This window comes from Mirounga angustirostris, unplaced genomic scaffold (genome assembly GCF_029215605.1).
Source record: "Mirounga angustirostris isolate CCGP_5_RB_7025 unplaced genomic scaffold, mMirAng1.0.hap1 SCAF_4, whole genome shotgun sequence".
NCBI classification, from domain to species: Eukaryota; Metazoa; Chordata; class Mammalia; order Carnivora; family Phocidae; genus Mirounga; species Mirounga angustirostris.
In genome coordinates, this window is record NW_026991712.1 from 2,624,435 (window position 1) to 2,678,645 (window position 54,211).

The window sequence follows — 54,211 nt, forward strand, 5'->3', positions numbered from 1 at the left end:
CTCCTAAGACAGGCACTGTGTCCCAGGGACGGGGAGGAATGCCAGGGTGGTGTCCACCGCTGGGTCACAGTGCCTGGGGGCAGGGGCTCTGGCACAGACCACCCTCAGCCTTTCCACATGCCAGCCAGGCCAGCCCTGGGAGACTGCGGCCCACAGGGAAGAGCCGGCCCCCACCCTGGGAGACCTGCATGCGGAGGCATGTGAGCACGGCCGTGCATGCCCCCAGGCAGGGCTGGCGGCCCTCTTGCACCCTCAGACTCACTCACCCCATAGGCCCTGGGGTCACCCTCTGGCCTCCCCTCCCTTCCCTGGGCCAGCGGGATGGTGTGTCCCTCCATCGGAGCCGAGCCGGCCACCACCATCTGCACCCTCCTCTAGGCCTCTAAGGCTGAAATGAGGACATCTGGTGGTGGCAGGACTGAGCGGCCACCCCACTAGACACAAGGCCCTAAAGAATTCCCAAGGGAGCCCCAGCCTGTCCTGCAGAGGGGCAACACTGGTGACCCGGCCTTGCCTTCTGATGCCCCAGTCCCCCCCCCCCAAAAAAATAGCAAGTCACCTGGGCCTGCGCAGGTCACATGGGAGTGGTGCCAGCTCTGCCACATCAGGGATGTCCCCTGCCCCTAATCCAGGGAGTGTGGGGACCCAGCATGGACGCCAGGGGGAGCCCCAGCGCAGCCGGCCAGACGGCCTCCCTGGTCTCCACCCAGTCTCCCAAGCCAGGGGCCCCCCCGCCCCCCGTCCACCCCACCCGGCCCTGCACCCCGCTCTCCAGACACACACAGCCACGGGGTCCTGTTTTATTGCCTTCGAGTGTCCAGGACATCTGACGGTCTCCAGACCCAATAATTGAAAGTGCCAAGAACAGGTCAGGGTGAGAGGCCGTGGAGGAAGGGTCAGGCCCAGTGGCTAAAAAATACACCTGCTCCCTGACAAATGAGCCTGAGAGGAAAGCTGCCCGGGGGACCCTGTGGGTGGGCAGGGGCAAGAGGGCCCCAACTAAGCCTCAGAGAGACAGGGCTGTGGGGACGAAGGGAAGCGCGGGTCCCCAGAGCGGCGGACTCGGGCACACGGAGACACACGGGGAGAAACAGAGGAAGGAGCCAGCACAGGGCACACAGGGCGAGCTGGACCCGGTGGACAGGGGTGCCGAGGGTCCGGGAGAGAAGGCGAGCCGGCGGCAGCGGGGCACGGGGTCCCTTCTCGGAGCCCCTGGGCTACATGACGCAGCACTTGGTCTTGTGCGCGTGCGGCTCCTTGAACCGCAGTCTCTGCTTGGGCCGGTACTTCTCCAGGTAGGTGAGCTGCTTGCTGTTGATGGCTCCACGCCGCTTCCTGGGGAGACGGGACAGGGGTGGGGTCAGGCAGGATGGTGCAGCACCCGCCCAGCCTATTCCCCTGTGGGCATCACCCTTCCCCTACCTGCTGTCACGGCCGCTGGTCCTCAATTCCCCTTGCTATCACCTCCTCCAGGTACCCCCCACAGCACTCACCCTCCCAAGGCCCCCTGGTTTACCCGGGTGCCACCCCACCCCCAGGCCACGGGCTCCTACGGGGCCACAGGGTAGAGCCTGGGCATCTCTGCAGCCCAGGAGGGAGGGAGGAAGGGAGGTCCTCAGGTGACAGGTGACAGGATGCCCTTCAGGAGGTCATCCGTCCCCACCCACCCAGGACCTCAGGCATAGCCTGGACTTGCTCTGGCCAATGAAGTCAGAGTAGAAGGGACACGTGTCTGCCAGGCAAGGCTTCCAGAGGGCCTCCAGCCCCGAGACTGGCAACACTGGAGGAGGGCTGCCCACCAAGGGCCCCGGGGTCCCCGAGCGGAGCCCCCACTTCACCGCGTCCAAGGGTCATCCAAGTGAGGGGCCAGCCTGAGCTGTGCTCGCTGCTGGGGTCTGGACCTGCCCGGCCCTGCAGCCTGTGCTCACCCCAGCCACGGAGCTGGGAGCCCCTCCTCACCCACACCTCCCGACACCAGGAGCCACACACAGGCACCAGTCCTCACCCGGGCAGACGGCCTGGCTACGGGGCCCGCATGAGTGTGTCGGTACCCCAGCGTGAGGCTGCACGGGACTGGGGACATCTCTGAGGTCACCCTGTGGCCAGGGGTCAGGAGTGCCCACTGGCAAGACGCTGGGCCCGATGGGGGAGGTGCAGAATAAGGGCCCCCTAAACCCAGACCCTCAAGCGCGCACCAACTGCCCTCCGCCCCCACCCTCGCCGGCCACTCACTGTCGGATGAACTGGATGGCATCTTCATACTTCATCCCGCTCTCGATGAGAGCCAGTGCCACGAGGACCGGGGCCCTGGGAGCAGACGCAGGGCTGGGTCACCAAGCCTCGGCACCCCTGCCCCTTCCCCTGATGGGCCGTCACTGAAGGCACAGGGTGACGCCTTCACCCTCACACCCACCAAAAAGCTGCCCAGGCTCCCCCAGTGCAGCCCCCTCCCCCACGGAGGGCACAGGTGGCAGCTGAACCCGACCACCTGCTGCGTGGCCCCAGGTGGGCCAGGCACCCTCTCTGTGCCTCAGGCTCCCCGGCTACAAGCACGCTGGAGAGTCAGAGGGAGGGCAGCTGCTGGGGGTGTGTCTGGCCATCAACCTCGCTTGCCAGTGTCTGGCCTGAAACTGGGGGTGCACTGCCCGGGTCACTCGGTCACACCTGGCTGCAGGGAGTCTTTGTGTCTGGGGGGCGGGCTGGCAGCTCCTCCCAGCTTGAGTACAGGGGCCACGTTGCATCCCAGCAACAGGGAGTGGGGTCACCCTTGGGGAAGGACTGCTTCCCTGTGGTCACGTGACGGGGGCCCAGCACCCACGTACAAGAGCGTGGCGGACCACAGGATCCTGAGGTCCGGCCAGCCCCGGCCCCCCAGCTCACCGTCCCAGGCCGGCCACACAGTGAACGGCCACACAGCTGCCAGGGTCATCACAGAACTTGGCCTTCAGCAGGCTCAGCCAGTCCTCCACCACTTTCCCAGGTGGGGGCGCCCCGTCGTCGAACGGCCAGTCCTGTGGAGGGCAGAAGCCCGTGAGACTGGGGGGCCCGGGCCGGTCAGCCCCCGGCCGGGACAAGGTCGGCATTCTGAGAAGCACACAGAGGGATCCCACGAGGGTGAGGGACAGCAGGCCCCGGAGGGCAGAGAGCTGGCCAGGCATGCGGTCCCCACTTCGAGGCTCCTCATCCTCTTCTGCTTACATCCGCTGTCCCCTTCTCCAGGAAGCCCTCCAGAACACCCCGCCCTCTTCTTTCCTGAGCACAGTGAGCCCTACGTCCCCTCCCGGCCAGCCCGCGCTGTGACTCCAGGGTCACAGCCTGACCCTTACCAACCTGAGTGTTTCTGGGTCAGCAGGCCCAAGGAGTCTGGGCTGCAAGCATGGCCGACATGTGCCTCTTCCTGTCCCCAGACCCCAGCCCAGCCGCACAAAGCAGGCCCAGCCCGGTTACTGACCGGGAAGGAGTGAAGGAAGGCACTAGGGTGAGCCCCATTGTTCTGAGCAGTGGATTCCAGACAGTTACAGCTGGGACCTCTCCAGACACTCGGGGATTCATTCGGTTTTGAAAACTTGGCTGTGCCGCCCACCTCCCCAAGCACTCTGGAAGAGGCGAGGCGAGCCTGCAGGGTAAGCCCAGCCCCGGTCACTGCCCCGAGGACCGAGATGCTAAGTCCCGGTGAAGGAGACTCAGGCAGGGCAGAGGGGAACTGCTCCCAGCCAGAGTCCACACGGGCCCAGCAAGACTGACAGGGAGGCGGGTCCCCGAGTGAAAGCTAGTAACTAAGGGATCTTCTGGGTGGGGCCACTGGACTCCCACTGCCCCCACCCCCACTCCGAGCCTTGGGCAGCCCCCTGCTAGGGGAGGTGCCACAGCCATGTGGCCCGTCCCACAGGCAGGTGGCAGCAGGGCCACCCCCTCCTTTGCCTGCTCTCGGGTCCCCAGGGCCAGGGGACCAAGGAAACAGCTCCCAGGCTCCCTTCCCCACAGCCTCGCAGAGAGCTTCCCGGGGGGACAGCCCAGGTGCGCCTGCCCTCCCCACCCCCCAGAGCACTGCCCACTGACACGCCCCAAACAGCAGGCAGCAAGACACACAGGAGCCCCCCGACAGCCCCGGCCCCGAGGAGCTGGCCAGGAGTCACTGGGCGCTGTTCTTCCACACTGCCCAGGACGCTTGCGCAGCGAGGGCCGTGGAGGTCACAGCTGCAGCCACCAGGTTGGGGGGCGGGGGGCTGCTACCATGAAAGTCCGCTCCCCAGGCTCTGCGGCTCTGGCACCGTCCGGCCGTGGCCTCAGACAGCGACTGACCTGAGCCTCAGGTTCGCCCTGGCAGAGCCCCGCTGGGGCTGTCGTGCGGTGAGCGGCGGTGGCCCCGGCACTGGGGGGACCTGGCTTCGGGAGCCGAGGCTGCGCATCAGCACGTGCGCCCGCCTCCCGGGCCCCACTGGCAGGGACGAGCTCAAAGCTCAGCCACTCTAGACACGGGCCCCGGCATCACGTGGCCCGGGCACCAACACGCAGGGGTGGGGGGAGGGGTGTGCAGGTGGCTCCCAGCAAGGGGCTGCACACTCCCAGTCCAGGCCCACCCACACCACCCACCTCCCTCCCCCGCAGCAGTGCTACCGGTGCCCGAGGCCCTCACCACGACTGTGATGCCATCCTTCTCCAGAGGGGCCTTGTCGTAGGTCACCTCGCACACTCGCACCACAGTGGTGGCCCCGTACTTCTTCAGGTCCTGGCGGGGAGGGAGGACGAAGGCAGGCTGGGCTGGGGCTGAGGGCGCAGGGCCGCGCCCCCTCAGCGGAACCGAAAGGCTGACGCCAAGCAGAACCACCAGGGGCGGGCTTTCGGGCCCAACGACTCACTATGGGGGGAAGGAGCCTTCCTGATGCTTCCGGGCAGGCTGTCCCCACCTGCTCTCACTGCAGTGTGGCCAGCCCGCCAGGAGCCCGGCTTCCAGCACATTCCTACCCTCATCCTGGGTGCTCAGGACCCCCCCCATGGCACCAGCATCTTCCAGACAAAGCAGGGGCCAGCCCGCCAGGAGCCCGGCTTCCAGCACATTCCTACCCTCATCCTGGGTGCTCAGGACCCCCCCCCCATGGCACCAGCATCTTCCAGACAAAGCAGGGGCAGGACACGGTGGCCTGAGCTGCCCTCCTGGCCAGGGTCTCATGGACGGGTCCCACTGAGGGCACAGCTGGACCCCACACGAGGGCCTGCAGAAGCTCGAGGGACAGGCACCTGCTCAGATGGTGACGGGAGGGAGCCAGGCCCTGCACACCGGCGGAGAAGCCCCGGGCTACCAGAGAAAAGGTCCAGGCAGTTCACAGCCAGGCTGTTTATATTTATCCTCTAAGCAGGGGGTCCACTCCACAGGAGCCCGTGCTGGGGCTGCTCCCACCCCACCTGCTCCAGCAGCTATTCTGGGAGTGTGAGCTGGACCCTGCTCGTCATGCGATGGGGACACCGGACACAATGAGGGCGGGACGCCGCTATGCTGAGAATGCAGTGCACAGGAAAGTGGGCGGGGTTCTGAGGCTGCGGGGTCACCTCAGAAGTCCTCTGTGCACGCAGCGAAAGGGGAAGCCACCCAGCCCAGGGCTGAGCCCTGACCCTCAACACAGACTCACCTTGACCCTGGTCACACCCTGAGTCCTGACCCCAGTCACACTCTGAGCCCTGACCCCGGTCATATGTTAAGCCCTGATCCCCATCACACTCTGAGCCCTGAGTCCGGTGAAACGCTGAGCCCTGAACCTGGTCACACTCCGAGCCCTGACCTGGTCACACTCTGAGCCCTGACCCTGGTCACACTCTGAGCCCTGACCCTGGTCACACTCTGAACCCTGACCCCGGTCACACTCTGAGCCCTGACCCTGGTCACACTCTGAGACCTGACCCCTGACCCCGGCAACACACAGACCCTGAGCCCAGTCACAGGCTGACTGCTGAGCTGAGTCTTTCCCCAGGTCCTGCTATTACCTCAAGGATCCCCGTTGTGAAGAGGGGCCGCCCTCCTCTGCAGGGCTCTTGACACAGTGTCCAGGGCCCCGGCCTCTGATGGCAGGGTGCCCCCTGCCTCCCTCTAGAGTGTTCGAGGTCCTCTCGTGCCCAAGTCCCTGTTTAATCACGACGAGCACCCATGGGGCTGCTCTCACGTTGCAGAGGGAAGGGCTGAGGGTCTGAGACCACAAATGACTTACATGCAGCCGCAGGCTCTGCAAACAGCAAGGAGCTCGGCAGAGCCCAGGCTCCTACAGGAGGGCATATGGAGAGCTGCAGGCTCTGCAAACACATCTGGTCACACCAACGGTGGCCACTCCTCCTTGTGGCCAGCACAGACTCTAACCCAGCCTCTCTTCCCAGACACCTGCTCCCTCAAGCCTCCAGCCCCGTCTGTTCTCATCCAAGGCCTCCCGGAGAGCCGGCGGGCTTCCTGCAACCTGGGCTGGCCATGGAGCTGAACTTCTGCCTGCCCCCACTGCTGCAGCGGCCACGTCTCACCGTGGGACCCCCCTTCCTGCTCAGCCTCTGCACAGAGGCCGGCAGCCAGCCCAGGCCGCTCCGGCCGCAGGCCATGTCCGAGGAGGCAATCCCCGCTGCTCCTACCTCTGAGCCTGCCTCTGTCTACTTAGTGTGGAGCCCCTGGCCCGGCCGTCCTACCCTGCAGGGCCCCGGGGGCTGCTGACCCTCACACGGAGCTCCGCAGGACAGCCTGCGCTCCCCCCGCCGGCGTCCGGCGACGGTTTGCTCCGAAGCGCAGTACTTGGTTTGACAGCCCAAACCCAGCCCCGCCCCAGCTCTCGGGAGGCAGGCCGGACACCGGGCCCCACTCACCTCGATGAAGGTGCTGAGAGTGGCATTGGTGGGGTTGTGCGTGATCAGGAAGCGCATGCTCTTGTAGCTCACCTCCACGGGGGCGGGCCGGTTCATCCGCGCCATGCTCCTCCGAAGACGGGGCGAGGCCCAGGCAGGGGCTGCACCCAGGGAGGGCCCCCAGCAGCCCCCCACGCCCCGAGGCAACCGAGATCCCTGTGCTTGTCCGACAGACAGAAAACGCTTTGGCAACCCGCCCCGCCCGCTCCGATACTGCGCAAATACCTGGGAGGTGGGGGAGCTGAGCAGCGGGGTCCAGCTCTTTACAAAGAGAAGGAAAGACAAGGCCCCCAGGCGAGAGCGGCGGCCCACACCCCCGCCTCGGGGAGCTGGGTAACGATGAGGGGCAAAAGTAAAAATAAGGACAACCAAAGCCAGGCCAAGAAAACCTCACACAGCCCAGAGTGAGTCTGCCGCCGGGGCTCTGCCCAGCGCTGTCTGCATCGGTGGATGGGCGAGCGACCCCCTGCGCTCGAAGGCGGGCCCCAAACCCTCAAGGACCAGACGAAACCCGAACTTGAACCGAACGCACAGGGCAGCCTCGGGGTGGGGGGGGGGTGGAAGGCGGCGGCCGTGGTGGCGGGCGGCTCTGACACTCAGGGTCTCTGTCACGTTACCCCATCGGGGTACTGCGAGTCCTGGAGAGGGCCCGGGGGCTCAGGCGGCAGAGCCGGCCCGGGGCCGGACAGCAGGGGCCATCGGCGGGCGAGGGCAATGGTGAGGGCCAGAGGCACGGGGGCCTCCTCAGCAGCAGGCGTGGCAGTGATGTTGGGCCCGGCAGTATTCAGAGCTGCCCCCCGAGGCCCTCCCCATAAATCCCGGTCTGGTCAGCAGCAGGCCACGTCTGTGGGAGGACCGGAAAGAAAATGAGCAGACAAGGGGTCACTGGGAGCCCCTGCCTCCGGGGAGGGGTGCGAGTCTGCCCACCCCACGCCGCAGAAGATGCTTCCCTAGGGCCCTGCCACAGGACCGTGCTGAGTGAATGACCCTCGTCAGGCCTCAGTTTCCCCAGCTGGGAGCACAGGAAGAAGAGCTCCCACCAGGGCGGTCTCAGAGAGCCCTGACGGCCAGCAATGTGGAGGGAAAAAGGACGAGGGAGGGATTCCAGGGACACACACCCCAGGAGCGCGCTGCACCCCAATGAGCAGACTTCACAGCAGTCTGTAGCAACAGGGGTCTGCCCCCGCCCGCCTGAGCCTGGTCCCCCCTCTGCAGCCTGTGACCAGCGGACACCCACCCCCAGCCAAGGACAGTCACACTGCTCTGTGGAATTCCAGGCCTCTGCGGAATTCCGGAGCCCAGATTGTTGTGGGGCGGCCAGTCCTCCGGGAGAGGGGCTCAGGCACGGCTGCCAAAGTGCTGGGGTGCAGCGGGGACAGGGGGCTGCAGCCCCGCTCACGGCCGTAAGCCACCTTAAACATGTCTCACGGGTGCCCCGTGAGACTCTCTGGCTCCTGCCCGCCTCCACCCCTCTGCTGTCTCCACCACTCACCCACAGGGCTGGCCAGGCACGGGAGTAAACAAGCCTCTGCCCTTGGGGAGCTCGGAGAAGCAGAGGCCGACCACAGCGGCCAGAGGACCAGCCGGCCCCCAGGCGCATGCCAGGGCATGACAGTGCAGGGGGCCAGGAGTGGGTCACACTGTGATGGCCCCAGGGAGGGACGCTGCGGGGCCACTGAGACAGCCATCAAGCATCTCCACACCTGTCTCTCCCTCTCTGGGCCCCAAAGTTCCTGGGCCAGGGACCCCAGCAGGCGCACCCAGCCCCACCCCCACCCCCGTCCCCACAGATGGGCTGGGAGACCTTGGGCAATCAATGGCCTCAGTTTCCCCACCTGCACAATGAGAAGTTATAGAAGATGTCCCCGTGGTCCCTCCAGCTGTGACCCAGTGGTCAGCAGACCCCTCCAGCCACTGAATGTGGTCCCAACGCCACCCACGGCACTCTTATCTGCTCACCCGGCCAGGCCCTCCGTCCCCCAACCCACCACCTCTTACCTTTGTCCCCGCCCCAGCACCCCCTTCTCCAGCTGTCCACCAGGCAAGCAGAGCCCGCAGAGTCTCAGCCGAGGTGCAGGAAGCACCCAAGGCCTGGGACCCCGGGCAAGAAGGGACCAGCGGCCCCGGGGTTCCTGGGCTCAGGGCACAGGAGACACACCTCGCCCTCTGTCCTGTGCCAGGGTCCTGGGAGGGCTGAATGGGGAGTGTCCCAGGAGGGGGGAAAGGCAGAGGGCAGGAAGCCTGTCCTGGTTCAGCCAGCCCTAAACCTGAGCCATCCCAGAGCAAGCTTCAGCTCAGAGGGCAGGTGAGGAAAGAGACAGCCACAGGCACCCTGCACACCACACAAACACCTGTCCCTCCTGGGGCAGCAGGGTGCTCCCGAGCGTGTGTGTGCATGCGTGTGTTTACCAGAAAGTAAGAGGGAAAAAGGCTCAAGGAAGCCACAGGACTACAGACCTCTCCCTGCAGGACTGACCGGTCACCTCGCCGCCCACAGAGGCCGGGCACCTGGGGGAGACCCCATGGGCAAGAGCAGAGGGCCTAGCTCTGCTACGCAGTATCCCTGAACAGGTCCTCAGTGCTGAAGGCTCTGGGCAGGAAGGACCACACTACTGTCACCTTGAACCTGAAGCTGACCCCTATCGGCAGGGGTGAGGGGTTAGACTGGCTGGGGGACAGGGAGCACGATCTAGACTAGAATGGGGTCAGGGGTCTGCGCCAAGGTGGGTTGGGGTCTTGCCACACATCCCACTTGTCTGTGCAGAGTCTGGGCCACCACACCTAGGTGGGAACAGGCAGTGATGCCTCAGCCCGCAGAGAGGGGCCCTTCCTCCCAACCACACCCCGCCAGCGAGGCTCCAGGGCCCCTAAGCAGGGGTGACCCAAGTTGGCCACAGCAACCACCCCCCAGGCCCACCACCATGAGGCAAGAGCCCTACTGTACGCGATGCGTCCCCTCTGGCCTTCCTGCCCAGGGCCCCATAACCCCGCTCCTGGGACCCCAGCCAGCCTCCTCCCACCTGCAGGCACTGAACCCTCTGCTGTGTCCAGATCAGCCATCCTTTGGAGGCCCCGTTAGGGGACCATAGTCCTCCCTGTCTACAGATCAGTAAACAGGCAGGGACAGACAGCAGGACCTTCTCTGGGCCCTGACCAGGCAGACTGTCTGGGTTTCCTCAATCTCAAGTCTAGGAGGCAAGGACAACACTCAGCCCCAGTTTGTAAGGGGGGAAATCCAGATACAGGGAGGCTGTAGCCCGCATTCCTGGTCATAGCCTGTTTGAACCCACAGGGCTCAGAGAGGGCCAGCCCCTCCTGACCCAGACCCCTGCATGATCTGGGGAGCTGCCGAGGATTACAGCTCCCTGAGGTCCCAGGAGAGGTAAAGCAGGTGTGGGAGCACCGTGGGCAGGGCTGGGACCCGGCAGCTGGTGTGCGGTCTTGGGTGGGGGCCACCACGTCCCTCGCTGCGTGAGCCCCGAGGCGCCTGGGGGCTGGTTCCAGGGGTGCAGTCCCCTCCCCGGGCTGAGGCTGAGGTCCTCCCCGCACGCCCGGCCCACACCCGCCCCAGCTCACCCCGGCTCGCTCACGCACACGCACACAGGCGTCCCGCCGCCTCCATCGGTGAGGGGCCAGGCGGGGGGCCGGGGCGGAGACCCAGAGCGTGGGGCGCACCGGCCTCCCTGGGATGCTCGGCAGCCCCGCAGCCCGGGAGCTATTTATAGCGCCCGGGCATCACGTGGGCAGGATGGCCGGTGCCCGGCTGGCCACCGGGCTTGTGGCTCCCACACCTGCCGCCTAAATATAACCGCAGGCCGGCCAGCGCGCCCAGGCAAACAAAGGGGCTGCGGAGGGCCGGGCAGGAGAGAGGAAGCAGCAGGAGGAAGGGGAAATGCAAGAGGGGAGGGCGACAGACCATGGCGAGGCGGGGCCCTGCCGCCCAGGCGCCTGCCTTCTGCCTTCTGCCTGTTGGAGCAGGAGCCCATCAGCCCTGTGCATGCCCTCCCCAGCACCCTCTGGGGCTCCCCAGGGCCCCCTCTTGCAGGAGGGGGCCTACCCAGGGCTGGGTGCTGGGGGGGACCTCAGCACAGGCAAAGGCCTGCAGGAAGAACTCTCCAGGCTGCCAATGAGAAGGGGGTGTCCCTGTGCAGGTGGGTTGGGGAGGCCGACGCCCACCAGGTGAGTGCCCAGCACCTCACCTGGACTGCTAGACCCCTGCCCAGCTCTCCAGCCTCACGCCCGAGGACTCCGGAGCACCTTCTCGTGTGTTATTGTGTGCCAGACACCACTGGCCCTCACTGAATCCTCACCACAGCTGGGGGAGGCTGCCGTCATCCCACCCACCCCTTGCTGTGTGCAGATGGGGAGACTGAGTCACTGAGACCAGGAGCCCGCAGAGGGTCACCCAGAGAGCTGTCTCCACATCCCTCTCACCCTCACCAAGAGGCCCTCTGGGATGCTCCCAGGTAGAACCGTCCCCAGGGTCTGGGCCTAACCCCACCAGCAGGGTCCTGGCTTTGCCTCCTGGGAGCACCATGGAAAGGATGCAAGCGCCCCCCAGATGATGAGCCTCAGGAGTGGAGCCTGGCATCACAGTCAACGCTGTACCTGCCCTGGCCAGCCCAGAGGCCCTCGGAAGAGAGGTGGAGCAGGGTGGATAGAGCCCCCAGCACACAGGGTCCCAGGAGGCCTCGCCTTCCTGGGAACCAGGCTCCAAGCCCAGCTCCCAGCCAGCCAGCCTGGCCCCTGCAATCAGCAGTCAGAGCCGCAGGGCCGGGGGGAGCCGGGGTATGCTGGCAGGGGCCCAGCCCAGAACACGGCCCCCTCCCAGGCTCTCCCCACACATACACCTGAAGAGCATCAGCCCTGCCTGTGACCCTCGCTTCCGCACACCGGCGAGCTGGGTGAGCATGCAGGAAGGAGGCCCCGCAGGAGCCCCACCCACAGGTCCACCCTCACCAAGCCAGGTGGCCTGCCCATCTCCTCGTGCCTCCATCCAGCAACAACGTGGGCTTCGGGCCAGGACTCCCGCTCCAGTGCTCTTAGCTCCCCACTTCCAGCAGCATCTCCCTGGAGTCCATCTCTGGGCACTCAGTGACCCCACCCCCACCAACCTCCCACCTTGACCACTTTCAGAAGGTCTGTCCCCTCTGATGCTGCATCCCATGAACAAGACACATTGGCCACATTGTATTGACAAAACACAGCAGGTCAGAGAGGTTGAGTGACTTGCCCAAGTTGCCCATCCAGGAAGTAGAAGAACCACGGCTGGGACTGAGCTTTGCTGAGCCGCAAAGACCCTGCTCTTGCCAACCCCGGCCCTCTGGAAGGAAGGACCTCGGGCAAGCTGCTTCTACCACCCCCGTCTGTTCCCTCATCCAAACACGGTAAAGGTTTCCCATCGAGCTCTTTGATACTGCCCCCAAGACAGAGAGAGCACCGTGCTGCTCAGGCTGCAGACCTGGGCCCCAGCAACACTGTCCCCCCCTTGCCTGGGGCACCCGCTCTCGCCAGGCCTGGGGGGCACCTGCTGCAGCTGGCAAGACCCCAAGCCCTTCGGAGAAGTCTATTTTTATCCGAGCAGGAGCCGTTCCTGGAATCCTCCCAGAGCGAGCCCAAGTCTACACACGGCTGGGGGGGCAGGAGGGGAGTCTTGAGCCAGCCCAGCCCACCCTGATCCTCCAGGAAGCCCTCCCAGAGTCCTCCCGCCCTCCCGCCCTACACCCAGCAGCACTGAGGGTCCGGCCCCCCTCACTGGCCAAGTCCTGTGACCTCCCTTCCCCCCATCCCTGTCCTGTCCCCTCTCCCTCCAGCCACATGCCCTTCAGAGCAGAGTGTCCCAGCCCCAGGGAAGGCATGTCCCAAAGGAGGGACGCAGAGGCTGACGATTCCACCCTGCCTCCACACAGGGTCTGGCACCAGGAGGGCTCCCCACTTGTTTATGGAAGGAACAAATGACCCAGCGTTCTGGGCAGAGGTCCAGATCTGGGAAATGTCCGGAACCCATCACAGGATCTCAGCCCCTGAGGTCCAGAGGGAACTTGAAGGTCACCTCCGCCACCCAATCCCCCAGCTCGCACACCTCCAGTGACAGGGAGCTTACTACTCCTTGGCAGCACCTCTCTGCCTCCAGGCAGCTCCCTGAGTCATCAGGGCCTCCCTCCAGCACCCGCTGAGTGCCCACAGCTGGGATGGGGACCAGCAGGAGGGAGGGTTCCGAGCAGATCAAGCCAGCACAGCGGGCAGTACCGAGGGCAGAGCTGGAGGCTCGGGCGATCGGGGGAAGGCTTCCCCTGGAGAAACTGGACAGCGGGGAGACCAGCGCCCTGCTGATGCCTGGAACCTCATCGGGGCTTGACCAGCTGCCCTGACTCCCTGGGCGACCTGGGGCCAGGCCTCGCCCTCTCTGGGGCACGTAGCCTCCCCTGCAGATGGAGACACTGCCAGGGAGGAAAGCCACCTTCTGAGCTGGCTCCAGCTCCAAGCCAGTCATGGGGCACCCAGGCCACGACCTGGAAGCAGAGCTGTGGCCAGCAGGCTTCGGTTTCCACTGGGGCGGGCACCTGTTGCGCCCGCCGGGACCTCAGGGTGGAGGACCGCGCCGCAAGCAGGCTCTCAGAAGCACGGCCGCTGCCCCTCAGGCCCCGCACGGGCCGCCCCGCCACACCTGTGGCTTTAATGGTGCCCCCGGGGGGGAGTGGTGCTGACTCGCCAAGCTGAGCGGCCCACCCCCAAGGCCACCCTGGCATGCCGTCAGCCACCAGCGCTGCCTGGGTGGGCCACAGCTCCACTGGAGACCCACGGGCGGGCACCCCCGAGAGCATGGGGGAGGCTGCGGGGCTCCGGCGGGCAGGCAGCCGGGTGAGCCAGACCAGGCCCCCAGGGGGTCCTGGACCCCGTGGCCACTGGGAGCCCGCCAGGCCTAGCCCAAGGCCCCCAGCCCCGACAGCACCCACCCAGCAGGCACCAGAAGAACCTCGCTGGTAACGGTGCCACTCTGCAGCTGCTGTCAGCCCCACCCGACCTCACCGGGCCGGGCCTGGGCCCTCCGCTCAGGGCCACCAGCGGCAGGAGGGACACACAGGGCGGGAGGAGGGAGCACGGAATGACAGCAGGCGGGGTACCAGTGTTGCCCCCAGGACAGGACCAAGCTGGACAGTCAGGGCCTGGCCCCAGCTCAGAGGCCGGGGCGTACCCAAGCCCACCTGTGACCAGACACGACAAGGCTTGCCTTGCTGGGGTATCTCGGGGACAAAGGGACAGTAGGTGATGAGGGCTTGAACACAGGGCCGCTGCGGCCATGGGACAGTGGGGCCAAGTGCCCTGCAGCTGCCCCTTCTGCCACGCTGCAGACCCAGCTGGTGGCCGAGGGCTAGGGTGTCTCCCCTGCCCCCCAGCCCTGCAAGCCCTTCCTGCGGGCCGGGCTGCCTGTGACATCGCACGGTGACACATGGGCCACAGCGTAGCCAGCTGCTCCAGCACGTGAGCGGACTGCACCCCCGGGATGCCCACCTCTATCGGAAGCCCCACCACCCACCCACCACTGACCAGGACACTGCCCCCACCCCGGCCTCAGACCTGGCTCCGAGCGCCTTCTGCACCTGTGTGCCCCGCTCCCACTCCAGACCTGAGCACTCCCACCAAGGGGGAAGGAGAACTAGGCACGTGTTCATGCCTTCACTCGTTCATCCCATTTACGAATACTGAGCATCTCCCAGGGCTAAGCTCAGAGACGCAGGGAAAGCAATCACCGGACAGGCAAAAGGCTCCACCCTTTCCCGCCCCCAGATGGGGCTGCCGACCACCCCTCCAACCCCTGTCCCAAGAAGCCACCTCCCAGACTGCCCTTCATGGATGCCCCCCACGCAGGCAGCGCTACTGAGCCAGGGGTCACCCCATCCCTCACGCCATCCTGTGCCTCATTTCCGAAGCTGTCACATACGGGAGTCAGATGCGGCATTTCCCGGCTCCACCTGTCCCTGGGCTGCCTGGGTCACACCTGGGCCACCCCCGAGGCTGGCAAACCAGGGTTCTGGTTTCACCCTGCTAGGACTCCTGCCTTGGGGAGCACTGCCCCCCTCCCGGAGCTCCCGCCTGACCCCCCACAGCGGCGGCCAACCACTGGGCCCTCCTGCCCAATGCCTTGACCGTGCACTTCCTTCCACCGGACTGCCTGCCCCCTGCACCCCTGCAGCCCATTTCCTCAGGCTCCAGTTCAGACCCCTCGGCAAGGTGTCACCGGCCGGTGACCGCAGGCCGTTACTTACTGTCCCTCATCTGCAAGGAGGGAGAAGGACAGTAGCTGCCCTACGGGGATGTTGTCGGGAACGCACAGATTCCATCATGAGAAGGACACAGACCAGGGATCCCACACCCCAGAGCGTGGAGCACTCTTCCCTCCCCAGTATCAGGCCCTGTACCCCAACACCCCCACAGCTCAGAACCCCACCTGAGACACAAACTGGGGGACACAGGGCTGCCCTTGAAGGACACCCGCACGCCCTGCTCCCCCATCCAGGGATGGAGATCCCAGGGGTCTCCCCTTCTCTTTCCTCCAACCAGCCATCCTGCTCTCACCAGGGTGGGCATCGAGAGACAGAGGGGGCAGTTCAGTGCGGGTTTCAGTGAGTACACATGCCACCTCCAGCCCCAGACCCAACCCGCCATCAAGGGCCCATGTCCTCCACCCACCCACCTGGTGAGTGCCCCAGCCCCCAACAGTGAGACCCAGACATACAATGGTGGCCTCATGCAGCTGCGGCTCACACACCATCTGTGGCTCCCTATGGCCCCAAGCCAAGTTCTGACTTCCCAGCCTGGCCCACTGGCCCCTGTCCTTCCTACCCTCAGGTCAAGGGTAGGAGGAGATAGAGAGGGGCCTGTGGGATTCATGCCTCCAGTCACCCTTTAGTCTGTGTCCAGAATGCCCCCAGACACTCCTCACCACCCCCGCCCCCGTTCCTCCAGGAAGCCTTCCTGGATGCCCTCACTGCTGGGGTTTTCCCCACTGAGTTTTCATTCCTATGTGTACCTACCCAGCACCCTCTCTGCTCTGGCCCCATGCTGAGAGCACTGGGGTCAGGCGTGAGTGAACCCCTATGACCCCACCTTCAGGGAGCCCACCGCCTGGGGTGGGGGTCAGTGGTGGGGACACACAATAACCAGGCAATGGACTGCATCAGACAGAAACAAGACTGGGGGTGGCTCTCCGGAAACGTGGCCTTTGGGCAGAGATGCAGGCCCCACCCCACGGACATGGCACGGCCGCCACGCTGGGAAAGGCAACGGACCCTCCACGAGCCCCTTGAGAACAGTGCTCGCCAGCGTCTGTTCCTGCTGCCACTCTGGAAACCACTTCCCGCCCCATGTCTCCATCACCCCCACCTCTACACACGCACCCCCACCCGAGGCCAAAGCCCAGAGCCCCATTCTCCACGGGGGCCGGACAGACGGGGAGCAGAGCAGCCTGAAACCTCGTGTCCTGCTCCTCAGCCCAGGGTTCCTTCTTCCCTTCCACACGATGAATCATGCGAACTTCATCTGTTCAGAGCCCGGGCCCGGGGTGGTTTTAATAAACACAAGGCCTTCAGAGCAGCCGAAGGAGATGCCAGAAGGCCCCGCCACGAAAACCGCCACCGTGCCCCAGGACAGCCACCAGGCCCTCCACTGAGGGCCCAGCAACTCTGGCTTTGCACACAATTATGATCCCACCAGAAGGCCACAGATACTTCCAAACCCCTCAAGGGGGCCACTAAAACCCAAGACAACAGCTCGTGGCAGCCTAAGCTGCCATTTACCAATAATTAATAACAGTACAGGCAGTTAGCACGTGGAAAACCCGCTTTCCGACAGAGCCTAAAGACTCTTAGGATCCAAGAGACCCTAAGCTCCTCCGTTTACTAGCTGGGGACGGGTTTCTACGTCCCTGAAGCTCCCCTTTTGTATAAGGGGGTTTAGCACGGCGCCCCCGGGTTGCTGTAAAAATCAAAGGAGGGTGTGGGTGTGCAGGTCCGCCCAGAGCTGCAGAGGGTCAAAACCAGCACCTCAGCTAGCGGCCATGCCAACCACAGGTCCCACGGGCTGGTCCCACCTGATGACCAGGTGACCGGGGACGGGCCCCATTCACACCAGCTGTCATGGTGTGATTACCCACAGGACCTCCTTTCACTCCCCTGCTAACAATAAATGATCAACTATGTGTTCACTACATTACGGGCCTCATTTCACAGAGAAGACAAGGGCACAGAGGGGCTCTGCGTATCCCCCCAACCCCGGGGGGCTGCAGAAGAGCCAGGCCAGACCCACCCCCCACCCTGCTGCCTCTCAACAGTGCAGCCGGCCAGCAGTTCCAGTGACCCTGCCCCGGACCCCCGGCCGGGCCACACAGCAATATCAGAGAGCTTGGGAGGAGAGTCCAGTCGGGGCTCTGGAAGGAGAAGTTTCCATCCCCGGGCCGCACCCCCCCCCCCCGCCCGCCCCATTTGACAGAGGAAGCCACTGAGGCTCCAGCTGAGCTGAGTGTGAGCAGAAAGGCCTGGGAACCCCTGCCCACCCCCTCTGAGGTCTGCCCCAGGGGTGGCCACACCCAGCCCTCCCGCCAGCCCCACCTTCCACACCTCCCACCCCCACTGGACCCGGAGGAACCTCAGGGAGCACTCGGACACTCACCCGCCTTCCTGTCCCGGAGTCCCGGGGCGCTGTGCCCCCGCCCAGCTTTATCCCCGCCCGGCTGCCCGCCCTCCCGCGTCAAAGGCCCCAGATCGCCGGTAAACTGTGCCGGGAGGGAGGCGGGGGCAGGCTGGGGCAGCCCCAGAAGGATCCCGCCGCCCAGCCTTTGGCTCCCACTGCACTCCCGCCTCCCAGGGCTGCCTGGCCGCAGGGGAGTGGGGCTGGGACACGGGTCTGAGGTTGAGGCGAGCACCCTGGTCCCAGGAAGCAAGCAGGAGAGCCCCCCTCCCCGGCAGGACCTGACTCTGGGGCCGCAGGAGGCAGGACAGTCCCCAGGGCCCTGTATCCAAAGGCAGCCAGAGCAGGGAGGGGAGGAGGGAGGGGGCAGGCGAGGGGACCAGGAGGGGACAGGAGGGGCGGGCACAGAGCCAGCCCAGAGAATCCGAGGCGCCAAGGCCCAGCCTGGCAGCTGGCTGAGTGGAGGGTCGGGGGACAGCCTGGGGCCTCCCAGGTCTCTGGCCTGTCCCCCCACTGTCTGCTGCAGACTGGGAAGGGGGTTCCAGAACCTTTCCCCTGCTGAGGGGGTGCTCATTGTACCCCCTACTACCCCAACCCACCCACACAGAAGCAACCTAGCCCTCTCCAGGCTGCCCCCACCCTCAGCAGCCCCCCAGTGCCCTCCCCAGATTGCTCTGGGGCTCCAGAGAGCTGCCCACACTTCCCCAGGGCCCCCTGCAAGCCCAGCCCTCACTTCTTCCTGTTGTCCCAGTTTCCTCCACAAGGAAGCCAGGGAAGCCAGCTAACAGGCCAGTGAGCCCTTCCCACCCCAGCCTGGGCCCGAAGGCCCAGCAAAAGAACTAAGGAAGTGGGAACCCTACCAGTGGGGGAGGGGCTGTTCCTGCCCCTGAGGGCCAGGGTCACTTGTCCCTCCTCCCACCAGGATGCTGCCCTAGTGGGGACGGCACCAGGATGGATGGAGCCCTCGCCCCAGACCCTGGATGGGGATGGGGGTGTGGTGGTATCTCAGGCCAGCCTGGCCCAGAGAGGCCGCCAGGAAGTCCATGCTTGGGCCTTCTCCCCACCAGGTGCAGGAGGCAATCTCTAGCTGCAGGAGGGGCCTCTACCCCTGGCCACCCAGACGGCTGCCCCATAACCCCACCAACCCCTGCCCCAGCATCCGCAGCGCCCCCGCCCTGTTCCCACCAGGCGCCTGCCAGATGCCCACCAGCCACCCCACACCAGACTGAGGCCCTTCCCAGTGGCCCACTGCCCAGGCTCAGACCCATCGTGGCTCCCCGGTGCCTTGGCCAGGCCCCAGAGCCCTCCTTAGCCACCCAGCTGGTCCACAGCGCCTATTGCAGCCTCTGCCAGGTGTTGTGACTCACACACCTGCCACCTGGCCTTTGTCCTTTGTCCCTTGTCCCTGCCTTGCCCTCCATCTGGCTGCCCTTTTCCCTCCCACCTCTCCCCACCCCACCGCATGAAGCTCTCCTCACCCCAGCAGCTCTCCCTCCACTTCCCGGCCCCTCTCTTCTAGACCAGTCCCAGAGGCCACGCCCACCTGGGACCACCCAGCAGCCTGGGCCCACCCGGCAGTCTAGTCCCCTTCAGATCTCCCCAAGGGAGGGTACAAGCTTCAGAGGGTCAGTGTACACGAGTGGACCATGAGGCCCGCCGAGAGGACAGGACGGCTCAGGACAACCTGCCAAGTCAGCAGCTCGGACAGGACCCAGTGTGACTGAGAACCCGTGTGGACACAGCCCGGTGGCAATTCTGTCAATGTGCACACTCACTTGTGCTGCAAGAGGGGTGTCCAGACCAGACACCTGTGCCAAGAGGGTGGGGACCCCGTCCCCGGCAACACCACGCCCAGGTGGCCCTCCACACCGTCCGTGTCCTCTGGTCCATGCCCCTCTCCCACTGGGCCTGGCAGGACCCTGCCCAGGCTGCAAGTCAGACCACAAAAGTCTCACATGGCCAGGGACCTCACACGGAGGGGGAGAACAGGTGTCCCGCCTTGGAACCCAGCGGGTGGGAGCCCTCAGGTGGAGCCTCCCACTGTGGGCCCATCACGGCCCCTCCCCGGGCCCCAGCCCGCCTGTCTTAGCATGGACACGGCTGGACTCATCCGTGTGGCCAAGATTGCACCGCTGGTGATGGGCAGGTTCCCAGGCACCCCCACTCCCCACAGGGCCCCGCCATCTGCACACAGTCAGGCTGACCCTGGGCAGCTGGAAGCCGTGTTCTGCAGGCCTGCTGTGTCCCCCTGCCCCCAGGGGCCTTCCCCTGCCCCCAGCCTCCCGCCCTGTAGAGCCCCAGTCCCAGAGGTCTGGTTATCTGGCAGCAGCTTCCAGCCTACAGCCCATTTTTCTGGAGTAGAGGGTGTTGGGTTGGGAATTCCTAGGCTCCGGGATTCTAACAGGACGAAGAGCTTCGAAAGCCTGCCCTAGCCTGCGCCCACAGTCCCCAGTGCTTCCCTCCTGGGCCCCACTGGGCTGGCGCTGACTCCTGGCACCATGCCCCCAAGGCTCCAGAATGGGCACGGCGTCCCAGCAGGGCACGGAGATTCACGGATCCACTTGGAGCCAAGGGCCCCTGAGAGGCCCTTGCACCCACCAGGCCCCCAGCTCAAGCCCCTGCCAGGAAGGTGGAGGCCCCCAGGAGGCCCAGAGGAGGCCCCCAGTCCCTGCTGTCCCGAAAGCCCAGGGCCTCCCCAGTCTACCAGGTGGAGCTCAACCCCTCCCGCGCCACACGCACACACAGGACCCTCAACAGGCAGAAGGAACCTGGGGTCCTCAGGAAACCGGGGTGGTGGCGTGAGCCCCCAGGACGGTCCGTGGGACCTCCCAGAGGAGGCTGCTCAAGTCCCTGCCCACCAGAACCAGCTGGAGGCCCCGCGGGGTGCACACTGGGATGCCCCGACGGCTGAGAAAGGCCTCCCTTGCGGCTGCCTATGCCCCTGGGCGCATCTTCTCACCGCTCTGGGCCTTTTCAGTCACCCGCACAATGTGGACATAACAGACCCTCGCGAGGTGGGAAAACAAGAACTGCCCCCCCCGAGGTGCCCGCCCCCTGGGTGCCCACGGAGTTGTCACGTGGCCTGGGGGGCAGGGGTGGGGCACACATGAGAGGGGAGGCCCCAGTTAAGCCCGTTGTATGGAACACACCCAGTGTCTGGCTGCATTCACTGTACCCGCCTGAGTCCCCTCTCCATGGAGGAGGGGTCCTGGCTCCTCCTCAGGCCCTGGACAGTGCAAGGTCAGGGTCCCCCGGGGGGGGCAGTGAGAAGGAGGCCCTGGGGGAGGCCTGGGGGGTGTCAGCATGCAGCGTGCACCAGACAGACGGCACAGCCCCTCCCCGCTGCACCTGGTGTGCCCCAATCCCAACTGGGAAGCAGGATAGGACCCCACCCCAGCACCCTCAGGGGAGGGGGCTCTGCCCACAGAGCAGCCGGCGCCCCGTGCCCGTCCAGCCACTCTGGACCCATGGCAGGACACGGTCAGCAGCTGCCCAGAAAGCTAGTAGCCCCAGGGGACTGGACCCTGGGGCATCACGGTGTGGTAGCCACTTCTGCTCACCACCACATCCAGAAGCCTGGGAGAAGAGGAGACTGAGGCCCAGCTGGAACCCGGGTCCTCGCTCAGCCTGCTCAGCTCACTGCTCCTCGCACACCCGAGGGACACGCCCAGTAGTGCAGAGCAGGGGAAGCTAAGGCCCTGCAGGTACAGACCCCTCCCCACATTCATCCTCTGCACAGTCCTGAAGGTCCCCATCAGCCCATTTCATGGATAAGGAAACTGAGACCCTGGCCATGCAGTCACTGACTTGCCCGAGGCCACACAATCATGAGAGGCTGAGCCAATATTCAGAGCCAGCCCAGGGTGGGCCCTTCCTATGTATTTTCTCCTTAAAACAACCCCTGATCTGGAAACTGAGGCCGGGCCTTCCAATAGATCTCAGGGGTCCTGGAAGCCCTGTCACCCAGCGCCTACATCAGTCTCCGGGAACCCTGCCCCTGCCCGCACCCAGCGCACAGGCGGGCAGGAAGGGGGCACAAGATCACGGAGGTGGCCAGGGCTGCTGGCCAAGGCCCTGGTGGACGCACGTCAGAGGGGCCTTCAGGAGCCACGGGAAAGAGCTCTGACCTGGCCTCGGGAGGCCACGTCCAAAATAACTGGCCCCACCGCCCTGTGAGGACTCAGCCGGGCGCACGTAGGCCTCTCGGCCCCGGGCGCTGCCAAGCTGGGTGCGGAAGGTCACGGCTATTTCTGGGCCAGCCTGGCAGCCAGACACAGCCCCCCGGTGCCCCCAAAGAACCAGCACAAGAGGGGTAGGTCGCTGCGTCCAGGACACACAGTGGAGGAGCCCACAGGCCCCCCAGGGTGGGGGGGAGCCCCACCCTGCTACCTTCCCTCTCTTCCAGCACTGCTGCTGTGATGGTTCCATGTGGGGCCCACTGGCACCAACGGGCCATTGCAGGGTGCCCAGCCCACGCAGGATCCCTGAGCGGACAGAGAACCGTGTCCCGTCTCTGAAACAAGAACAGGGGCTCTGCTTCCTGCCCTTCAGCAGGTCTGAACACACAGCCTGGGCCTGGGGGGCAGGGGTGGGGCACACACAGCCCGGGACGGTTTGATGGCCTAGGCCCTTGGGGAGGCCAGCACTACGCCCGCCATGGGCCCCCGTCCCAACACTGCACCTACCCTGCAAGGTCGTAACCTTGTGGGTGCCAATGGCCATCCAACCCACGGAACCTGAGGCCCAGAGATGGCAGGAGACTCTGGGGTGGAGCATCCCCTCAAACCCAGGCCAGGCAGGGTCTCAAGGGGCCCAGCAGGAGGGGGCAGCTCCCTCTGGTCACCCCAACCCAGGGGTGGTTCTTCCCCATATTCTCACTCAGGCTGTGACTACTCCCAGAGGGTCACCGGCTTGGGAGTCTGGCCTGGTCCCCATCCTGGCCCCCCCATGGCAAGCTGTGTGATGCTGAGCACATCCCTCAACCTCTCTGTGCCTCAGTTTGATCATCCTTAAGATGGGTTCATTGAAAGCTCCTCCTTCACGGAGCTGCAGATGGCTGTTCTCCTGGGGAGCGGAAGAACACTTCCCTTCCAAGCAGCCTTGCCTGAGCCCCTTGAATGCTTCTTCTGTGCCAGACACCCACAGGGACTCCGACAGGACTCTGAGCCCTGCAGGAGGACCCACGTTCAGGATGCTGATTCTCCCAGGGGTTCCTCGAGACACCGAAGGGGCTCCTTTCCTGCAAAATGTCCCAGAGCCTTTGTTCCTCTATACGTGCAATGATCTGGGGTGGAGGGCAGCCAGCAGCACATTTCCAGAATGTTTTTGACATCACGCACTCGCAAAGAGGGCACCTCACAGAACCTTAGCAACACCAGGTCGGGTCAGCCCTGTGGCCCAGCCTCCCCGCTGTGAGGGTGGGAGAGCCTCCTGGCCTGGCCTCCCTGCCTCCTGCTCATCTACGCGGCTCAGCCCATCTCTGAGCCTGGCTGGTTGTCAGTGCAGTGCCCATCACACGGAGACGGAGGCAGAGCCCCGGCCAGGCCACGCTGACCCCCAACCCCCAATCCCTGGCATGGTTCCCCCATGTTGATCATGAGTGGCAACAGTGACCTGAGGGTGGCCGGAGTAGCTCCTGGCCACGGCCACCACCTGCCGTGAGGATACCAAGGCCGGACGCCTAGGCTGAGCAGGCAGTGAGAAGGTGCCAGCCACGGGAGGGGAGGCACCCCTCCCAGGCAGCCACGAAGCACCCAGCCATGCCGCCCCGTCGGCAGCCCCACCACCACCATCGGAGCTGCCCTCCCAGACAGAAGCAGCAGAGGCCCCAGCATGGCACGTCCTGGGGAGTGGGCACCAGAACCCGGGTCACCCGCACTGTCCACCCTGAGCATCTGCCCAGCTCCCAGAGGAGGAATTGGGGGACCAGCACACCCAAGGGAAACTCCTCTTCTCTGGGGCTTCTGACGACCCCCCCAGGTGGAACCGGAAACCTCCCAGCAACGTGTGAGGGGCCCAGGCACCTTCCAGCCTAGGTCTGCAGCCGGCTCCCTCGGGAAGCCCTGGGCATCACTGTGGGGACCCAGCAGGGGCGGCAGGAGGTCCGGCCGTGCCCCCAGGCCAGCAGTCAGACCGCACTGGGCGCAGCACGGGGCTCCCAGCCGGCTCCAACCCCCTTTCCCCGGGGCTGCAACACAGCACTCCTAGCTCCGAGGGCCCTGAGGACAGCCCCAGGGCCCAGGAACTCCGTCCCCCTGGGCAGCGCCACTCGGAAGCCCGACGGACACGCAGCTCAGAGGCGTCCTCCAGCAGAGCCGGGCCAGGACTCGGGAGCGCGGCTGCTGGTCAGGAGGTCCTGGGGCTGCACCTTCTTCACATCAGCAGAGCCGGGTGAGTGAGCAGGCACAGCAGCCCCTCCTCGCCAGCCCCAGCAAGGCAAACGTCAACCCGAAAGCGTATGGCGACAGAATGGGGTAAGGGGCGCGCTTTAGAGGTGACCGAGCCTGTGCCCACTCCGCTTCATCTGACCCCTCAGCAGCAGCGTGAGTCCCAGACAGGGCACGACCCAAGGTGCAGAGCCCCGTGTGGGGCTGCACGGCCCGAGCTCGCACCCCACTGTGCTCTGCGGACCCCCAGCGGTAGGAGACCGGCGAGAGCGCCCCCCACAGATAGGACAACGGGCCACACCCATGGGGGGATCACAAAGCAGGGAGGGCAGGAGACGGCACAAGAACAGAGACCTGTCCGAAGCCTGCCCACGTCCCGCGCTCCAGCAAACTCACCAATGCCCCTCACTGCGCGGGAGGAAGGCCGGCTCCACTCTGGGTTCCCAAACTCGCGAGTCCCCTCCGCATCCGAGCACCGCTTCACTCTCTTCTCTAAGCTCCTACATGCCGGCCAACTGGGGCAGAGCCGGGCTAATCCTATTTTGCAGACTTTAACTGAGAGCCTGCTCAGGCCAGATTCTGCAGAGTGGGGAGCTGGCAATTGTTTTTCTGAGAGAAAATTCACACAACGTGACATTTGCCATTGTAACTATTTTAAAGTATACACTTCAGTGTTTTTAGCATCTTCCCGGTGATGTGTATTCATCACCACTACCTAATTCCAAAACACTTCCATCACCCCAACAAGCAGCCCCACACCTCTTGCGGTCCTGCCCTGCCCCCCCACCCCCGCCGCCCGCCCAGCCCTTTTCGGAGTACATCTCCCCAGATCTGCCACGTCCGTGAAATCATGCACCACGTGGCCTTCAGTGTCTGGCTCCCCGCACTCAGCATCACGCTTCCGAGGGCCATGCATGTTGTCGCGGGGTCAGGGCTGCACCCCCTTCATGGCTGAGAACCCAGTCACTACATGGAGACCACGCTCGGCTGACGGGCAGCTGGGCCACTCGCAGGCCTGTCCCCCTTACACCCACAGGAGCCTGCGCGCACCAGAGAGCAAGGCTGGACACCCACAAGCACCCATGCTCCCAGGACCCCCGTGTACCTCAGCAGCAGGGGGCTTACGTCCTTCCTAGCAGAACCGGTGGGTCCCTCATGCACCCATGTGTGAGAGAAGAAACCCAGGGAAGGGCAGCCAGGGTATGCCGGGGGTGGGGGGGAGGCAAGGTCTGGGGGTCCAGCCAGGAGGGTGGGCGTGGTAACACGGGGCAGGCACGTGGGCAGCCCCCTCCCGGGCTGCCGAGGGCGCAGAGCAGGCCGGCGAGGGACAGAAGGCCGGGCAGGTAAAGGGTGTCCCTGCGGGGTTCCAGGCTGGCTGGGCAGGGCTGGCCTTCAAGGACGGGGAAGATTTGTCAGAGCATCTTTAGAAGTTACAAACACAGCCACCACACATAAAGTGAGCACAGGTCAAAGATTTATTCATTTGACAGGGAGCCAGCAGGAGGCAAAGCTGGTTCAGAGGCGAATCCCAGGCACCGAGTGCTCCCAGCCCACAGCGACGGAGCGCCAGGACAGGACAGGAGAGCAGAGACGAGCAACGTGCTACGGGGTGACCACCAGGTCACAAACGGTCACAAACAGCACGTGCGCGTGGGACTGCCCAGAGTCCAGGCCACGTTCAGCGCGTAAGCAGCAGGTGCGGGCATCCCCGGAGAGCTGGATCGCCCCAGGTGGCCTGCCGGACCGCACCCAGTAGGGCACTGCAGGACACACTGTCCCCCTTTTGTCTTAAGAGATCCCCCTGAGAAGGGCAAACGGGCTGGGGTTCCGGGCGGAGGGCAGAGCCTGAGTAAAGGCCAGGAGGCAGGAAAGGGCAGGGAGCAGAAAGGTGACCCAGCCTTCAGGGGAACCCGCAAGAACTGCTCCCCAGGGAAGGCAGGCTCTGGTGGGCCTCTGTTCTCAGAATCACCACGGGGATGGTGGGGGCAGGTCTCTGCAACCCCAGATCGAGGTGTGTCACAGAATCAAGCATAAGAGGAGGAAACAGAAACTCCCCAGAATCTCCAACAGGGGCCCCAACAGGGGCAGGAGAGCCCCATGGGTGGTGACAAGTGAGACAGCAGTGCCTGGGCCACCTGAGGTCACTGAGAGTTTGGGGAGCATCTACCCAGAGCCAGCCCCCACCCTGGCATCTTGGGTACCCCACCCTATCCCCCACTCCCTACCTGGTATCGCCTAAGCTGACGCTGTCCTTCAGGGCTAAAGCCCTTGATGGTACCCACACCACTCAGAAGGAAAGCCCAAGTCTCCCCCGCCCACGGGCTACTGTCCCCCCCACTCCCCTCCTCACCCCAGAAGGCCCCGCCCACGGTCTACTGTCCCCCCACTCCCCTCCTCGCCCCCAAAGGCCCCACCCGTGGGCTACGGTGCCCCCACTCCCCTCCTCGCCCCCAAAGGCCCCACCCATGGGCTACAGTCCCCCCACTCCCCTCCCCACCCCCTAAGGCCCCACCCATGGGCTACAGTCCCCCCACTCCTCTCCCCACCTCTGAAGGTCCCGCCCACAGTCTACTGTCCCTCCACTCCCCTCCTTGCCCCCAAAGGCCCCATCCATGGGCTACAGTCCCCCCACTCCCCTCCTCGCCCCCAAAGGCCCCACCTGTGGGCTACGGTCCCCCCACTCCCCTCCTTGCCCCAAAGGCCCCATCCATGGGCTATGGTCCCCCCACTCCCCTCCTCGCTCTGCTCCAGCCTCACCCACCTTCCTGTTCTTCCAGGACATGCTATGTATGGTCCTGCTTCCACCCCTTTGCCCTTGCTGTGCCCGGTACCAAGAGCACTCTCTGTCCCCACATCATCCTATGCTGTCACCAGGCCTTTGCCACCTATCTAGGACTCCCTCCTGGCTCCATCTGCCCGTCCAAACCCCACCTCCTTGGAGGCCCACTCACCGGCTCACACTTACTGAGCACCTAGTGGACGCCCTCCATGGCTGTGCTCTGGGTCCAAGCAAGCTCATGGGGACAAAAGCTCAGTTGCTGGCATGACCACAAAGCTGGCCACAGCAACCAGGCGGTGACCCTGGGGGCCAGGCGCGCAAAAATCACAGCACCAGCAACCACAACAGGCTCTCAGCCGTCGAGGAGCCCCTGCCCAAGTGGATCACCCAACACACTAAGGATCTTCTACCCTCGATCCAGTGGCCACGCAGACCCCCTGCAGAGGGGAGGTGAATGGAGAGCCCTGCCTTGTCCTGCACCATCAACAGAGGGTACTGCACCCAGGCAGGAACAGTGTGGGGAGCTGAGGCCAGCCCCTGTCCCCAGGCCAGCCTCCCCAGACTCTGGACCCCTCGCCCAGCAACCCCCGCACCTCTCCAGCCTTCTCCCATTGTAAGGGCATCTCAGCAGGCCCAGGGCCCAGTCCCTGCAGCAACCATCTTTACAGACTCTTTAGTATCTCCCTGCATGGAGGGGGCGAGGCCAGCAATGCGCAGACCTGGAGGGCAGCTGTATGGCTAGGTCACAGGCTGGTGGGCCTGGAGCGCAGGAGGCGCTCGGGAACAGCCAGTGACCCTCCTGGGACAGGCCCACAGCCGCCTGTCCTCAGTCCATGGGCGCCACTAGAAGATCCAGTCTCACCCAGGACTGGCTGATGGCCACGCCTCCCGGCCGCATGCTCCTGGATCCCGGATCCCGCCCAGAGCCCTGGTTCTCACGCTCACTTCCTCACGGGAAGGGTCGGGGAGACACTCACCCTGCCCCCAAAACCCCAGCACACTCTTAGGGAGGGCTCTGCCCATAAGGACCCTGCAACAGAGCCTGCCAAAGTGGGGGAGGAGCGAAAGGGGAGGGAAAGCAGTGAGAACATGGAGGGGACAGGAAGAAACCAGGCGGGGTTGCCCCTTGGCTCCCCATGGCCGGCCAGGCAGGGCAGTCTGACCCCCAGCCCACCAGGCTCCTCCTGAAGGCGGAGGCCAGGCGGGCGCAAGGCAGCCAAGGGCCAGCTGGGGTCAGCGTCCTTCCTCAGGCTGGGCAGGCCCGGCTGGCAGTGTCCGTGGGAACTGTCCCCAGGCCCAGCCAGCCACACTCAGGCCAGTCAGTGGGCATTGGGGCCGCCGCAAATGCCAGGGCAGCTGGGCACATCCCGAGGGGCCCTGATCCTGCTGGGGGCGTGTCCAGACCTGCAAGCTGATCTGAGGGTCTCGAAGGGGAGGGTGGAGAGAACAGGGTCTCAGGGCCACCCCCAGCCCTACTGTCACCATCCACGCCCCCAGACCCTGCCCACCTCTCTACTTCACCTCGCAACAGCCCCATCCCTCAGCCACCCTCCCAGAGGCCACAGCCTCCACCTGCACCCTGCTTCCCTGCCCCCTAGGTTAGGGGTCCCTCCCGCGGCTCCTTGGACCCCACCCCACCCCCGACCATCACACAGACCACCCAGGGCTGAGGCTGTGACTTCATGGGCCACGGCCATGCTGGGCCTCGTCTGAGGCCCGTGTGGGGGGAAGGGGTGGCAAATGGGCTGGACGTACAGATGGACAGCTCCATCTGCACTCCAGCCTGCGTGCCACAGGGGGCCCGGGAGCACCCAGCTCCGCCCCAGTCCAGCCTCTGTGCTCCCTGCCCCCCGTGCTCCACCGGGGACCCCCGGCCACTGGCTGTCCTCACAGGCCTGGGGGCCCCTCGGGACAGCCCTTCCGGTGACTTCCTGCCAGGGAGGCTGGGGGGAGGGTAAACAAGGCCTCCAGATGGCTTCCTGCGGCTGCCCGGCCGTGGGAACATCCCAGCAGCCGAGGTCATGGAAGAGAGGGTGCAGGGAGGGCGGGGGGCTGCGTCACCCATCAGCAGGGCACCCACTGTGCGCCTTGGGCTGCCTGGACCCCCCCCCACCCCTCTTACACTTCCCAACATCCCCACAAAAGGTTTCCCATCCCCATTTACAGAGGGGAAACTGAGGCACAGGCGGGTGAGTTACGCCGAAGGCCAGAGGCAGGACCTCCTCTCTGCCCCTTTATCAGGCTCTTGCCCCACCAGCAGGGCCAGGTCATCCCAGCCCCACTTTAGAGATAGGGAAAACCGAGGCCAGAGAGGGGAGCGTGAGCAGGTGCTTGTGCTGGGATGGGGTCCGCCCCCACTCCCACACACACCTGGAGGCTCCTCGTCTGTAAATGAGGGACAGACAGTCCTGGTTCCGGGCCGCTCTGCGAGGACCACACAAGCCCGGCTGAGGGAGCACGGGGCACGACACAGCTGCCTTCCATCCCAGCACACTTCCCACCCCGCCGCCCCGAGCAGGGTCCTCCACCCCAAACACTCAGCGCCCACCTGGGGAAACGGCTAGCTGTGAGGGGGCCCAGAGCAGGGCTGACCATGGAGCTGCCCCAGCGACACTGTTACCCCGGCCCCGAGCCCTGGGAGCCCCTCCCCTCTACTGTGATGACCACATCCTTCAAGCCCAGGCCAGATGCCACCTCCTCCCAGAAGGCCACCCAGACTCCCTGCCCACCACAGCCTCAAAGTCGGAGGGTCACACACTCTGGGAAAGCGACTGCTGTCTCCTGCAGGTCTTGCTCACCCATGGGTCCCTCCCAGGGTCAGGACCACCTCTCTCCTCCTTCACCCATTGCCCAACACGGGCCAGTGCAGGCCCGGGCAGCCCCTCACGGGGCACAGGGAGGCAGAAGCAAGGCCATGCCAGTCGCCTGCATTCCCCATCGGACCATGCAGCCGCTGACATGGAGATGATGGGGGTGGGCACTGACTAATACACGTGGGTCCGGCCAGACCCGGAGAGCTGGGTCCACGGCTACCATCAGGAGAGAGGCCCGTTTCAAGTGAGACGCAGAGCAGTCTGCGCCTGTGAAACCAAGCTGATGCCCAGAAGCCCGGAGCCCATAGCAGTGATAAACTGCCTGGGCTGTTTGGATTCTTACAAGGAACATCACTACATCTGGATTACACCAGAACGACATAGTTAGGGCGCTGTTTGAATGCCGCCCCTTCCCCCATGTGGGCCCCGGGGCGGGTGGTGCTGTCTCTGCCCACCCTGCTCAGGCCCACCTGGGCCCGAGAGCCCAGCATGACCCCTAGAGAAGCCAAGGCACCACGGGCTGCGCTTCCCCAGGTCACAGGCCCCTGGCGAGGGCAAACGGAGAGCCTGGTGTGACGCGGGCATACACAGTGGACTCAGGGCAGGAGGCAGCGGCGGGGCTCTGGCCTGCCGTGAGGTCCAGGGTGTACTCCAAGCGCCCCATTCTCCAGACAAGAAAACTGAGGCCCGGGAAGCACAGGAGCAGGCCTAGGGTCACCCAGAGAGACCCGGCAGAGCTGGGACCATGGCTCTGGGCTCCTTAGGACCATGTGGGGGGGACAGCGAGGTGACCGTGGAGAGCCCCGAGCCACCCCCCCAGGCGCCCCCTGAGTTCCGCATGGCAATTCCCAGCAGATGGGCCACTGGGCAGCCGGCCAGAGAGTAGCCCGAGAGGAGCTGCACAGCTGACCCCAGCAGGGAGATGAAAGCAGGAGAAATGTTGGCTTTGGCAGGTCCTGGTCCAGGCAAGAGAGTGAGGGGGCCAGTGTCCCCACACCAGCAGACGATGGGGGGCGGGACGCCAGCAGAAAGGAGCACCCTCTGGGGGTCGGGGCAAAGTTGAAGAAGAGGTCAAGCCCACCATGTGTAGCCACAGGGGCGGTGATGGGACAGGCGGGCGGCAGGCGGGAACCCTGGGTGGGGTGGCGGGGAATCCTCCGTACCCTCCCGCGCCTCTTCCAGGAAGCCTGAGTCACAAGACGGGCCGCAGGGCCAGGAGAGTGGCTGGGAGCACCAGTCTCATGGGAAGGGGACAGGGCAGGGCAGCCTGCCTGTCAGCCCGCCTCCACCGGCTGGGCCAGCCCTGGCTTTGGGGTCTCTGTAGCCAGAGAGGCCGTGGGAACGGGCTCCTGCAGCTCCCAGGAGGGGCTGTGGGGACAGAGGAGCTGGAGAAGGCAGGTCAGAGCCCCCTGTCTGCGACAGGGGAAACTGAGCCCCCAAAGGAGAACTGGCCTGAAGCCAGACAGCCAATGACCTGTCATGGACTAAGTGTGCTCTGGGCCGCCAGGCCTGGACGCTGGGGAGGCCCACAGCAGCACCCATCCTGACATCCTTGGCTTAGAGCCCTGTCCCGGCATATCAGCCCCCAGCCAAGCACCCAAGACCCCAGACCCGCTACGTAGGAGCTGTCCTCCTGATGCTCCCACTCCTAGGACCATACCTCAGGGAAGGCAGACCCTACAGGCTCTGCTCCATCCCACCACCCCTGCTCTAGAACACTCCGTGGCTCCCCCAAATCTGAGTTAGGCTGCAGTCTCGGCTTCCCCACCTTCCGTCTGCCCACATCAGCAACAGTGCCCCCTGCTTGGAGGCACCAGAACCTCCTCAGTGACACGTGTGTGCCCCGAAAAAAGCACCCAGTGACTGGGGGTGATGGCCCAGTTGACAGTCCCTGATCGGGTCCAGCCCTCGCTTGCTGGCAGACTATGGCAATGACTCCCACCCCAAGGGTCACCCAGCAGGAGAGTGGGGCCCTGAAGCCTCCTTCCCGGCCCAGCCCCTCCCCCAGCAGACAGCTCCTGAGCACGGGGCACAGGGACCTCCCCCCTGCTGGTCTGCGATGACTTTCCACAATCCCGCATCCTGAGCATCCATGCAGGACTCCACCACGCTCGGGTCGGGCACCCAGGACAGAGAGGGGTCGGTGGCGCCAGAGGCCTGGGGACCCCCGGCGGGAGATGAGCGGGGAGATGAGCGGGGCGGGCACAGTTCTGACGGCTGACACCGGCCCTTCCTGGGGTCGCCCTCCCCACCGCCTGCCAGCCCCCACGCCAAGTCCATGTCTTCCTAGCACGTCTGTGAGCTTTATCCTGCACGTGTGACTGCCAGCTCCAGCTCCAGCAGCCCTGCTCACAGCCTCTCAGGGTCTGGCACACAGTGGGCTCTCCAGTTTGCTGGGCCAGGGAGAAAGGAAGTCCTGACTGTCTGCTAAGAGCCAGGTCCCAAACCATACTGTGACCCCAAAGATGCTGGCCCCGCTGAGGACCACCGCCCCGATGATGAGAACCCTCCCGCCCCCGACAAGAAGGCTCAGAGCCATGGCCATGGTCCAGGTTGGAAGGAGCGAAGTGGTGTTCCCCGCACATCTTCTGAGTGCCAGGGCGGTGTCCACTCACGTGACTGACCCCACACCTTGCTGTTCCCATTCTATAGATGCAGAAACTGAGGGCCAAGGCACTAGGTACCTGGCAAGAAACCCAAAATCCAGGCCCTCCCGACTCTTAGCTCAGCCTGCCCTGTTGTACCTGCCGACCCTGGGAAAAGCCCCACGGGGCAGCAAGGGGTACCAGGGACTCCAGAGAGCAGGTGACAGCTGCGAGGGAGGCTGGGTGGAGGTGGCCCAGCCAGGCAGCTGGTAGGGAGGCCATGCCAGACGGAGGGCACAGGCCAGGGCTGGCCAGAGGGGAGAAACCACAGTGCACCATCTGCTTACAGCCTACAGTGAGGTTGGGAGCCTCTGCGGAATAGGCAAGGCCAAGGTCTTGGGGGAAACCATCGCCAATCGCTGGAGCCACAGCCCAGCCGCTCCCGGCTTTGCCCCTCCTGCCAGATGCTACCGGGAGACGCCCGTGCCCTTTCGGCCTGACCCACCCTCTTGCTCAGGTCTGCCAGCCAGTGAGGCACCCAAGGCCATTGGCACAGGTCCTGGGTGTCTGCAGACTTGCCAGGCACCCCACCGGGGAGCAGGGTGGGCTCACACCAGCTCGGGGCTGACTGTGCGCACCTCTTCCCAGCCATATGGGCGTGAAGTCAAGCTGGCTAATGCTTCGAGTCGGGGCTTTGGTGAGCATTTCCCAGCACACACTACCCAGTGCCCTGAGGTCATTGTTCAGTCCCCCACCCGTGGCACCTCCAGGAACCCCTCACCTTCCAAACCGCCTCTTGTCTGGAAAAGGAGCCCACCCACCCAGCTTTCTCCCTGTCCACCACCACACCCAGGCCACTGACTCTGCATTGACCAGCCACCCTCGGCCAGGGCCTAAGCTGGCATGGAGGCGACAAAGGGGACTCGCTGGGGCCCCCAGCCACAGCCTGGTGGTCAGGGAAGGTGTCCTGGAGGAGAGCAAGGTCAAGGAGGAGCCGGTAAGCCAAGGAGACAGCCTGGAGGTCCCATCCGTTCACCACCTGCATTTCCTCCCACCACACTGACCACCTGGGGGTGGGGGGAGGCCCACGACCCGCCCTGCCCCCCTCCAGCCAGTGGGGTCCTAAAGCTGACCCCCATCACCCACCTCTGATTCCAGCCTGGGGCCTGGCACAGAATAAGTGCTTAGCAAACAATTATGGGGTGTGTTGGGGGGTGGCCAGCTCCTCAAAGGGACATTTGAGGAGCAGCCTCTCCCCCTGAAGAGCAGCCGTGAGGGTGGCCTGGGTAGCAGTGGAGAAACACCCATGCCTGCCTCCGGTTAGGCCCCGGACTCAGCCTCTCCCGTTGCTTCCTTACAGCTGCCTGCAGGATGGGCCAAACAGCACCCACTTCACAGATGGGCAAACCAAGGCTCTGGTTAGATCTGCAGGTGAGGAGGACCTGACTCCACCTCACTGGGCCTCAGCCTCCTCAACTAAGAAATGCGGTTAATAACCTCATGGGAGGATGTGAGGTCACCTGCACAGAGCTCTGAAGAGGCCCCTGGGCAAGAAGAGCACAGGTTCCCTCCATGGACCCCATCTGGTCCCCACCCGCAAGCTGCTCCAGCCCAGGTGCATCCCTTGAGTCCAAACACCAGGCTGAGGCCCAGGAACCCACTATCACGTGCAGAGCTGACCACAGAGCCTGCAGGCCAGGAGACGAGGTGCAGCGCATGCCGAACAGCCAGGGCTGGGGTGGCCATGGGCACTGCGACCTGCTGCCCTGGACGCCCTGCCACCGTCAGACCTGCTCTCACAGAGCAAGTGTGCCAGGCACTGGCCTGAGAGGTCACCACACCACACAGGGGCAGCGCTCTGCCGGCTTGCAGCTGAGCATGCCACCCATCCCAGCCACCAGCTGCCCAGCAGAACCCTGGGGGCGTGTGCAGAGCCACCTGTTTAATCCCTGCGACACCTGGGATAAGGCTGCTGACCTGGTTCTGCAGCTGGGCTAGTGCTTCGAGAGGTAGGCACTGCCAGGCTACCAGGCCTAGCCAGAGCCTGAGGCTGGCCGCAGACCACGTACTGGGACCTGGAGCTCAGCCTCCCGCGACATCCGCTGCCATCCCGGTCCCACCGCGGGACAGGGAAGCCCACGGGGTTCTGATGACAAGTCCCTCGGAACTACGCCCATGAAGAAACTGAGCAGGGAATGAGCAGGGAACCAGATCCTGGGCCGGGCCTTCGGGAGGATGAACGGGGGACAGGGGTCACCCGCCCCCCACAAACGGGAGCGGGCTCGGCTCTTCCAGCCGGGGCGCCCGGCTGCCCGCAACGGGGGTAAACGGCGGGCTGGGCCCGAGCCCGGCCTCTAGCCGGGACCCCGCACGTGGCCGCGCCCAGGCCCGCGTTCCCGCAGCGCAGCGGCCAGGCCAGGGCGCGGGGTCCCGGGACGCGCCCAGGGCAGGAGGCGGCCGCGCTCCTCCTGCGCGCCCACGGCCCCACGCGCCCGCGCCGCGCGCCCCAGCCCGAGCGCGCGCCGAGGAGACTGACCTGGCGGTGCCGGCGCCGGCTCGACGGGCGGAGGCAGGGGCGCGCGCGCGCGTGCACGCGGGCCGGCGCGCGCAGGCGCGGCCCCGGCTCCGGGCGCGCGGGCCGGGCCGGCGGGTCACGTGGGCGGTGCGGCCCAATGGGAACTCTCCCTACGCCGCGGCCGCGCGCGCGCGCCCCGGAGGCCCCGCCCGGACGGGAAGGGGCGTGGCCATGGGGGCGGGCCGGGGTCTGACCTTGGGCCCGGGCCCCCGCAGGCCGGCTGAGGCTGGGACTGCCAGACCGCCTGGGGCAGTCAGGGCCCGCTTGACCCCCGAGTGAGGATGGAGGGGGCGAGGTGCACCGGGGCTGAGGAGGGGTCCAGAGGCCGAGAGTTTTACAAAACTTAGAGGTGCCCCCACTTACAGGTTTCCCCACTTATCCATGGGGGCTGAGCCCAGATGTGCCGGCGGGGTTGCCGGAAGGATGGGGCCTGGATAGCAGTCACCCAGCGGCAGCACTGAGGTCTCCTATACAGGGGGCCCCTGGAAGTGGGCTCCTGGAGGTGGTCCTCAGGGCCACGGGGACCTCGCGCCCTCAAGGACGGGCCACACACAGAGGTGCCTGGTAGAAGTGAGGCCCCACGCTCCTCCGTTTCCCTGTGCCACGTGGGGCGTGCCACTTCGGCCACCAGGACTGGTAAGGGGGTCCCCTTCTGGATCAGCACTTCCTAGGAAGCTCGTGGCTAGGCCAGTGGTGAACTGTGGAGGAGACCCGGGACGGAGGGGGACCAGAGAGGCAGGCACAGATACAAGTCTCCAGTCTCCCCCCACACCAGTCCATGGATGCCCCTGCCGCAGCCCAGCCTCTCCTCCCAGCTTGGAAGCTTGCTCTGGTACCACCTGCACTTCCCGAGGAGGATGCCCTCCAGCTGCCCACCCTCAGCAGCCACAGCGACCCTGCAAGGCAAGAATGAGAGCCCGCCCCTCTATGCAGAATCCTTCGTGGAGGCGCTCTACCATCCCAACGCCCTCTGACTGGGCCAGGGCTTGCTCCTCTAGGCTCCCTCCGCTTGCCACCATCCTGCTACAGCCTCCAACAGCTGCATGCTCTTCCTCTAACAGTCAGGGTCCGTCCCACCTCGGGGCCTTTGCACTTGCTATTCCTTCTATACGGAAAGTCTTGCCCCAGACTATCCCTATGGTGCCCCTTTCACATCTTGTCCCTTTCAGATGTCTGGTTCCTCTGAGAGCTCAGTCTCCCCTGGCCATCCCCTCACTCAGCTCTGCTGTCCTCCCAGCTCTGCCAAAAACTCCCCCCAAGTAGTGACACACAACACTGATCATGGTCTGGGTGAGGACCTCACCTCTGTCCCCAGTTGTGTCCCCGGCATTCACACCAGCATCTGGCACAGATGGGTGCTCATGCGTAGATGGAGGTGATCAAAAGGTCCCCAGAGGCCCCCAGTTCCTCCCTAAGAGTCAGAGAGGAGCAGAAGACAGGGCCTTGCAGACCTGAGTTCGAATCTCAGTTCACCAGCTTTATTTATTTATTTATTTATTTATTTATTTATTTATTTATTTATTTATTTATTTATTTTTAAAGATTTTATTTATTTGACAGAGACAGCGAGAGCAGGAACACAAGCAGGGGGAGTGGGAGTGGGAGAGGGAGAAGCAGGCTTCCCGCCAAGCAGGGAGCCCAATGTGGGGCTCGATCCCAGGACCCTGGGATCATGACCTGAGCTGAAGGCAGACGCTTAACGACTGAGCCACCCAGGCGCCCTCACCAGCTTATTTAATCCCTTGAAGTAAGGACCATCATTCTCCTTATTTTGTAGATGAGACACAGGGAGGGGTTAAGCAACTTCCAAAGATCACACAGTAAGTCAGGAGTAGACCTAGTCCAGACCTCCCACATTTAACCACGAAGCGGGGCTCCCTGTCCTCGGTGCCTTCACGCAGAGAACAACAGGCAATATCTGGGGTACATTCCAGGTTTGAGGTCCCGGGAAAAAGGAACCCTCCACTGCATTGGGGCTCACCGAGGCAGCCCATTGCCCATTTCCCTGTGGGACTTTCGGGTCCATTTTCATTGTTAATCTCTTTCTGATGTTTAGCCTGACCCAGCCAGGGCTGCACCTGCATCCCTCCCTGACTTGTTTCAAATTCTTCCTCCTCGCCCCTCCCCTGAAATCTCAGGGAGGTTTCTATCCCGGCCCCCTTTGCTGCGGGGCAGAGGTGTGGCCTTCCCCATGGTCTCACAGGCTGGGGGCTCTTCTATCTCCCCATGCCTGGCATCCGTGCGGCAGGGAGAAGGATCCAGCAGCTCCATCCCCAGACACTGGTCTGGTCGAGCACGGGCCTTGTGCCCCGGGGCTCTCCCAGTGAGCACACACCATACCCTGCGGAGGAAGGGCCGCGTGCAGATTAGGGACTCAGTTAAGGCAGAGTGGGCTTTTAACCCAGGTCTGGGGAGGCCAGGGCCCGCACACTGCTCTGGGTGGGATGGGCGGGCGAGAGGGGAGTGAGGAAGAATCCTGATTTCACAGTGGGAAGGGCTGGCTCAGAACTGACCTTTTAACACAGGAGAGCACTGCGGGCTGAAGAGGTGATGTCTGAGCAAGGGACAGGCAGAGTCAGAATCCAGACTCCTGAATCTTACCTGGGATTGGGGAATGTTGCATGGAAAAGCTCCCATCCCCACCAACTCCCTCCACCCCCACCAAGTACGTTGGAGAGGAGCTGTCCCCCTGCCGGTTGGGGAGGGGCATGCACAGGAGGTGGATTAAGAGGATCCAGACTGTGCAGGGGCCCATGGGGTGGGCCGGATTAGCAGATTAGCTCCGAGGAGGACAAAGATGAGGTCAGTGCTAAGTGGATTTCCAGAAAGCAGGCTCCAGCCCAGCAGGTCCCAGAAACCCCAGGGCCACAAGGAGGGGCCGAGGGCCAGCCACAGGGACCACATGTGGGCTGTGGGCACTGGCCTGGACATGTGAGCCTCCGCCAGTGGGCTGTATGCTTTAACTTCTCCTTGCCTCGGTTTCCTTACCCAGTGAGTGGGGCCACAGTGATCGCTCCAGCCTCAGAGGGTACGACGGGGCTTGTTAGTGCCAGATTAGTTCTGTCTGCACCTGAGCAGGTAAGTTCTTATGACTATCGAGCTTGTGGTTTAATGTCAAGGCAGGGGAAAGCAAAAATTCTATGCAGGTGCGGGGTATAGGCGTGGAACAAGAGAAGGGCCTCCCCGATGGCCGTGTCACACCCCTCTGCCCCTGCCCTTTCAGCCACAGTGGCCCATTCTGAGTGCACCCTGACAGTGCTTGACCCCCCCATGGGCACTGAGCCCTGAAGGCGTTAACACCCCAGGACAGACCGCATCCGTGGGCACACACCCCAGCCTCAGGTCTGCGGATGAATCTTCGCAGCAGCATCTGGAACACTTCTCAGAAGGCCCTGGAAGCTGAGACGTCTCCGTAATGCCCCAGTGTGTTGGCTGTCCCGGGCCGCTCCCTCACCGGGCATCACCCCAAATACACATCCTGCACCCCAAGGCCCCACTGCAGACTGCCACCAGGGCAAACGAAGGAGCCACCGTGTTCCAGGTAGGAAGAAGAAGCCAGACTTCGGGAGCACAGGCTTGTGGGTGAGCAGCAGTGAGAGCCATGTTTGTTTCTCTCGTTCCCAATTTCCAGTAATACAATCATGTTACTTAAATGGCGACAAATCTTCTTTGGGTATTAGCTATGCATTGGTTAACTATGCTGCAGAACAAGTCAGCTCAGACCCAGCAGCCCCACCCACCAGTCATCCGGCCTTTCTTGGGGCGGGGGGCGTCAGGAGCTCCCAGCGGCTTGGGGCGCTGGGGCTGCACCTGCGGAAGGCCCGCCCGACGTGAGGGGACCTGCTTCCAGGCTGGCTCACCATCCGGGCTGGCCCATGTGCTGGCCGGTGGCCCCGGTCCCTCTCCCCCAGGCTGAGCGATCCCAGGGAGCAAGGGAGCAGTTGCCATGCATTTATCATTGAGCCTCCAGAGTCACACGTGGCCATCTCCCATCGGTCACACAGGCCAGCCCGAGTCAGTGTGGGAAGGGCAGGGCCGCTGACCAGGGGGGATGGGCAGGAGGAGCTCAGGTCCCTGCAGGGGAGGCAGGGTGGAGTGGGGTCTGGGAGCGCCTGGGCGCATGTGAGCTGGAGTCCCTGCTTGGGGGCGAGTCCCCAGCTAAACCGAGAGGTTCCAGCTGTTTCGCCCTGTGCTGGCTTAAAACCCTGCCTCTAAGCAATCCTTGGTGAGTATTTGTGCCAGACTGCCCCGGGCACTGCTGCCTGGAGCCAGGGAGCCCACCCCGACTGCCCCCCAGTGACAGCAGCCTGGAGCACCCGGGGAGGCTCACCAGGTCTGGGAATCAGGAAGGGTGGGTCCCGGGCATCAGAATTTCAAGGAGGCTGCCCAGCAAGCAGAGGTCGGCGCATTGAGTGGGGAGGAGGGCTCCAGTGCGTGCAAAGGCCTCCCTGACGACAGCCACAGCCAGGTGTGCCCCCCACAACCCTGCTGCACCAGGTGACTCCCAGTTCTGTACCTAGAGGCCCCGGTGCACCAGGCCAAGCCCACATCCCAGACTCTGTGCCAGCCAGGTCCTCCACCAGGATGATGCAGTCAGAGGCTGGAGGACCCCCTTGACGAGGGCTCCCACCACTGAACAGGCCCAGACACCCACAATGCCCGCGTTCCCGATGCCCCCCCCCAAAAGGCTGGCGGTGGGCATCTCTGGGATCCAGCACGCCTCGCAGACGCCCTCTCGTGGTGTCTGGGGGAAGAGCGGGCAGCGCAGGGTGTGAGACAGGGTCGGTCATAAACACTTCCTGGCAACAGTGAGTCCAGGCCAGGGAACTCAGATGGGACTGGGGGTCCCTGACCACCCTCATCCATGGGACAGGGCCCGCATGAGCCCAGGGACTGTGGAGGCCACCGCCAGGCCTGCCCAAGCCAGAAGACACCATCCTCCACATTTGTGTGTGTGTGTCTGTCTTCTCCACGGGGCCCGTGGTCCACTCACTGCCCGGGTCCCCTGCGTCCCCAACGGCAGGCACTCAGGGACCCGAGGAGAGGGCCACTCCAGCCCGCGGAGATGCAGAGACCCAGAGAGCTTCTGAAGGTGGCGGCCACCAGGGGGCAGCATAGCTTGCCAGAGCACCAGCTCGCGGAGGACCCTCTGCAGAGGGGGAACCCCACGACCCATCACCTCACCACCTCACACCGCCTTGGGTTCCTGACCCCCTACCCCCGCAGTAGACTTTGTAAGGAGGCCAGCTTCATTCCCAGGAAGCTGCCATGGTTGCAGATGTGGCCTAATGATGTAGTGAGTTCCCCATCACAGGAGGGTCCAAATAGTCAACAGCAAACACGAGCTCATGGGTTTGCACCCTGCCCCACCACTTACCCGGAGAGCCCACATGGACATTGGTTATGGCTCCCTGGCCTGGAAGAGTGCCCACTGTCCGCCGGGCACACACCCCAAGTGGCCCCAGTTCCCCCGGTCACCGTCTGCAGACTCTGCAGGTGAGCCAGGGGCCCCGCCCTCCAGGGCAGGCTGACACTCGGGGTCTGGGTGACATTAGCGTGGGGGCTTGCAGGATGCCGCAGGCCCCCAAGGTGGGGATGGCAGCCCAGACAGGGGAACGGTGCCTACGAAGATAGAGATGCAGAAACACATGGCACGTTGGGAACACGTAGGCAGCCTGGTGCCACCAGGATCGGGGCGGGCATGCAGACGTGCACAGGCTTCACTCTGCGCGCAGGATGTCCTTCCAGGGCTCAGGCCACAGCTTGTTAGCTGTGGTTCTGGGGTTGCAGTGGGCGGCTACCGAGTCCTCAGCCAGGCCCTGCACCAAGCATGTTTCCCGCCATGTCTCCTTATCCCCATTTAACAGCGGAGCAAACCAAGCCTCAGCAGAGGGAGGAACCTGTCCAAAGTGAACAGCAAAGAAACGGAGGAGCCAGGGCAAACCCAAACCCCCAATACTGATGCTCTTAGTCACCCCCTGCCTGGGTGTTGAAGACACATTCGGGGGGCACCCCATGAGAGGGGGAAACAAAGCTAGGGCAATGGCCCAAGGTGTCGAAGAGCCAAGTGAGCTCAGGATGGGATGCTGGGAGTGGGAGACTCCCACATTCCCCTAGGACTTAGAGAAGAACAGTTAAGAGTGGACCCCACTCTTGGCAAGGTGGTGAGCACCCTGTTCTTGGAGGTAAGCAAGCCCTGCTGGAGGCTCCCCCAGCTTCAGTGGTGGGGAGATGCCCCTGCTGGAGAGGAGGCCAACCTACTGCCCTGGGCACTGCAGCATCGAAACTGCTCCTGGGGAACTTTCGTCAGAATCGTTTGCAGGGAATAGGGACCAGGTGCTGCCCAGCCCCACCTCGCCTCTGCCCAAACACAGCATTGTACAGTGGGTGCCCTCGCCTGGCTCCCAGCCCAGGGGGAGGGGCACCCACGGGGGTGGACAGCCCCCCCACCAGGGCCCCGGGAGCGTTTGGAACAGAGCAGCGCAGTGTGGTACTCATTACACTTTTAAAATTTGTTAGCAGCAGATTTCCCTTTGCAAAGAGAACACCCCAGGGAAGCCCAAGTTATCGCTCTGAATTTATTCCCGATTCGGTGAGTTTCAGTGAGGACCTGCTGTGTGCCAGGCCTCTGCCAGTCCCCCTCCCTGGGTCAGGAAGAAGACCGTGACAGGAAGATGCCAGGGAGCTCGGTGGGCATAACCGAGGGCAGCGGTGTCTGGTCCCCCCCTGCAGAGCACACCTCATCCTCTGACACACCCCGAATGTTTACACCGCCGGTTCTCTGTGGGGAGCATAGAAGCACAGCAGGAACAACTGACTGCAGAGATTAACTGTGTACAAGGACCCCCAGTCAGTGTACGGGAGACCCCCTTAATCCGCACAGGAGCCCCCCTTAATCAGTGCGTGGGAACCCCCTTAATCAGAGTCCTGGAACCCCTTAATCAGAGCACGGAAACCCCCCTTAATCAGTGCACGGGAGCCCCCCTTATTCAGGGTCCTGGAGCCCCTCTTAATCAGGGTACGGGAGCCCCCTAATCAGTGCACGGGAGCCCCTTCAATTAAGCTTTCTCACCGGTAGGTACAGGAAGAAGAACAGCACTTACGGGGTTCAGTACACCCCAGGGCTCAGGCGTCCATGGGAGCCTTGGTTTGACTTAAAGCCAGGCAGAAAGAGATGAGCCGGATCACTAAGAACAAAAGGGAAGGACGGGGCGGATGCTGAGTATGTCCGAAGGCACACCGCCGGACCGGCGCGCTCTCCCAGAGCCTGTCGTCCGGACGGGCCCTTCTTGTGAGGACTCGAGGGGATGACCTGCCCGGGTGACCCGAGGAAGTGAGGCCAGGGCCGCCGCCCACCGCAGGTGACGGGGGCCCCGGGTGACAGAGCGAAGCAGAGAGGCGCCCAGGTGTAGGTGTGGGCCCCAAAGCCCGAAAGCAGGACGCCACCCAAACCTGCCCACGCCGTGCCAGGCAGCCCTGCTCACGACCACTCACGGCGGAAGCCACCCAGGGTCCGTCACTGAGGGAAGGAGACGCCACGGCCACGTGTCCGTCCAGCGCAGGAGGCCCGCGGCTCGGTCGCCAGGGGCAGGGGCCAGCCTGGAAGCAGGGTGCTGAGCGCCAGAAGTCCCACTGGAAGGACCGCGCCCCCGGGCCGGCGTCCCCGTGAACGTGCAGAACAGACGACTTCACGGCCACACACAGCGGCCGCGCGCGGGCCGGGGCCAGGGGGTCGTTCCGGGGGCGATGGAAACGTTCTCTGGCTGCGCAGCGCTGTACCCTGAGCCGTACACGGTAAAATGGGCCGTTTTATGTAAGTTTCTCCTGAACAAAAACCGGGCGAGGATGTGCGCGGGGTGGAGGAGGGCCTGGGAGCCCCTGGGAGGTGCCACTGTGTGTGATTCCTCCCTCCCAGGCTTGGGGTCACCATCCCAGCCCCTGACGCTGGGGGCGGCCGTGCCCCGAACGTCAGCCCTTGGAACGGAGCGGAAGCCACCGGGCACCTCCAGGCCCTGTCCCCCTGCAGCAGTGACCCTACACCTCGTGCTGAGGGGCTAGCAGCTTTGTGTGGTGGCAGACGGAACCTTTGTCACTTGGGGTGCCCAGGACAGCAGCAAGCGCCCCGCCCACCCCGACCTGCAACGAACACGTGGCATGAGCGAGAAACACGTCTTCACCGTGCAGGCCGTGTGGGTGCAGCGTGTCCCTGGCTGTCCTGAGCACTCACCACCCCAAGCAGATGACATGTGAGCAGGGCCCTCAGCGAGGCTAAGGGCAAGACAGCGGGCCGGAGCGTCCCCACTAAGGGAGCAGCCAGAGCAAGGCCCCTGGGGCAGATGTGTGCCCAGTGTGTTCAGGGACAGTCAAGGAGCCGGCGTGGGTGGACCCAGGGACTAGCACAGTTGGATTTAAGCTCCAGGGAGATGCTCTAGCCATGGGGGGAATGGGCCCTTCCAGGAACAAGGGAAAGAAACCCGGACCACACTGGCTTCCCGGGAGGGAAGTTATGATCTCACATGTCAGGAAGCACAAAGGGAGGGCGGGCTCCAGGCACAGGACCATCTGGGGTCGGGCTGTGCTTCTCAGAGATTCTTCACCTTCATTCTCGGTGGGTTTCCCTCATGGTCACAAAAAGGCTGCCTGGTTATGTAGGGACGGGAGAGAGCACAGAACCCACAAGGCTGCCTCTGGTAGGGTCTCCCTGGCCTAAACCAGGCTTGACTTGCCCAGCCTGGGACCGACACTGGCAAGGGGGGAGAGTGGGTGGGCTCTGCTTGGTCCGAGAGTGGCGGTGTAGACCCCCAACCCAGCCGTGCAGAAAAGAGCCTGGGCACTCAGAACCCAGCACTCTCTGGAAAATGGGCAAGAGCTTCAGGAAGCTGTCCACCCGTGGCCCTGTTCAGTCACCTGCCATAGCTCTCTGTGCCTCTAGGGGATCCAAGCTCTAGAGCACGTTTCCGGCCTGTGCTCCTAGAGGACTCCTTCTTTGCAATGACCCTGAGAAGTCCTCACTCTACAGGTGAGCAAACTGACACCCAGAGAAGTTATGTGACGAGCCCAAGGCCACACAGCAGGAAATTCTCACCCAGGCAGCGCCCAGAACCTCCTGCACCTCCCACGCTGCCTGCACTCTGGCCACACCCCTCCTCGGACTGCGCTGGTGGTGCCTTTCCCTCCACCACCTGCCCGTTTCCTCCTCCTCAGTCTTCACAGACAACCATTTCAGTTGTCACCTCCTCTGAGAAGCCTTCCTGGGCTCCTCCTCTGGGGGAGCGGGGGCAGGGACCTGGAAGTCTGGGGCCACGTCTCAGGTCTGTCTCTGGCCGGCAGGGTCCCCTCTGAGCCTCTGAAGAAATAATCTGGGGACTCCCCTGTGAAATGCAAACAGTGACAGGGCTGGGGACAGTGCTGCCTAAGAGCCCGTGTGGAGGGGGGCCCTGAAATCCCCCTGCGGTCCCCATCCTCTCTGGTCAGAATAAATTCAGAGGCCTCCCTCCCACACCTGGAGTTTCCGCTGACACTGTAAACACACGGAGGCGGCAGGAGAAGTGTCAGTCGGCCTTAAACAAACCCGCTCGCCGGAGATGAGGCGCAGGCGTGGGTGGGGCAGCTCTGGCTGAAGGACCAAAGCAGGATTTACACAGGATTTGATTTACAGAGGGGAAAAATAATTATCTACAAGGCCTCGGACAAAGCAGAGTCCATTTGTTTTGAAGGGATTGGAGGGAGGGGAGGATGGGAGGATGGAGGGACAGAGGATGGAGGGACGGAGGATGGAGGGCTGGAGGATGGAGGGACAGAGCATGGAGGGATGGAAGATGAAGGAATGGAGGATGGAGGGACAGAGGATGAAGGATAGAGGGACAAAGGATGGAGGGACAGAGGGGTGGAGGATAGAGGGATGGGAGGATGGAGGGATGGAGGATGGAGGGACAGAGGATGAAGGATAGAGGGACAAAGGATGGAGGGACAGAGGATGGAGGGACAGAGGATGGAGGGATGGAGGACGGAGGGACAGAGATGATGCCCCACTGAGACTAATGTCAGGCAATAACTAGGTGTGAGCCAGGTTCTAGGTTGGAAACTGGGATCTAAGCAGGCTGATAACCCAGTGTCCACTCTGACCAGGATCCCAGTCGGCCCGGTGACAGTCACCCCTGACTACAGAATCACCAGGGAGGTTTTGGTTAAATGCTGGTTCCCAGGGTAAGAGCCTCTTGAATCTGCCTCTCCAGGGTCTAGGTATTTGTATCTGATCCAAGCTCCCAGGTGACTCTGATACACACGTATGCATTTGACCCCACACGGCCATGAGCTGGACTCCAAAACACATCTGTTTTCTCATCTCCTCCTCACTGCAGCACCAAGCATTACCGTCCTCATCATCCAGATGAGGGGAAACTGAGGCACAGGGAGGCTGAGTGACTCGCAGCAGATAGGAGGCATCAGGACCGAGATTTGAGTCAGAATCTGTCATCCTAAAATGTCCCCATCACTTCATCTGAGGCCCCATCCCAGTCTCCCCAGCCTCCCGGGGACCAGGCTAGAAACGGAAATTGGCCTCAGAAGGAGGGCCGAGGGCATGGGGGCAGAGAGGCTCCCTGGAGCAGCCTGTCCTGGCTTTGACCCCCCAACTCTGTGACAGCAGGGGCTGCCTGGCCGTCCGCAGGGAGGGGGCGGGACCGCACCGGGCCTCTAACCTATACGGGGCCTCAGACCCTTGAAGGCCCTGGCAGACCCTCACAACACAAACACAGTCTCATGCACAAATTCCGGAGGATCACAGATCCACTGAAACCCACCCAGGACCCCAGATCCAGACCCCTGAGTGAGGGGATGCTGGACAGGTCTCCTAGCTGAAAGAATGGAAGATTCTAAGAGCTTCCTCCTGTGGAGAATGTTTTTGAATTACCTGATGGGCCACCTGCCCACACACACAGGTGCCCAGCGCAGGCAGGGGCTGGCCGGTGGCCAGGACCCAGGGGACCTTTCTGTGGTCTAAGAGCTGCACCTACCTCCCCGCCCATGCCGTGCCCGGCCTGCCTCTTTCCCAGACTCGCACAGGCAGGACACAGAGTAGCCATCTGCTTCTAGACATGGCACCTCCTTGAGCCCGCCCCCCCACTTTTCTCCCTGCCCCAGGGGACAGCAGCCCCCCCACCTAGAGCTGGCCATCAGCTGCGACTCCTGCTGAGCCCTGCTCCTCCCTGGCCCACCTCCCCCTGGCAGCGGGGTCTTCCCCCGCTCCCCTGGGGGAAAGCCTCCCCAGGAGGGACAGACCACAGTCCCACGGGCTGCCTGGCCGGCTGGTGGGGGTGGGGAGGCTGGGAAGGGGCTCTGCAGGGCTCTAGTCCCCTCCCCCAGGGCCTCCAAGGCAGCCCCTTTTCTGTTTCCTGCAGTGGGGTCCACATGGTAATTTCTTCAGGCAAAATACTCTGATGTCTGAGCTTTGGGGGCTGTGGGGTCCCCTGCCCACTGGGGGCAGGGTGAGGGGTCAGTCGGGTACCTGAGCCCTGATGCGGGGTCTCTGAGGACCTGTCTTCCAGGGCCTCCTGTCTTAAGTCAGCCGAGAAGAGCTATTCCTGAATCAGGCTGGTTCCCAGCCTAGCCCAGGGGTGACCATCACTCCCCAGTGCTCCTTCCAGCCACCGTGGGGCATCCCCTGCCCACATGCGTTCCCCACTGTTAGCAGCCCTGGCACTGTGGGTGCTCATGGGGGCCAGCCAGGGGGACTGTGCGGGAGCCGCCCTCCCGATCACCATCCCCACTGTCACCATCACCACCACGCCCACTGGTGTCCACGCATCCACTGACTAATCTCCTGGCCAGATCCAAGGCTTCCATGCCCACCCACCTCCCCCAGAGAAGGGCCTGGAGGGCAGGGACTGGGAGGGGCATCCCGTGGACAGGCCCCGAGGCTCATTTCTGGAGAGTAGACAGGGGAGGGCCAGAGCCCGAGTCCACTCCAGCAGCCCGACCCTCATTCCCTCCAGTGACTTGCCCCAGTCTCCCAGGCGGGGAGAGGAACCAGGTTGCTGGCCGTGAAGAGGCACCCTTGACCATGGACAGCCTGCAAACAGGACATGGCCCCACCCTGTGTCTCACTCTGCCCCAGGCTTCAGCCATCTCCAGCCCTCCTGCCCACCTGCCCACCGTCCAGGGCCGGCCTCTGTCCTCCGGCAGGCCCTCCACAGGCCGAGCCCAAAAGCCAGCAGCGTCATGGGAAAAAGAGGACAGTCTCAGGTCGGACCTCTAGCACCTCCCTGTTCCCCACCAGAAAGAGAAGCCTCCTTGCGGCAGAGGCAGGGCAGGGCACAGAGGTCTTGGGGCCAGCTGTGGTGCGTGAGATCCTTTCTTAAGAGGTGTCAGGATCAGATGGTAGGGTGGTGCGTGCCCAGGCTGGGTACCCTGACTGCTGACTCCACCAGAGAATGAGCCCTAGTCACACACTGAGCCTTGATCCTGGCCACACGCTGAACCCCGATCCTCTTCACAGACTGAGTCCTACCCTGGTCATGCCGAGCTCTGACCCTAGTCATCACTGAGCCTTGATCCTGGTCACACACTGAGCCCTGACTCTGCCCCACACCTGACCCCCCACACACGGCCCCATGAGTTTGGCAGGGCTGAGGGATCATCATTCCCTATGCCGGTGAGCAAGCTGAGGTCCCGGGCCATGAAGCCCCAACCCTGGCTCCCACAGCGGGTCAGTTGCCAAACTGGGACCTGAGTCCAGGTCTTGGACTCTGAGTCTGGCCCTGGAGCCCTCTCACCAAAGCTTCTGAGGGCCTGACCAGGGCCCTGGAGGGGCCGCATGAGAGAGAGGGCAGCTTCTCCTGGGGTGGACAGGGCCTGTCCCCACCACTGACAGAGGGCGATGCCTGGCAGGGGCGGGGCGGCCAACCTCCCCGGGAAGCCTCTGGGAAAATGGGCCAACAGAACAGAATGATCTGGGGGGCAGGTACTTCCTTAGTGGTGAATGACCCCACCCTGCACCCCGTCAGCAAGGCTATGGATCCTGGTCTGGTGGGGAGCAGGCATCGCAACCCCCAGGATGGACCCCCAACCGCAGGTCACTTCTCTATAAAATGCAGGAGACAACAGATCCACAGCTGCTTCTGCGAACCTCCGGGGGCGCATGCATTTCTGGTTCAGATTTTTCAAAGACAATAAATGTATACGCTATATGGTGCCAAGCACCCCCACGGGGATGGGGCAGTCCCCCTCCATCAAACACACGGACCAGCCCGCTGTGGGATGTATCAGGATCACACTGAGTGGGAATCCTGAAGATTCTAAATACCCTCAGGCTGGCTCCCGTCTGCGGATGTGACTGGGGGCTTCGTGTCACATGGACCGACACGCTTGCCCATCTCAGAGCAGTTTGGATTTCAGAATCCCGGGGAGGGGTGGGGGGCTAAGGGGGGCAACGGGATCCGGCCTGCACCTCTGCCCAGGCTGCCTGTTGGCCGGTGCCTGCCCGCTGCCTGACACTCCAGCCCGCCAACCCGGAGAACTAGCACCAGCTTTCTGGAAAGCCACCGTCCTGGCCAACAGAAGTAGCATCCCTGCCCATTCCCACCAGCTGCCTGCCCCTCAGGGCAGTGGGCAGTGTGGAGGAGGCAGGGGTCCACCCAGGCTCCTGCCAGCCCCCCATGCCCCATCAGCGGCAGGAGGGGCTCGGTGCAGAGACAGGGGCTCACGTCCCCCAGTGCCGGGTTCAAAGCCTGGCTCCACCTCCCGTGAGCTGGGTGGCCGCGGGTCCCTGCCCTCTCTAGCTTTTGTTCCACCGATAACAAGAAGGGCAGTACTGACTGGGCATCCCGCCCCACCCTATGCCCCTCACCAACCACGAGGGGGCCTCCTGGCCCTTCGGAAGAGAGGGCAGGAGGGGCAGCCCCAAAACCCAGCAAGAGAAGACAAAGCTGCAGCAGGAGAAAATGTGGTCAGACACTAGGAAGAACCTCCTGCTCACAAGAGAGGCACGTACCCCCCAGGAAGGCTCCCTGGGGAATTCCGTAACGGCGAGAGAGGCCCGAGTGCCTGTGATGGGGCCATGGTAGCCTGAAGCCCTGCCCTACCTGCCCATTTTTTAAATGAGTGAGCAGTTTCATTCATTGAGTTCCTACTGTATACCCACACAAGTGCTGAGCGTCAGAGAGGGAGAAACAAGTAAAATTCTGGCCCTGCCTGGGAGGAGTTGAACATCCAGTTAGAAGCAGACTTGGCAAGTGATGGAGGCCCATAGTGCCCTCAGGATACTGGCCCGAGAGAAGTCAGTAGGCGGTTTTCAGGGAAGCGAGGGTGGATCTAGAAAGAAATGGGAGGACCTTCAAGGTGGACAACAGTTGGGGTAAAGGTGTGGAAGTCAGAAGGGACTTGACCTCCCCAGGGAGTGAGGAAATTGCCCCAGGGTCTGACTTTCTGTCTGCAGATGGGAGCGGAGCTGGTTGCCCCAGGCTCTTAGAAGTTTGGAGTCTCAGAATCTTAGAACCAGTGACATTTAGGGCCTGGGGTCTCTGTGTCCCACACCTCAGAGGTCATGAGTCCTCCTGCCCACCCATGCCCATACAACAGCTCTGGGCTGTGCCCACCTGGGCTCTGTTCTGGCCACTTACAGTGACGGGGAGCTCACTACCTCCTGCGAGGGAAGGTGGACAGGGTTGTCTGAGAAGCATGGCGGCGGCGGCTGCAGCGTCCCTGAATGGACACCACCCCCTCACTGTCCCTGCTCCCACACAGAGCAGGGTCAGCAAGGCGGCTAAGTTCAGTAGGGCCTGCGCATCTAGGGCTGCCCCACTGAGGCCTGCTGAACACACAGACACAGCAGTTCCGGTCCCACGGGGCCGTCCAGAGGCCAGGAAGGGCTGAAATAGAAAGCAGGTCCTGAGGCCCTGCCGGGGACGCGGCCGGCTCATGGCCTGGGTGGGCCAGTCTGGCTCTGCCGAGGGAGCCCCTGCCCCGCCCAGCCCTGGGCAGCTGGAGAGCCTGGCCCTGGGCCTCCAGAACCGGGGGGATGCAGCTGCCCAAGGACAGGGGCCTGGACTACAAGACCCCTCGGGCCCAGCACTGTCTGCCCTGGGCCTAGTGCCTTCTCCACCGTGCCTGGGGTGGGTTCCCGACGCTTCTGAGCGAAGGCTCCGCAGGCCTGGCCTAGCCCCACCCGCTCCTAGCTCGTGACCTTGGGCAGGGGACTTCACGGGGCCTTTCTGGCCAACAAGGATGGGGTGGTTTGGTGGACCCCTGAGATGCTTCGGGACAGCGGGTGCCCAGCACACAGCAACCGCTCAGCAAACAGGCCCACTGCTGAGCACCCGACCCCCGGACCACTGCTTCCAAACCGCAGGTCTTGCCCAGCAGAGGTCAGCTGAGTGGGGTTACGACTGGCACCGTGCTGCATCCGGCGCCCAGGACTTGCTGGGGGTAAGCAGGGCCCTCCCACCATGTCCCCAGACCCCAGGAGGCTATGGGCAGAGAGCGGGGCTCAGGCCTCCTTTCACCTCTCCCTGAGGGAGCCCACGTTGCCCCAGCGGCCCCTGCACCGGACAGACTCAAGGGTTCTGCCCCCTCCTCGCCCCTGGGGTGTAGAAAGTCCCAAGGCCGTGGGAGCACCCGCATCCAGCCCCAGAGCTCCCAGTCCCCATCCTGAGTCCTCGGGAGGGCTGGGAGAGCCCAGGGGAGGCGGGGGGGCTAAGTCTCCTCTGCCTGCAGGGATGGGGCAGATGAAATGAGCTGGTCCAGGCACAAGGGAAGCCCCCAGCCAAACTGGCAGCCTTATCCCCATTGTCCTCTCTGCCCCAGGGAGTGTCTCCTCCCCCCAGTGCCGTGGTCCGGCTGGGTGCACGGGAGGGGCTGGCATGCACTCCCAAGAGGACTTGATGTTAACCGAAAGCTGGACAGGGCGTGCGTGTGTATCTGTGTGTGCACATCTGTGGGTCACGCATGCGTGTGCACGCATACAGGGGCCGGAGCGGGACCGGCTGCTGTGTATGTGCCCAGCAGGGGCGGGGTGAGACTCCTCCAGCAAGCCTTCCAAGATTGGACATCTGGGGCTCCACCTCAGCCTTCTCATAGACGAGCCCAGCACCTCTGTACCTCCATGCCATTCCTCTAGGGGCCCCGGGAGCCCTGCCAGCACCAACACCCACCCTGCTTCCCACCCCAGGCCCACCAAGAACCAGGTCTCACTGAACCCACGAGGAAGGCTGCTCTCATGGTCCCAGACATTGAGTTTAATGGGAGGTCGAACAACCCTGCCTGGTCTCGCGGGTGGCCTATGGGCCCAAGAGTCAGGGCTGCCATGTGGCTGCTGAGGGCAGCCTGGAAGCCCAGGCCCAGTTCCCCCCAGCATCTGCAGTGACCCATTCGATGTGTGGCTTTGGGCAGGTCTCTATCCCTCTCCGGACTTAATTTCTCCACCTGTAAAAATGAAAGGTGGGACAAGATGAGCTCTCAGGGGTTCCTGGATGACAAACAGGGCGTGGAGAGTGGTCCAGGGAATTGGGGGGTAAAGCCCAGGGGTGGTGGTCCCGGTAGTCACCCCTGGGATGGTCCCAGAGCTTCGGAGTACATTCCCAAGATAACTGTGCACTCGGCCCTTGCTAAGTGCCCCAGATGCTTCTCCATGAGGCAGCTTGTGGCCGAGGTCCAGCTGTGCAACCCAAACTAGCCCTGTCCTTTCCAGAGCATCTCCCAGCCCACCCCGTCCTCTGTCCTCTCTTTGAAAACTCTGTCCCACCTGAGCCTCACTCCCCTCCAGGGGGGCTTGTGTCTCCAGCTCTCCCACTCTGTGGGCTAAAGCTGTGGGCTTTTGGTGAGCCCCAACCCCTCCCGGCCTGTTTCCCTGCACCTGCCGGAGGTGAGCATCCCTATGGCACAGCAGGACAAGGGGCTTCCTGAGACAGGGGGACCTGGCCTGGGGCCTTTCATGGGCCATGTTGTCCCCATTTTCTGGGGAGACCCCGAGGGCCAGAGTGCAAAAGCGAGCGGTCCAGCCAGGCTTGAACCCAGGGCTACCCAAGGGCTCCCCCATTCCTAACCCCCCAACGCCCCCACCTCGGACACTCGAGGTCACCTTTCCCAGAGAAAGAGAAAGGCCCCACCCACCCTGCCCTCCCCATGGGTGACTGGCCCCTGTCAGGGGCTCCAGAGCACAGAAGGGACACTTGACCATGGACCCCTCAGGAGGGCCCTGAGGGGCCTTCTCACACCCAGCCCCTGCTGTCACCTGTGTTCTCCAGGTGATGTCCAGGGATCGCCCCGTACCGCTTCCCGCAGGCAGAGTCCTCCTGGCAGCCGGCCTGCGTCCCCAACCCTGGCAGGCTACAGGCCACGTGGCCAGGGCCCCAGCACTGTTTACATCGTCGAATGGCACCAAGACAAGGACCACTCGGGAGGGTGGATGAGGTGGGGAGTCGCAGGCACCAGGACAGTGACAGTACCTGCGCGGCGGTCACCCAGTGTCCCCTGCCCCCCTTCAGCCCCCACACAGCTGCTCAGTTGCTATTTGTGGCTGAATCCCTCCAAAGGGCAGACTCCAACAGCGACAGGGCGAGCTGTGCATAGCAAGGGTCACCGTGAGTCCTGGGGGCTGGGGACGGCGCTCCAGAATTCCACGGCTCATGCAGAGAGAGTGAGGGGCTTCTGCGGGCTCGCAGAGGGCTCTCCACCTGGCTGGGCGCCAGCCACGGACAGCCTGGCCCGACCCAGCCTGTGGAGGAGACAGGGTGACACTGTGTCCGCCGCGGGCTAGGGGAGGGCCACCCCGAGCCTCGTGGGCTCCAGCACCTTCCCCCGCCACCCCCAGGACCCCTGGGTCCCACAGAGAGAGGCCTCCCTTGGGGGAGGGGTTCTGGAAGCCGCCCCAGGCTGTCACCCTGCTCCCCAGGCAGTCCACCGGGATTCATTTTGTCCTCGAGCATCTCCCCAGGATTTCTCTGGGAACCAGCCTCTGTGTGCCTGGCTAGCCCTGCCCGTGACTCAGCGGCAGTCTCCACCTCATAAAATTTGAGACTCCACTGGCTCAGCCCTCCGGCCCCCACCCACATCCTGGCCGCCTCCAGGCTGCCCTGTACAGAAACAACACTGAGTCGACACTCCCTCAGCAAGATCCTGGGTGCCCTGGCTTGCCAGCCTGGAGCCAGCTGGCCTGGGGCAGGGCCGCCGTGGGCCAGAGACACCATCACATTCCTGGGTCTCGGTTTCCCTTTCTGAGACAGACAGCACAGTATTCGAAGGAGACAGTCGATGGTAGCCTGTGGGCTTGGCCCTGTATTAGCCGGGAAGCTGCTCCAGGGACCATCCGCCCCCAGAATCTTCAATGGCTCCCCACTGCCCTCAGGGTCAAGTCTACCACTCTGGCTCCCACGCGGCAGCTAAGACCCAGTGTGGAAGGGCTCTGTTCACTCCAACGTCACCTCTTATCCCTGCCCTCCACTCTTGGGGACCCGACGTGCCGTTCCCACAGCCCAGAAGACCCCCCATCCCTCTGGCCTCCCTCCGCCCAGCCAGGCTGCTTATGCCCACCTCCTGTGCCGCCCCTCCCCAGCCGGCTGTTGGTTGCAACGGTGTCCCCCACCAGACTGAGATCTCGGGGGCCAGTGGCCTTGTCTCGGGCAGCATCCCTGTTCCCAGTGCCCAGCGTGGGCTGGCTCAGCAGTGCTGGATGGAAGGTGCTGGGTGATTCCATTGCAGGAGTGAGAAGCAGCTCAGGGACAGGAGACCAGAGAGGGCACTCCGGCAGAAGAGACAGCAAAGACCTGACCCTGAGCCCTCCCTGCCCCCCACCGCGGCCACCCTCAGACACTGAAACCAGACTGGCCCAGGCTGCCCACAGGCCACTACGCTGGGCAGGCTGTGTGTCTGGGGAGGGATGTCCCTCCCAGCCACCGCTCCCGAGATTTAAGACCCGCAGCCCCCTCCCCACCAGCCCTGGTCACATCCAGGTCTCTCCCACGCACCCAACCCCACGTGTCCCCACAGAGTCGCTAGCACCCACAGGGTCACACCAGGTCCCGGAGGGGCCCCGGGCTGGTGCTGAGCCCGCAGACACGGGGGACTGCCCCAGGGACACTCACGAGGGGGCACAAACGGAGGCCCAGATACAGAGAGTGCAGCTCTAGGTCACGGGCACACACAGACACACCCAGGCTCAGAACACGCAAAACACAGAAAACCCAGACAGCACTTGGGGACCCAGAGGGCCACCGTGGGCAGACGTAGCCAGCCTGCATTTGTCCCTCCCGACAGAAGACTGGGTCCCTGCGCGCTGCTTCCCCCTCCCACAGCACACGTGAGTGCCAACCACACTCTCAGGGGCCCTGCAGCCTCCCCCAGACAAGGCGCTAGGGGGACAGCAAGTCAGAGCCCTCCCTCTCCACTCTTCACCCCCCAACCTGGGCAGTGCTGCTGGCTCCGCCCCCTGTGCCTCAGTTTCCTCCTCTGTCTGGCTGGGGCTGAGCCACAAACTCTGCTGCCCCTAGGCTCCCTCTCCCAGGGCCCTGGAATCAGGCTCC

At 63.9% G+C, this 54,211-nt stretch overlaps 1 protein-coding gene across 3 annotated transcripts; it reads right to left on the minus strand.

Annotated features, from left to right (window-relative positions):
* Positions 1 to 786: 786 nt before the first annotated feature.
* Positions 787 to 34,712, minus strand: PTP4A3 (protein tyrosine phosphatase 4A3). Of its 3 annotated transcripts, none has more exons than XM_054512426.2 (6): positions 34,659 to 34,712; positions 6,835 to 7,717; positions 4,637 to 4,729; positions 2,881 to 3,011; positions 2,233 to 2,307; positions 787 to 1,335 (listed from the first exon to the last, which is right to left on the minus strand). In XM_054512426.2, the coding sequence occupies exons 2-6, from the start codon at positions 6,937 to 6,939 to the stop codon at positions 1,218 to 1,220; spliced, it is 522 nt and encodes a 173-aa protein (XP_054368401.1). In that variant the 5' UTR covers positions 6,940 to 7,717; positions 34,659 to 34,712; the 3' UTR covers positions 787 to 1,217. The 3 variants fall into 3 exon arrangements, with proteins under 3 accessions (XP_054368401.1, XP_045751770.1, XP_064443875.1); XM_045895814.3 differs by lacking the exon at positions 34,659 to 34,712 and adding an exon at positions 10,450 to 10,669; XM_064587805.1 differs by lacking the exons at positions 4,637 to 4,729; positions 34,659 to 34,712 and adding an exon at positions 10,450 to 10,676.
* Positions 34,713 to 54,211: the final 19,499 nt, after the last annotated feature.

Bases quoted from the DNA above. Each gene is read 5' to 3' on its own strand.
- PTP4A3 (XM_054512426.2), bottom strand. From the start codon at position 6,939: ATGGCGCGGATGAACCGGCCCGCCCCCGTGGAGGTGAGCTACAAGAGC. The intron at 3,012-4,636 runs GTGAGGGCCTCG...TGCCCTCCACAG, and splicing joins AGGATGGCATCACAGTCGTG to GACTGGCCGTTCGACGACGG. The intron at 2,308-2,880 runs GTGAGCTGGGGG...GTCTGCTCCCAG, and splicing joins TGTGTGGCCGGCCTGGGACG to GGCCCCGGTCCTCGTGGCAC.